This window comes from Pituophis catenifer, unplaced genomic scaffold, assembly GCF_029215685.1.
Source record: "Pituophis catenifer annectens isolate HBS135680 unplaced genomic scaffold, rPitCat1.0.hap2 SCAF_18, whole genome shotgun sequence".
NCBI classification, from domain to species: Eukaryota; Metazoa; Chordata; class Lepidosauria; order Squamata; family Colubridae; genus Pituophis; species Pituophis catenifer.
In genome coordinates, this window is record NW_027256898.1 from 7,496,843 (window position 1) to 7,568,558 (window position 71,716).

A 71,716-nucleotide genomic window follows, 5' to 3' on the forward strand; every position below is an offset into this window, starting at 1 on the left:
TTCTGAAGAAAGCCCAGCTTGTAAAATATTCCCTTCACAGCAGCATTTCAACATGTGGCTTCTGGTTGCTCAAGTCAGAAGTTCCGGCTTGCCAAGGAAGCCAATAAATATTTTATTTATTTATTTATTTATTGGTTCAATTTATATGTCGCCCTTCTCCAGAGACTCAGGGTGGCTTACAGTGCGTTAAGCAACAGCCTTCATACTTTTGTATATACCTGCTTAGTAGGGCTTTCGCCCCCCCCCCCAAGCGGTGTTCTTTTTTTTATACAAAGTCAGCTTATTGCCCCCACAATCCGGGTCCTCATTTTACCTACCTCGGAAGGATGGAAGGCTGAGTCAACTTTGAACCTGGTGAGATTTGAACTTTTTTTTTTTTTTGCTTTAATTTATATGCCGCCCTTCTCCGGAGACTCAGGGCGGCTTACAATGTGCTAAGCAATAGCCTTCATCCTTTTGTATATTTATACAAAGTCAGCTTATTGCCCCCACAAACTGGGTCCTCATTTAACCTACCTTAGAAAGGATGGAAGGCTGAGTCAACCTTGAGCCTGGCGAGATTCGAACCTGCAGTAATTGCAGGCAGCTGGTCTTAATAACAGGGTGCTTTAGATCACTGTACTACCAAGGCTCCTTTTTAAAGAACTTGCAGTAATTGCAGTGCTAGTTAACAGCACTTTAGTCTGCTGCACCACCAAGGCTCTTGGGAGAAGAGGGAATTGGGATATTTTTTTTAATTTTTTTTTTTAAAAAATTTAAATTAGATTTATATGCCGCCCTTCTCCGGAGACTCAGGGAGGCTTACGATGCGTTAAGCAATACCGTTCATACTTTTGTATATTTATAGAAAGTCAGCTTATTGCCCCCACAAACTGGGTCCTCAATTTACCTACCTTAGAAAGGATGGAAGGCTGAGTCAACCTTGAGCCTGGGGAGATTTGAACATGCAATAATTACAGACAGCTGAATGTTAATAACAGGCTTTTAGTCTGTTGAGCTATCCTGGCTCCTGGATATTGGGAAAAGAAGGAGCAGAACGAGGGACCAAGCAAGAGGAGGACCCCACGATGATGAGTCTGCCATTTTGCACCATCCCTGCCACCCCCCATCGCCCTCGCCCCCATCCCTTCTGGCATCTCAAAGGATACAGCACACTTTAATCATAATCATCATCGTAAGTTTATTTGTCAAGCATATATAAGATAACAGGTAAAAGTAAAAGTAGAAACATAATCCATTTTAAATTTTGTATTTATATGTTTTATTTTATGGCTGTTCACCGCCCTGAGTCCTTCGGGAGTAGGGTGGTATACAAATTTAATAAAATGAAATGAAAATGAAAAATGAAATGAATACATGAAAAGAGTAAGTAAAAAAAGGAATATTAAGACAGGGACGGTAGCTTGCGGGAGCCTCGGTGCAGAGCTGTTGGGCTGGTTTCGTTTTGGGACATTTCCCTTTCCATACCGCCTACTTTCCTGCACATCATCAAGGACACTCTGTGCATGTGCAGAAGGGCCACGCGTGAGCGAAGCACACAGACACATATGCGGGCTCACAGTTCTGAACTGGTAGTGAAGATAAGTGGAATCCGCTACTGAAAAGCAGCTTCAGCTTCAGCTTCAGGAGGGCAGAATCCGTGAAGCAGCAAAAATGGCTGCACGACAAAGCAGAAGGAGAGAGAAAGCCGAGCTGATGTCTTGGGCCTAACTTAAACCTTCCAGTTGGAATCTGAGAATGAGAAACGAGGAAGGGAGGGAAGGAAGGAAGGAAGGAAGGAAGGAAGGAAGGAAGGAAGGAAGGAAGGAAGGAAAGAAAGAGAGAAGGAGGGAAGGAGGGAGGAAAAGAGGGCTGGCAAGCAGGAACCGCTCTCTTTCAAAACACTCTTTTTGTGTTTGACAACCGGGATGCCCTGAAAGTCACAACCATCTGATTTGCGCTTGAGCTGCTCCAGCGCCCATAGCCAGGCTCCTCCATCCCAGATAATGTTTGGGTCACAGATGCCAGGGACTGCTTAACAGCTAACTATTCTGAAGCAAGGGTGAAATTTAGCAGGTTCTGGAGAACCGGTAGCAGAAATTTTGAGTAGTTTGGAGAACCGGCAAATACCACCTCTGGCTGGCCCCAGAGTGGGGTGGGAATGGAGATTTTGCAGTATCCTTCCCCCTGGAGTGGGGAGGGAATGGAGATTTTGCAGTATCGTTCCCATGCCACGCCCACCAAGCCACACCACACCCACCAAGCCACACCCACAGAACTGGTAGTAAAAAAAGTTGAATTCCACCACTGCTCTGAAGCCTATGGGGCTCTCTGTTGCTGAACCCCCAAAAGTAACCTCCAGGGAGAAGGCGATCTCCATCCCCGCAGTAGAGGACGTGCTCGGAGCGTTTCCAGGGACCCTTGTTGCCAGCTGGGATTATTCCTGCTTCCGTCTCATGATCCCTGGGCACTTCTGCCTTTCCCAGATCAGGATGAGTGTGGAAAGAAGAGGGTCTTTATTTTTTTTTTAGTTGTTTGTTTGTTTGTTTGTCAAGGTATAAGCATAAACATAGACATGAACATAGGAAATGAATACAAATAAATGGGAACAGTAGGACAGGGACGGTAGGCACTCTGGTGTGCTTATGCACGCCCCCTTACAGACCTCTTAGGAATGGGGTGAGGTCCACGGTAGACAATCTAAGGTGAAAGTTTTGGGGGTTTGGGGAAGAAACCACAGAGTCAGGTAGTGCATTCCAGGCATTGACCACTCTGTTGCTGAAGTCGTATTTTCTCCAATCGAGTTTGGAGGGGTTTACCTTGAGTTTGTATCTATTATTTGCTGATGTATTGTTGTGGTTGAAGCTGAAGTAGTCATTGACAGGTAAGACATTATAGCAGACAATTTTGTGTACTCTGCTTAGGTCAGACTGCAGGCGGCGCAGTTCCAGATTGTCCAAGCCCAAAATTTCAAGCCTGGTGGCGTAAGGGATTCTATCGTGAGTAGAGGACTGGAGGACTCTTCTCGTGAAATACCTCTGGACCCACTCAATCGTATTAATGTCCGATATACAGTGTGGATTCCAGGCAGAGGAGCTGTATTCAAGAATTGGTCTGGCAAAGGTTTTGTATGCCTTAGTTAGCAGTACAATGTTACCGGAGAAGAAGGTTCTCAAGATTAGGTTAACAATTCTTAGTGCCTTTTTGGCAATGCTGTTACAGTGAGCTCTGGCACTTCCTTGGCACCTGCTCCTGAGCCCCGTGAGGGGCAGCTATGAGGAGTGCCAGGTTGGTAACGACTCTCGTAGTTCTTCGCCACAATGGGTCGGCCATCCTGACTGAAGACTGACCCAGCAAAAAAAAAAAATTTTTTTTGCATTACAGAAGCTCATTACAGAAGACTTGGCAAACAAAACTTGCTGCCTAATTCAGAAATCTGGGTGTGACGTTCGGTGGGAAAACAAGTAACACAGGCCCCAAGATGACCTCGATTCCTGGTTTACGGTTACTTTCTTGGCCAATAAAACGAGGACTCAAAATGTCACAAAAATAGGGAGTCATAAGAGGCAGTTTACTAAGGTGGTTTAGAAAATAATGTTTTGATATCAAAAAGGTAAAGGTAAAGGTTCCCCTCGCACATCTGTGCTAGTCGTTCCCGACTCTAGGGGGCGGTGCTCATCTCCATTTCAAAGCCAAAGAGCCAGCACTGTCCAAAGACATCTCCGTGGTCATGTGGCCGGCATGACTCAATGCCAAAGGCCCACGGAACGCTGTTACCTTCCCACCAAAGGTGGTCCCTATTTTTTCAACTTGCATTTTTTTTTTTACGTGCTTTCGAACTGCTTGGTTGGCAGAAGCTGGGACAAGTCACGGGAGCTCACCCTGTTACGCGGCACGAGGGATTTGAACTGCTGAACTGCCGACCTTTCGATCGACAAGTTCAGCATCTTAGCCATTGAGCCACCGCGTCCCCTGTTTTTACATCAAACATTACATTAAAAAAAAAAATCAAAACCTGCTAAAAAGAGCAATACTAAATATTATCTATCACTGGCTTTAAAAACTAGTCTAAACTCTCGTTTATCTCTCGCAATACAGCTGGGGCTCGCATTTACTAAATGGGGAACCGCTCTCCAATTCTTACTCCTCCACCACGTTTCTTTCTTTTTACAGGGAAATTCAACTACGATCTTTTTTTAAAAAAAGGCACCGAGCAGCCTTCCTCCCTTCTCTAGGCATGGAAAGAGTGCAAAAGGAGAGTTCTGACAAGAGAGAAAAAATGTCAACACAGGCAATGGCTCCTTCCAGGAAGTGTGCGGGGATTATACGCTCCGCTGCCTGGATTAAAAACAACCCTTTTGTGTTTGTGATGGGGATGATTCCCACTGAGTAGACGGCCTATTTTTGGAATCTGCCCAGCATCATTTAAGCTACAACTTCCTCTCCTCTAAAACCTACGAAGGGGAGAAAAAAGAAGAAGAAGAAAAAACAACAACAAGGCAACGTACTAATTAAAGGGCTTAACATAAGAGGAAATGCAGTTTATAATTTGGGGGGCTGTTACTGCTTTGTCTCGTCAGATCTTCTTTCCTCCCCATCTCTTCCCATCCCTTTTTCTTTTCTTTTTTCTCCTTTCCCCTTCCTCTCACCCCTGATGGGGGATCCTTTGCCCCGGCAGAGACGGTCTTTCCTGGCCCGTTTCCAAAGAGAAGAAAAAAAACGACTCAGAAGAAGATTAAAGATGAGGCTTTAAGACAGATGTTTGAGAAGAGCAACCGGTCCCTGACACGTCCCCGGGGTGGGTGAGAAGCAAGCGGGAAGGGGGTGGGGGGAAGGAGGTGTTGAAGAAAAAGCAGAAGGAAACACATGGAAACACATATGCACCAAGACAAATTCCTTGCGTGTCCAATCACACTTGGCCAATAAAAAAATCTCTTCTCTTCTCTTCTCTTCTCTTCTCTTCTCTTCTCTTCTCTTCTCTTCTCTTCTCTTCTCTGGTTCTGTAATTTAGCAGGGATCCTGGAGGGGATCACACACGGATATATGGAGTCCGTTTGATTTCTGCAGGGCATCCCAGGGATATATGGAGTTCCTCAAGCAATCGGGGACTAAACTCAACTCCCTTAATTCCTTGCAGAGGGCTCTTCGTGGCTAAATGCTCTCCTCAACTCCTTAGGATCAGAGCTTGGAGAGCCAGTCCTCTGGCTTCTCCTTCAATCCTTAGAAGCCTGAAGGTCGACAGGTTTGCCTGTAGTAGCCCTTTCGCCTTCTCATATTCGGAAGGGACCTTGTAGGTCATCTCGTCCAACCGGCCACCCAAGCAGGAGACCCTACATCAGGGGTGAAATCCAGCAAGTTCTGACAGGTTCTGGAGAACCGGTAGCGGAAATTTTGAGCAGTTTGGAGAACTGGCAAATGCCACCTCTGGCTGGCCCCCGAGTGGGGTGGGAATGGAGTTTTTGCAATGTCCTTCCCCCAGGAGTGGGGAAGGAATGGGGATTTTGCAGTATCCTTTCCCCTGGAGCGGGGTGGGAATGGAGATTTTGCAGTATCCTTCTCCTGCCACGCCCACCAAGCCACACCATGTCCACCAAGCCACGCCCACAGAACTGGTAGTAAAAAAATTTGGATTTCACCACTGCCCTACATCATTTCTGACAGATGGCAGTCCGGTTTCTTCTCGAAAGCCTCCAGTGATGAAGCTCCCACCATTTCCGAAGACAACTTCTGTTCCATAGGTTGATTGTTCTCACTGTCAGAAAATTCCTCCTTATTTCCAGGTTGAATCTCTCCTTGGTCAGTTGCCTGCCAAACTTCCTGTGGATGTGGCGGGCATTATGGAAAGGAAGTGCAGGGGAAAGTTAGGTAAGTACGTGTAAAGGGCTTTGAATTTGCAAGTGCAAATTGTACCTGAAGGAGCTCTTGCGATTTGGGAAGGAGATAAAGCAAGGTGAAAAGAGGCAGTTTGCTGCAGCTTAGAGACAACATGGCAAAAACAGCAGCAGCCCACATCTGGTTTGCAGGATAGCCAATGCTAGTGGCTCCCTGGAGTGGGGTGGGGGAAACATGCTGGCCTGGAAGGCAAAGGGGATGAGATGCAGTCCTGACAAAGCCATTCGCTCCTTTTTCCCTGCGGGATTAAAGTTGAGAAGTTTCCCCCAGCGAGTTTGGCCAAAATGTTTTCAAACTTACCTCCCGAGTGCTGGAAATGCGACCACAAATTAGGAACATACTACCATATGTGGTGGACGTGCGCCAATCATAAAAAAAATACTGGTGTAAAATTAAGAGATGGTTGGAAGAAATTACGCAACGAAAGATAGAACTTAAACCAGAGCTGTTTTTATTAGGACTATTAGACTCGAGAATGGAGAAAAATTCACAATATATAATACTACATATATTAAAGGCAGCCAGGATTGCAATAGCACAAGACTGGAAACAGAGTAACACACCTTCAGAAGAAATAGTGATCCGAAAAATACTTGAATGCGCAGAAATGACAAAATGACTATGGAAATAAAGGAAAGAGAAGATTTGGACTATTATAAAGTATGGAATAGAATGTATAAGTGGCTAGAAAACAGAAACCTAAATAAGAAAGAGAAGTTTGAAATAAATATTGACTAGATAATAATTGAAGCTATTCATGACTGTCAAAATTAAATTACAGATTGTGTAAGTATAATGTAAATATTTGTAAGTAGCACGGTTAAAATAGTTGTTATAGTTGTTATTAAGGATAGAAGGGAAAAGTAGAAGAACAAATTACAGGTACAATATAATGATATATTGTTATGTTTGTCTTGTTTTGTCTTATTTTTTTCTTCTTCTGTATTTTCTGTTTTTAAAGGTGAAAAAAGTTCAATAAAAAAACTTTTTTAAAAACAGTTGAGAAGTTGACATAAAAAAGCAAAAACAAAACGATCACTCCTCAAACTGCAGTGGAGAAGAGAGAATTGGAAGAGCTATTCATTAAGACACCTAATAATAAGCTGTTAAACTGGTAAGACCCCATTACCAGCTTAACAATGGTAATGGGGATCAGGATTTCTGTCGTTCAGCGAGATGCAGTCGTAAAATGCGACCTCACACAATCCCATCAGTTAGCCACAGGAATTCCGGCACTCCCTGCGGCATTGCCATTTCCTGACGGCTTCCAAAAACAAAGTCGATGGGGAAGCCAGCAGGAAGCTGCAAGTCCCAGGCTGCTGCCGGGTGTGTGAGGGGCCGGTGCGGTGTGGCATGGTGTGAGCACAGCAGGGCTTGGAGTGGCTGCTGCAAGGTGCATCAAAGAATAGGGAGGCCTGGCATTGAATGGAAAGAAGCTCGGGGGGTGACCGCTACCCCTTTCCAACAATTCCTCCCCTTTCGGAGAAGAGATTTTGCAGTAGAGTCAGAAGAGGGTGTTAGAAATGAAGGTACCGGGGTGAAGGAGAGAATTGGGCACTTGTTGAGACTCAAAATACCCTTAAACTGTCAAGCCACTCCTCTAGGGAGGGAGTTGTGCAAGTCTATTGGAAGAATGCTGTTGTAGGAGGCAGCCACCGATGACTAATGTGAACCCAAAGAGACCCCAGGCAGACCTTTTTGGGAGGAAGCTGCAGGCAGAAGAGGAAGGCAGGGGAGGGGCAAAGTCAGAAGGGGGCCATTGGCAGGCTGAGCCATGGGCACAGCTTAGTGCTCCAGGGAGGCCTCTTCCCCGAAGCCGGACTGGGCTGCATTCTGAAGAGGGAAGCTTGTCAGAATATTCATGACTGGGAAGACATGGTAACAAGGTCAGCCAATGAATAGGCGTAGCAACTAAGTCAGCCTATCGGGAGCTGAGACAGACTGGAGCCAGGGCGTGTCTTAGTCTGCAGCTTCTGAGTCTGTAAAGAGAAACTGAAACCAGTGTATGTGTGTGAAGCTCCGAGCTGTGAAGCTATGTGTGTGAACTTGTCTACTGATCTGAGCTGAAATGAAACTGTGACTCTGCTGTTGGTATTGTAAATTTGCTTCATGTATTATATGTATATATAAAGAAGTGAATGAATCCTGCTGCATCAGTCTGCCTGTGTGTGCTTTCTGGATTTAATTTCTGCAACAAACCCTGACAAAGCTTTGTGCTTTGTCGGGGATGCCTGCGATTGAAGCCACAGGCACAGCAGATCGCGGTCGAGCCAAGTTCCTGAACTCGGATTCACACTCTCTGCATGTCATAGCTTGTTAGGACTAAACCTGTTTTTTGGCCTTCGAAATGAGGAAACTATTTTGCATACCAGGCCAGAGTGGTTTCAAATCCATCACACCAAACAACAAAAAATGACAAGGTGCTCCAAATTCATTTGGGTGACCGAGAAAACTCAACCTTGATGCAACACCTGGCTGCACAGAAAAAAGTACTCAAAAACTCCTGGCATAACTGCATAATTTAACCAGAACTCTTCCCCTCTCCACCATCCCCCCACATCCCCGCAAGCAGGATCTACTATGGGGGGATCTTTTTCTTTCTTTCTTTCTTTCTTTCTTTCTTTCTTTCTTTCTTTCTTTCTTTCTTTCTTTCTTTCTTTCTTTCTTTCTTTCTTTCTTTCTTTCTTTCTTTCCTTCCTTCCTTCCTTCCTTCCTTCCTTCCTTCTTTCTCTTTCTTTCTTTCTTTCTTTCTTTCTTTCTTTCTTTCTTTCTTTCTTTCTTTCTTTCTTCCTTCCTTCCTTCCTTCCTTCCTTCTTTCTTTCTTTCCTTCTTTCTTTCTTTCTTTCTTTCTTTCCTTCTTTCTTTCTTTTTTTTTGTAATATTTTTATTGTACATTTTGCTTCATTTTGTATCACGGTTTCAACTTTCCAACAGTGCTATACTGGTTATATCAGCAATTTTTTACAATAGACATACTATTATACCTCCTAGTTACAACCATTTAACTCTTATTAATACAGTATCATGTTTATATCTATTGTTTCCATGATTCTAATGTAGATCTCTATATATTTATCATTCTATGTATTTTAATTTACACTTTTGTACACTTGCCATAATCTTGTTTAAAATAAGTATTCTCCTATCTATCATTATACTTGTATTTATTTCTGGTTCATTGACCTTCTTTCATCATTGATTTTCTAATCTTTGCATCTATTATTGAACCAATTATACCATTTGTCCCAGATTGAATAGTATTCTGTTTCTCCTTTGTCTTTAATTTCCATCGTCAACCTGTCCATTTTGGCGTAATCTAATATTTTCTTTATTAACGTTTCCTCTGTGGGTATATTTCCATTTTTCCAATTTTATTATTTTTTTTAGAATAGAATAGAATAGAATTCTTTATTGGCCAAGTGTGATTGGACACACAAGGAATTTGTCTTGGTGCATACGCTCTCGGTGTACATAAGAGAAAAGATACATTCATCAAGAATCATAAGGTACAACACTTAATGATAATCATAGGGAACAAATAAGCCAATCAAATTATATTAGGAAACAGTCAATATAAATCTTAAGGATATCAGCAAGAAGGTTACAGTTATAGAGTTATAAGTGGGAGGAGATGGGTGATAGGAACATGAGAAGATTAATAGTAATACCAGACTTAGTAACTAGTTTGACAGTGTTGTGGGAATTAATTGTTTAGCAGAGTGATGGCATTCGGGAAAAAAATGTCCTTGTGTCTAGTTGTTCTGGTGTGCAGTGCTCTATATACCGTCGTTTTGAGGGTAGGAGTTGAGACAGTTTTTCCCAGGGTGCGAGGCGTCTGTAAATATTTTCACAACCCTCTTTTTGACTCGTGCAGTACACAGGTCCACAATGGAAGGCAGGTTGGTAGGAATTGTTTTTTCTGCAGTTCTAATTCAATTTTGTTCATACATAATTCTAGCCGCTGTTATTACACGTAGCATGAAGTACTGAATTTTTTTTAATTATATTTCCCTGTTAGTATGCCTAATAGAAATAACTCTGGCTTTAAGTCTGTTTGTTGTTTTACCATTTCCTCTAGCCATTTTTTTTAATCTTTGCCCAGTACTTTTTCTACCACCAAGGGCAACCGTCTGCACTGTCCCATCTCAGAGAGAGGTGGGCGGGCTCGTTTCAGACTTTGGAGCATTTTCTCCCACCGAAATAATTTAACACAAAATTACAAGGCAATTCCCTGAAGTCAACCAGAAAGTCCTACCTTGTTCCTGTCATTTGCCTGTCTTTCGTAGCAGGATCTTGCCCTTCTGTAGGACGAGGCTGGCTCCGTTGCTCAACACTTCCTTCTTCAACTTAGAAGAACGTAAGCGGCTCGTCTGGTGAGCTTTTGCCCTGTTTTTGTATCCTAAAGAGGAAACCGAATGATCACCTGTAGCCACCTTGAGCCTCTAATGCCTCCTGGCTAATGGGAGAGCCTGACAATGTTTCTTGTTTAGATGTTAACAGAAAAGCACTTGATGGAGGATAAAATGGGCCTTCCAGTTAATGGAATGGAATGGAATGGAATGGAATGGAATGGAATGGAATGGAATGGAATGGAATGGAATAGAATAGAATAGAATAGAATAGAATAGAATAGAATAGAATAGAATAGAGGAATAAGGAATGGAATGGAATAGAATAGAATAGAATAGAATAGAATAGAATAGAATAATAGAATAGAATAGAATAGAATAGAGAAATGGAGGGGGGTGGAGTGGAGTGGAGTGGAGTGGAATGGAATAGAATAGAATAGAATAGAATAGAATAGAATAGAATAGAATAGAATAGAATAGAATAAGGAAATGGAGTGGGGTGGAGTGGAGTGGGGTGGAGTGGAGTGGAGTGGAGTGGAGTAGAGTAGAGTAGAGTAGAATAGAATAAAATAGAGAATTAGGAATAAGAATTAGGAATAGAATAGAATAGAATAGAATAGAATAGAATAGAATAGAATAGAATAGAATAGAATAGAATAGAATAGAATAAGGAAATGGAGTGGGGTGGAGTGGAGTGGAGTGGAGTGGAGTGGAGTGGAGTGGAGTGGAGTAGAGTAGAGTAGAGTAGAATAGAATAAAATAGAGAATTAGGAATAAGAATTAGGAATAGAATAGAATAGAATAGAATAGAATAGAATAGAATAGAATAGAATAGAATAGAATAGAATAGAATAGAATAGAATAGAATAATAATTGTATTGTCATTTTGAATGTACACTAATCGGCATACATTAAAATGAAATTTTGTTGCATACAGTTCTCAAAGGGTCACCACCTCCAATATACACTACATAAACATGACAAAATAAATAAATACAACATTATGTATATACCCGCCTATATTATATGACACAGAGAAACAACACAGTCTAGTTCAGATGTATACATGGACAACGGCGAGAAAAACGAATCTCGCGAGTTTGCCAGGCGGATGGCATAGGGAACAAAGTCGTGACAGAATCTGGTAGCCCTGCTCGGTTCCTCTTTTTCAGCCATACCCACAATTTACCCTAAACTAAGAAACCTGCTGATTGGTATGTCTGGATGTGAATGTCAGGAGATCCTTTGTCAGATCCTAAGGAAGAAGTCGCGGGGGTGGGGTGGGGGATGGGTAGGTGAGAAGGATGCTCGCTCTTCAGATCATCCCTCTTCCAATGCCAGCGAGACTGAAGTCCCTCCGGGGCAGAGGCATTTTTCTTGCTGCGTTTGGCCGGTTTCAAACTTCTAACGCCTGCTCTTTTGGCCAGGCGAGTCATCTAAATGGCACCCTGACTCAAACCTCATCCTGGTAGAACTGAGGCTGGATAGACAAGAGCCGGAGCGTAGTTTCAGGGTGCCTGTGAGTCAGCAATCTGCCATCCCTGATGAGGCTGAATCTTAACATTCAAGCAGAAACATGTTTTGGTTCCTTCTAGGGAAAAGGATTTTGTAATGTCACCGGGTAGCATATGCAGGGGTTGCCCAACAGCGTGCATCCCCGCCCAGATATAATCTACAGGGCCTGCTGGATTGAAATTCTCCCACAAGCCAGCCGTTTGGTAGAAAAATCAGAGGCATCAGACCAGTGGTGAAATCGTCCGCGGTTTGCCACCGGTTCGCTGCCTGCGGAAGCGCGGTGCGTGCCAAAAGCATACTGCGCATGCATGCACAGTACCAGGGCTGGTATTTGATCGAAGTATTTCATCTGTCTCTTGCCTTTCTTCTGCCCCTTTGTGCCTCCCCTGGACTCCTTCACCTAAACTTTCAGGGCTCAACTTTACCAGGGATCTATTCACTTCTGCTCGCCCAGAGGACCTCTCGTGAACACCCGCAGCCTCCCTCTTCCTTCCTCCGTCTTTAACGGCAGCGCAAATCACGCTGAATAATATTTTTACAAGGCTCACCCAAACATGTGAGTCTTGCATACTTCTCAGCTCAGCGAGAATGAAGCTGAGAAGCATGCAAACAAAGAATCCCATCATTTCTTCAGAGTCCGGGGGGGGGGGGCGGGGGGGAGGAAAAGAGGGGCAGAAAGCTGCATACGAAGAGTCCGTTTACATTAACACGCGGGACAACTTTAAAAACGCAAACTGAAATTGCTAGATGGGTTGGGGAACTGACATTTAAATCTAAACTTTTTAAGAGTCCAAATATGAAATAAATTGGGGGCGGGGGGGCGGGGAATTGTATATTCAGACGGGTTTTTTTAAATGAAAGAAGATGGCAACCAAAAGAAATAGGGCTGGGATAGAGAAGGGCGTTTTCGACTAGGAGTATGACAGATTTTATTTTCATGGGCTCCAAGATCACCGCAGATGGGGACTGCAGCCAAGGAATTAAAAGACGCTTGCTCCTGGGGAAGAAAGCCGTGGCAAATCTAGATAGCTTACTAAAAAGCAGAGACATCACCCTGCCAACAAAAGAGCGTATAGTCAAGGCTACGGTTTTCCCAGTTGCAATGGATGGCTGTGAAAGTTGGACCATAAGGAAGGCTGAGGGCCAAAGAATGGAGGCCTTTGAACTCTGGTGCTGGAGAAGACTCCTGTGAGTCCCTTGGACTGCAAGGCCCAGAGGAGATCAACCCTGACTGCTCTTTAGAAGGCCAGATCCTGAAGAGGAAACTCAAATACTTTGGCCATCCAATGAGAAGGAAGGACTCCCTGGAGAAGAGCCGAATGCTGGGAACGATGGAGGGCAAAAGAAGAAGGGGACGGCAGAGAAGGAGGTGGCTGGATGGAGTCACCAAAGCAGTCGGCGTGAGCTTAAATGGACTCCAGAGGATGGTAGAGGACAGGAAGGCCTGGAGGAACGTTGTCCATGGGGTTGTGATGGGTCAGACATGACTTTGCAACTAACAACATGATTGCAAGTGCTAAAGCAGGGAGGATATGTTTTTATATCTCTTAAATACATCAAATCATTTATATAGATAATTGCATATGTAACCTGCTGGCTCTTTAAAATGGTATTGTGTAATGTTAAGTGTATTGTATGGTGACAGCTTTCTGCTAAGAGAGAAACAGTGAGAGTAGAGATCATGCAAATTAACACTTGGCAGTGAAAAAAACACCTCCTCTCCTTTTCTCGAAATATCGCACTTCAAAAACATGGTAACCGATCAGGAAAGACAACAACCCAAAAAAAAGATCCTTCACATCACAGATGGAACGGTGGGATTTACTGGCGTGACAAGAGGTCAGGGCTACCGGCTGGTAAGATTTGCACTTTTTATTGCAACACTGTGTAGATAAGCCAAAATGTGTTATTTCCAATACTTTCTACCTACCTCTTAAACAACTATCCAAAGCATTTCAAATCCCGAGAGGAAGAGATGACTGGATCTGATTGAGGCGATCGTAATAAATTCAGAACTTCCATCTTCAGAGGCAATCTACCACTGAACTAATCTGGATTGTGATCAAATAATAGAGATGATTGGGGGGGGGAGACAATTTAGTGCTGGCAGATGAGTTTTGTGGCTATTGTAGGAAATTAACTGGCAAGCTAAATGAATCCACCCTGATGAGACTCAGCTTCCAGCACTCTTAATTTGTTAAAAAACAGTCCATAGGTAGCCTCTCTGGAGCCAAACTAGGAAATTCTAGCTTTTTCAAAATGGAAAATTCCCAGGCCATGAACTTGGAAGAACAGAAAAATATATCTTGTGTAGACCTGAGGTGGGCAGGCTGATTTCCTTCCTGCAACTTTTTCATACAGCACCCCTCAGTAAAAAAATAAAATAAAATTGCACAGGTCAATTGCTGGAGTGTCGCAAAAGCCATGAAAATTCTTTCCATACCACCCTCTAGCCAAATTCTCACTGGAAGGTTCTGCATTACATCACGTAAGAGGAACCTAATTTTTTAGAAGTGAATAATAAGAGATTACTGGTGTCGTTTGGGTACCTGTGAATATAAACGTGCAACGAGAAACTTCTCTACGGGTGAATGAAATGCACTGTATTTCCCTAAGTGACATGTTCCATTTCCTTTTATTATCTTCTTCTTCATTTATTCTTCTTCTTTAACTCTGCTAAACAAATGACTCCCTCAACACTGTCAAACTATTCACTAAGTCTGCATTACTATTACTATTAGTCTTCTCATCGTTCCTATCACCCATCTCCTCCCACTTCTGACTGCACGGCTATAACTTTGTTGCTTGTATCCTTTCGATTTATATTGACTTGTTTCCTAGTATGATTTGATTGCTTATCTGTACCCTATGACTATCATTAAATGTTGTACCTTATGATTCTTGATGAACATATTTTATTTTTTCTTTATGTACACTGAGAGCATATGTACTGAAGACAAATTCCTTGTGTGTCCAATCACACTTGGCCAATAAAGAATTCTATTCCATTCTCTATATTCTACCCTACCCTACCCTACCCTACCCTACCCTACCCTACCCTACCCTACCCTACTCTACTCTACTCTACTCTACTCTACTCTACTCTACTCTACTCTACTCCACTCCACTCCACTCCACTCCACTCCACTCCACTCCACTCCACCTATTCTATTCTATTCTATTCTATTCTATTCTATTCTATTCTATTCTATTCTATATAGCCCAACAAGACAGACAGAGACTTCAGAGAATAATTAGAACTGCAGAAAAAACAATGGCTACCAACCTGCCTTCCATTGAGGACCTGTATACTGCACGAGTCAAAAAGAGGGCTGGGAAAATATCTACAGACCCCTCACATCCTGGACATAAACTGTTTCAACTCCTATCCTCAAAACGACGCTATAGAGCACTGCATACCAGAACAACTAGACACAAGGACAGTTTTTTTCCCCGAACGCCATTACTCTGCTTAACAACTAATTCCCTCAACATTGTCAAACTATTCACTAAGTCTGCATGACTATTACTATTAATCTTCTCATTGTTCCTATCACCCATCTCCTCCCACTTACGACTGTATGACTGTAACTTGTTGCCTGTATCTTCACAATTTATATTGATTGTTTCCTAGTATGATTCAATTGCTTATTTGTATCCTATGACTATCATTAAGTGTTGTACCTTACGATTCTTGATGAATGTATCTTCTCTTTTTATGTACATTGAGAGCGTATGCACCAAAGACAAATTCCTTGTGTGTCCAATCACACTTGGCCAAGAATAAAGAAAATAAAGATAAGAACTTCCCTATAGATCTGACTAGCAAAAGATTTGGGGGAGGGGGAGAAAGTACTTGGAGGGTAGAGGGGATCACTAGGCAGAGGGGAAGAAGGGATCCTTGGCTTTGGGAAATTTTTTGGGAAGGGCTTTTTTGATTGCTCTCAGCCTCTTTTATAGGCTTTATATTACAATTTCAGTCCGCACTGCCATGCCAAACTGCAGGGCCTTGTAAGCCCATTTTTTGCACTTAAAGGACAAGGTGTCAAAAGGGGGGAAGGCAGCTGGGCCTGCTCTAAGCAGGGCCCTGTTATTGAGCAGGCATTTCCAGTATGAGAGGGGAGCTAATGGTGTGTGTTTCATTTATACTCCCTTTCTGAGTGGGAAAGGAAAGGAAGGGAAGGGAAGGGAAGGAAGGGGAAAGGAGAGGAGAGGGAAGGGAGTGGAAGGGAAGGGGAGGAGAGGGGAAGGGGAAAGGAAAGGAGGGGAGGAGAAGGGGAAAGGAGAGGAGAGGAGAGGAGAGGGAAGGGAAGGGGAGGAGAGGGGAAGGGAAAGGGGAAAGGAAAGGAGAGGAGAGGGAAGGGAGTGGAACAGAAGGGGAAAGGAGGGGAGGGGAGGGGAAGGGGAAAGGAGAAGAAGAGGGAAGGGAGTGGGAGGGGAAGGGAAGGGGAGGAGAGGATAGGAAAGGGGAAGGGGAAAGGAAAGGAAGGAAAGGGGAGAGGAGAGGGAGTGGAAAGGGAAGGGGAGGAGAGGGGAAGGGGAAGAAAGGAGAGGGGAAGGGAAGGGAAAGGAGAAAGGAAAGGAGGGGAGGAAAGGGGAGGGGAAGGGAGAGAGAAAGAGGGAAAGGGAGGGAGAGGGAAAGGGAAAGGGGAGGGGAGGAGAGGAGAGGGAAAGGGGAATGGGGAGGGGAGGGGGTGGAGGGGGAAGGGGGGAGAGGGGAAGGGAAAGGGGAAAGGAAAGGAAAGGAGGGGAGGGGAGGGGAAAGGAAAGGAAAAGGAAAAGAGAAAGGGAAAACGATCCCTGCGAATTTTAATCCGCTAAAATTTTGTTGCCGACTAAAAAGAACATAGAGTAAATTCAATATAAATCCCTGTTTTCCGTCCTGGGGTTCTCTGGGATCTCGCCGCTGGTGCTTTCAACATCTGGCTTCGCTGGAACTAAGGAGCGCCCCGCCCCGTCTCCCCAATCCGTGGCTAGCAAAGCATGCCAAGCAGCCCCTTTCTCTTGCGCTCTGCCCTCTGCGGTGCCACCTCGCGCTTTGATCCTCCTGTTCTCCCTAAAGCCTCGGGGAGATCTTTCGAAGACCCCCCGCCGGGGGCTCCCTCGGGGAGGGATTGGACGGCCTCCGGAGGCGTGGCCCCGGTGACGTCAGCAGAGGCATGAATGAGCAGAGCGAGAACTTTCCCACCAGCTCCCATTGAGCTTTTCCGTCCCGTGGCAGCTGGGCTTGGTTGGTTGGGTTGGCTCGCGTGAGTCAACTCTCCGGGAAGGGGGAACGCGGGAGGCAGCGGTGGTGGTGGGACCAGCCTACTACAACATGGGCAGCCTGCCGGGGCTCAGCGGGACCCTCCTGGTGCTCCTGCTCCAGACACTCCGGACCTCCCAGAGCCACGAAGGTAAGAAGCTGCGCGTGGAGCTGCTTCGGGGAGGCTCGAATCGGAGGCGCGGGTGGCGGTCCCTTCTCTCCTCGCCTCTCCCCGTCCGACCTCTCCCGTTCTGGCTAAGCCTCACTGGGCTTTGGGGCAGGAAGGGAGATCTAGATCCCCCCCCCTCCGCATTCCCGGCCTCTGGAACTGAGACTGAAGTTGTCGGGGGCTCCCTCCCTCCCTCCCTCCCCCTCTCTCCCACACACTCTTTCTCTCACTCCTGTTATTCTATTCTATTCTCTCTCTCTTTCACTCCCTCTCTCTCGCATTCTATTCTCTCTCACTCTTTCTGTCTCTCTCGCTCTCTTACACACTCTCTTTCTCTCACTCCTATTCTATTCTATTCTCCCTCTCTCTCTCTCACTCTCTCTCTCACACATTCTATTCTCTCTCCCACTCTCTCTCACACACACACTCTCCCTCACACTCTCTCTCTTACACACACACACTTCTGTTCTATTCACTCTCTCACACACACACTCTTTCTCTCACTCCTGTTATTCTATTCTATTCACTCACTCTCTCAATCTGTCTCTGACTCCCTCTCTCTCTCCTATTCTATTCTTTCTCTCCCTCTATCTCTCTCTCACACATTCTATTCTCTCTCCCACTCTCTCTCACACACACACTCTCCCTCACACTCTCTCTCTTACACACACACACTTCTGTTCTATTCACTCTCTCACACACACACTCTTTCTCTCACTCCTGTTATTCTATTCTATTCACTCACTCTCACTCTCACACTCTCTCTCATTCACTCTCTTACACACACACACACACTCTTTCTCTCACTCCTGTTATTCTATTCTACTCTCTCTCTCACACACACACACAGGCGTCGATTCGCGCTGCGAAAAGTTGCTTTTCTCCCAACCTTGGCAAAGGTTAATCTGTGTTTCCCTTTAGAGCGAAGTTAGGATGCCTGGAGGAAAGAGAGGAAGGGGAGGGGGGTGGGATGGGGTAGGACTGGCATGCCAGATCTCCCGTGGGGGGGGGGGGGGACGGGTATTGGAGGAGGGTGGTTGGAAGCAGCCAGAAGTTAAAGTAATATGGCCGAGGAAAACCAACCGGCCACAATGCCTTGGCGGCTGTGGTGCCACTTTGCTCCGAAGAGGAGGGTGCAGCAGCAGCGCAGTTCCGGGGCGGCTGGGCAAAGTGGGAACGGCGCCACACAGACACACCCTGAAATGACTGCCTTGTTTTACTTCCAAGGTGTGTCTGGGGAAGCGAGGGGGGGGGGAAGAGAGGCGGAGGCCCAGGATGCAGTTCCACCACCCCCCTCCCTCCCCAGAGAGTGTTTGACTTCACATTGCCGGTTGCCCCAAGTGCGGGAAGAATTAGAATAGAATGGAATAGAATAGAATTCTGTATTGGCCAAGTGTGATTGGACACACAAGGAATTTGTCTTCGGTGCATAAGCTCTCAGTGTACATAAAGAGCCTTGGTAGTACAGTGGTCTAAGGCACCCTGTTATTAAGCTGGTTATTAAGACCAGCTGCCTGCAATTACTGCAGGTTCGAATCTCGCCAAGGCTCAAGGTTGCCTCAGCCTTCCATCCTTTCTAAGGTAGGTAAATTGAGGACCCAGTTGTGGGGGCAATAAGCTGACTTTGTATAAAGATACAAAAGGATGAAGGCTATTGCTTAGCGCATTGTAAGCCGCCCTGAGTCTCCAGAGAAGGGCAGCATATAAATCAAAAAAAAAAAAAAAAAAAAGACACGTTCGTCAAGAATCATAAGGTGCAACACTTAATGATAGTCATAGGGTACAAATAAGCAATCAAATCATACTAGGAAACAGATGATAGATAGATAGATAGATAGATAGATAGATAGATAGATAGATAGATAGATAGATAGAATTCTTTATTGGCCAAGTGTGATTGGACACACAAGGAATTTGTCTTCGGTGCATAAGCTCCCAGTGTACATAAAAAGACAAGATACATTCATCAAGAATCATAAGGGACAACACTTAATGATAGTCATACGATACAAATAAGCAATCAAATCATACTAGGAAACAATCAACATAAATCGTAAGGATACAAGCAACAAAGTTACAATCATATAGTCATAAGTGGGAAGAGATGGGTGATAGGAAGGATGAGAAGATTAATAGTAGTGCAGAGTTAGTGAATAGTTTGACAGTGTTGAGGGGATTATTTGTTTAGCAGAGGGATGGCGTTTGGGGAAAAAACTGTCCTTGTGTCTAGTTGTTCTGGTGTGCAGTGCTCTATAGCGTCGTTTTGAGGGTAGGAGTTGAAACAGTTGATGTCCAGGATGCGAGGGCTCTGTAGATATTTTCCCAGCCCTCTTTTTGACTCGTGCAGTACACAGGTCCTCCATGGAAGGCAGGTTGGTAGCCATTGTTTTTTTTTTCTGCCGTTCTAATGATCCTCTGAAGTCTCTGTCTGTCTTGTTGGGTTGCGGAGCCAAACCAGACAGTTATAGAAAATTAGAAGGGCCATACAAACCCCTGGTGTAGCTATCGTTCAACATCACCAGATAGGCGAAACACGGACTTCGTATTGTACTCGGACATGGCCACAGACCGAATAAAACTGCAGAACACTGCAGGGAAAATAATCAGGGGAGTGGGGGCATTTAGAAAAAGTCGTGGAAGAAAGGAAAGGGAGACATAAGATATTGACAGGCCCTATGTAGATGGAAACCCCCCCCCAGATTTGGGGAGGGGAAGCAATCTAGGCTGTTCGAAAGTGTCTCGCCACATCCTGTGTTTGGGGGTCCTCGAATTGGAGGCAGGTCATTCTCAAAAAGTTTAGGATTTGTGGGTCCTGAAAAGCTTGTGAATTAAGCAGCTTTGCGCGCTTTGTAGAATCGGGGGTCGCCTCTAACTGAAAGTTAGAATTATCTCTATTTAAAAAAAAAAAAAAACACCTGAAGATTGTACCTCTGTACAATCGAAAAATGACATAGGAAGGATATAGTTGTGTGAAATTAAGACCAGCTGCCTGCAATGACTGCAGGTTCGAATCTCGCCAAGGCTCAAGGTCGACTCAGCCTTCCATCCTTTCTAAAGTGGGTAAATTGAGGACCCAGTTTGTGGGGGCAATAAACTGACTTTGTATAAATATACAAAAGGATGAAGGCTATTGCTGAGCACATTGTAAGCCGCCCTGAGTCTCCGGAGAAGGGCGGCATATAAATCAAATTAAAAAAAAAAAAAAAATTACAGGAGGCTTGAGGCCTCTGGTGTCTTTTGAGAGGTGACTTCTTTTCAGGGAGATGGAAAACAGAGAATGGGCTAGAGCAAGGGGTGTGAAACTCAAGGCCGGCAGGGTGCTTAGATCTGACCCATGGTGCCTCTGCCAGCGAAAATGGAGGTCAGGGTGGGCTCCGCTTTCGCTGGCAGAGGGCTGCAGAAGGCCCTTGCGGGCGAAAACGGAGCATGGGAGCCCGATTTTTTTTTTTTTTGGCAGAGCGCTCAGGCCACAGGTGCCCCCCGACACGAGTGATGTCAAGGTGGCCACCTCCACCCCCCCCCAGACGCGGGGTCAAACACAACCCTGATGCAGCCCTCTGTGATATCGAGTTTGACACCCCCTGGGCTAGAGAGGGAGAGTTTCTCTCCTTTGGGAAGGGGGGGGGGGATTTTGTATTGAAACCTATGGGGATATAAATACGATATTGAATGGCCTGTGTTTGAAGCTTTCTGTGAAATGATACGCTTGGGATCCAACCCACACAAGCAAGGAAGCATGATGCGGTCCTGTTGCATTTTCTGCTCTTCGGGCTGACCGCTTGAATTGGAGAAGAAGTGGGGGGTTCTTCTCGCCCAGATGAGAAAGCAACTGGATTTTTTTTTTTTTTAAATTTGATTTATATGCCGCCCTTCTCCGGAGACTCAGGGCGGCTTACAATGTGCTCAGCAATAGCCTTCATCCTTTTGTATATTTATACAAAGTCAGCTTATTGCCCTCACAAACTGGGTCCTCAATTTACCTACCTTAGAAAGGATGGAAGGCTGAGTCAACCTTGAGCCTTGGCGAGATTCGAACCTGCAGTCATTGCAGGCAGCTGGTCTTAATAACAGGGTGCTTTAGACCACTGTACTACCAAGGCTCTTTTGAATGATTTGAAAATCATTGCCAAGGGAGGGGAGGGAATCGTCCCGATTCTGCCGCCTGGTTATGTAACTACGGACCCAGCGATGGTGCCGAGGGTTCAGACCAGACTGAGCAATGAAGGCCCATAGTCTGGCTGCCATCGAAGGAGGAGGCTGGCCAGGGAAGGGCCCTGAATCAACACCGGGAGAGCCCAGCTGATTGATCGGCATATCGGAAAGGAAGTGGCTTCATAGACTAGAATTAGAATAGAATTAAAATAGAGTAGAGGAAGAGAAAGAGGAGAAAGAGGAAGAGAAGGCTCAGAAGCAGCTGTTTTTCCTTCATTATATGAGGGGGGAGCCTCCTGCCACCCCACCAGCCTCTCAAATGAGCAGTTCCAAAGTTGAGCCTTTCCTTGCTTAGCAATGCAGGACAGGCTCCTGGGCTGAAATGCTTCTGGGTTCAGGGCAGAAGGTTTTCAAAGATCCAGAAAGGAGGAAACTGGCAAGGCCGCTTCCCAGCCACTTTCCACCTGGCCAAGGCCTCCCAGTCTCGTAGGAGGAGGAGGAGGAGGAGGGGCGGAGGAAAACTTTGAAGCCTTCCAGGGCAGCCCTTCCGCCGAGTGAGCGAGCAAGTCTGGGCTTATCCCTAGAAGGATGACGCCATGTCCCGAATGCCAACATTCAACCCTGTATAGTTTCTCGGGTTCTCCGCATGCCCCATCTCTTGAAGATTGGTGAAATTATCTCTCTCTCTCTCTAAAACAAGCATTGGCTAAATCAAGGCTATATTATAGGAGCAGGTGGCTCGGTGGCTGAGACACTGAGCTTGTCAATCAGAAAGGTCGGCAGTTCGGTGGTTCGAATCCCCTAGTACAGGTCTCCTCCGTGAGCAGGGGGTTGGGCTGGATAACCTCCAAGGTCCTTTCCATAACTGTTAAAGCCAGCAACTGGGACCAACCAGGCACCCCAAGAGGGGAGCACGAGATGAGTCCCTCTCGCCAGCTTGCCCTCCTCTTCACAGCCACGGCATGGTCCCCGCTCTCCCTTCGGCCCCAGTTTTGGCCCAGGGAGAGGAAAGGCTGCCCCCGGGAGGTGGGGACGGAGACACACACACCCCCTCCGCCAAAGACAGCCATCTCTCCCAGCTTCCTTGAAGCATCTGGGGTGGCAGCCTGGCAGAGGCGAGGGGCCCTAGTGCTGCTGCTTTGAGAGACTGGAGCTGAGCTTGCCCAGGGAGAACCCCACTCCTCCCCTGTGCAGACCCACAAGGCAGGGGAACCTCTTCCAAACCTCAACTCCAAAGGGCCGTGCTGGCCTTGCAAAAAAAGGCAGGAATGAAGTTAATGAAGAGGCAGGAGGGCCGTCTGGCTTCTAATTATGGTGGCGGGCTGGGTTGTGTGTGTGTGTGGGGGGGGAGCAGGCGGGAGAGATCTGTCCAGTAAGCAGTTCCCCTCCTGGTCCTGTTTTCCAGTCCCGGCTCTTCTCCGGGTCTGGTGTGGCAATAGCAGAACAGGCCCTCCTGCGTTGGCTCTCCCAAAACCGCATCTTCCAACCCGAGACGAGAGGGCGGTGGCGCAAAGAATCGCTCTTCCCTCGTTCCTAAACCTGCCTGCCAAACCTCTCTCGGGGCTGATCTGCAATAATGTTTAGCAGCATTGTGGTGGGATGTGTCTTCCTTCCAGTTTTGCCTAAATTGAATTTATTTCAAATCTCCAAAAAAAAAAAAAACACAACCGATGACAAAAGGGGGTAGGCGACTTGTCTGTGCTCTAATCGGGAGGAACTGTCCCGGGGGCCTCTGAAGCGCCCCGTATCAGTTGGGGTGCCGATGGTTGTGCGGCTTCATGCAAAGGCAGATACTGAATTCCTGCCTGCAGCTTTCTCCTGGCAGCTTCTCTAGACTTTTCTCTCTGCCTTCGGACCCATCTTTGTTGTTGTTGTTAGTTGCGAAGTCGCGTCCGACCCATCGCGACCCCATGGACAACATTCCTCCAGGCCTTCCATCCTCTGGAGCCCATTGAAGCACATGCCGACTGCTTCAGTGACTCCATCCAGCCACCTCGTTCTCTGCCGTCCCCTTCTTCTTTTGCCCTCCATCGTTCCCAGCATTCGGCTCTTCTCCAGGGAGTCCTTCCTTCTCATTAGGTGGCCAAAGGATTTGAGTTTCATCCTCAGGATCTGGCCTTCTAAAGAGCAGTCAGGGTTGATCTCCTCTAGGACTGACCGGTTGGATCGCCTCGCAGTCCAAGGGACTCGCAGGAGTCTTCTCCAGCACCAGAGTTCAAAGGCCTCGTCTATTATCTATTATATATTGTCATCCATTTTAGGATGACAATAAATGAAGGACGAGGAGTTCCCCACCTATTTTGGAAGGGCGGGTTTTTTTTTGCTGTGAGTCACCTAAAGTACTGATTCTGCCCCCCCCCCCTTTTTTTTTTTGGAAAGTTAAAATTGTGGTACAATTAAACTTTGAGGATTAATTGTAACAGATCAATGCCCTTTAAAAAAAAAAAACTAATTTTAACCCCTTGCTTTCAGTAGCTATGTTCAATCACTTTTTTTTTTTTTTTTGGTCTTTGTAGCTTCCTTTCCAATGATCTAAGCCTCCTAGCATGGCTGTCTCAGGAATTCTGGGAGTTGAAGTCCACAGGTTGTAAAAGGGCCACATTTGCCCACCCCTGTCCTAGACCAATTGGTTTCAGACAGGTCAGATAAATTTCATAAGTATATAAATGTTACACCCCCACCCCCGCTCATCCAGGATGGCAAACCCAGGCAGAGAGGCTTCTGCATGTGCTCAGAAGAACTCCCTCTTAGGGCATCAACGTTGTTTTGGCTTGGCCGGTGTTGCGGTATTATTCAAATCATGGAAAAAAACTTTTTTTTAAAAAATCTAGAGGTTCTTTAAAAGCCAAGACTTTTGATTTGAGGTTTCACCGTTGTCAGGCTCCACTGCAATTCATCCCCAGTGTCACTGACGGGCAAATTCCTCTGAACCGCTTTGCTATGAATCCTTAGCCAGGCGTGGAATTGTGGACTCTCCCGCCCACTCCTCCCGCCCCAGCTTTGCATGGAATTGAAAAACAGGCAGTTTAAAAAAAAAAAAAAATCTGCACGCTTGTAAGAAGAGGGTGAAGTTTAAAATTAACTCTGGAAGTTGGTGGGAAAGAAAAGCTGTTCCAGATGTTGCTTACAGGCACTCTGGGAAGGAGACTGTGATTTCTTAAGCTCCTCTCCAATTTATACGAGGGTCAGGAATTGAAACCAACATACAGAGCTAGATTGAAGGGGGGGGCTGTAAAGTGGGGTGGATTGAAGCCCAGGCCTGACTGACCCAAAAGTTCACAGGGTGTCTCTCATTGGCTCCCTCATGGAGGCTGCTCAACCTCCCATAGGGCTACTGGGAGGGCGAACCAGTAGTAAAAAAAAAAAAAAAAAAAAGCTACCAGTTGGTCCCAACGATCAGCTGTGCCGTGCAATTTCCAATGATCAGCTGTATTTCCAATGATCAGCTGTGCTGCATGATTTATATTCGCTAGAAAGTAGGAAAGCATGCCCGGGCAGCGAACTTGTGGCAAACCGCGGAGGATTTCACCACTGGGTCGGATGTCCACCTGCTGCGGGGCGCGGCACGGCGCCCCTTTTTTGAAACGTGCAGCAGCCTCGTTCTTAGACGAGGAAGTGTCCCTTGGGCGATCTGTGATACGGAAGAGACTTAATGCACGCAAAGCCTCACCTTCTATACCCCTGACAATCGGCTTAGTCACCTTTTGTCTCTCCCAAGACTCTCCCAGCGCTCGGGTCAAAAAGCAAAGATTCGAAGATGACACATATCAAGGTAACATGGCGGCAAGCCAGAATTAAACCGCCTTTGGCTCTTCCAAGGGCCCCCTCTGCTGCCAGGAGCCCGTAGAGGAGAGGAAAGAGTCACAGGGAACAGGATACTCCATGGCTCGGATCTTGGACAGGTGGGGAATGAAGGTTCAGAGCAGTTACTGCAAAATGTATTTCATGCACCTCTGTAACTGTCTGGTTTGGTTCTGCAACCCAACAAGACAGACACAGACTTCAGAGGATAATTGGAACTGCAGAAAAAACAATGGCTACCAACCTGCCTTCCATTGAGAATCTGTCTACTGCGCGAGTCAAAAAGAGGGTTGTGAAAATATTGACAGACCCCCTCACATGCTGGACATAAATTGTTTCAACTCCTACCCTCAAAACGACGCTATAGGGCACTGCACATCAAGACAACTAGACACAAGAACAGGAAAGAGAGAGAAAGGAAAGGAAGGGGAAGGGAAGAAGGAAGGAAGGAAGGAAGGAAGGAAGGAAGGAAGGAAGGAAGGAAGGAAGGAAGGAAGGAAGGAAGGAAGAGAGAGAGAGAGAGAGAGAGAGAGAGAGAGAGAGAGAAAGAAAGAAAGAAAGAGAAAGAAAGAAAGAGAAAGAAAGAAAGAAAGAAAGAAAGAGAAAGAAAGAAAGAAAGAAAGAAAGAAAGAAAGAAAGAAAGAAAGAAAGAAAGAAAGAAAGAAAGAAAGAAAGAAAGAAAAAGAAAGAAAGAAAGACTAACTCTTCTGGCCAGGTCTTTTCAGCTCATAGGAAACTTGCTCTGGTTTTTTGGTTCTTGTTTCTGATTTCACGCCATGAGGCTGCGATAACAAATCTCAAAGCATGCTCATCCCACGGGCAGCCACTTTTTCTTGGATCTTAAAAGTAGGTAGGGATTTCTTAAAGGGTTGCACAATGGAGGGACTTGAGACTAAGCTCGGAAAGATTTATTTAAACTTTAAACTGACTGCCCCCCCCTCCCCCCGGACATTCTTGGGAGGAAAACATACACACAATCTAAACATTTCAAGCCGCACCAGAGTTGTTTAAACAAGTATGTTTTGCACTGCACAACGAGAAGGAGAATAGCTACTATTATTGTGCACACAGGTGTGAGTGACAGCGTACAGTGGGTTTCGGACCAAAATGTGTTCTAAGCTGAAATAGATGTCGGACGTTCTGAAAAAATTTTGATCATAGATGAAAATCATTCCAAATAGTTCTCTTTTCCCTAAGCTCAGTTTTGTTTTGTTTTTGCAACCCCAGAGGGGGGAAAACATGCCCCTCCCTCTTTGTCCCGACAGAGGGGATGGAATCTTATTCTACAGGCAACAACTCTGCTTCTAGGATTTTCCCAGGGTGCCTCACTTATATAAGCCAGACTTCCAGCATATTCTAATCCAGGGGTCGGCAACCTTAAACACTCAGAGAACCATTTGGACCCATTTCCCACAGAAAAGAAAACACCGGGAGCCACAAAACTCTTCTCGTGCTTACTATTTCCTGAGCAGCCACAAAACTAGCCTATGTAGTTGAATTAAACATTCTGTTTTCTTCTGAAGCTTTTCTTTTCTTGGATTTATCCATGGTTGGCCTACTGGGGGTCGAAAAGCTCAATAAATTGCATGCTTAGGGCCATGGCTTAGGGCCTGGTTATTTACGGGACCGCCTACTACCACCAATAGCCTCCCACCGGCCAGTACGCTCTCATAGAGAGGGACTCCTCCGGGTGCCGTCAGCCAAACAGTGTCGACTGGCGGCCCCTAGGGGGAGAGCCTTCTCTGTGGGGGCACCTACCATCTGGAATGAGCTCCCCCCGGAGATACGGAGGATCCCGGATCTGCGCTCCTTCCGCCGTGCTGTGAAGACCTTTTTATTCCATCAAGCGGGCTTGGCCTGATCTCTTCCCTTTTTAAATATGTAAATTTTAATCTGTTTTTAAATTATTGGGGTATTTTAATTTGTCTGGGCCAAAAAGTTTAATTTGATTTTATCGGGTTTTTAAATTTTGTGTATTTATGTATTTTATTGTTGGCTGTTCACCGCCCTGAGTCCTTCGGGAGTAGGGCGGTATACAAATCAAATAAATAATAATAATAATAATGCCGGCGGGTGTCACACACTGGCAGTTGTGAGGCATATTTTGCATGACAGGGAGCTGCAGCAGAGGAGTGAAAGAGCCACATGCGGCTCCAGAGCTGCGGGTTGCTGAACCTTGTTCTAACCGAACGTTGTTGCTCATTTTATGTTGGAATATTTTAAGAACGTTTTGTTATTGAAGGATTCCTTTTGCTGGCTCTCCTCTAACTAAGCTCTCCTCTGTTGGATGGTTAGCATTAATTGCTCCCCTTAGGACTCTACACAGCCGCCGCCAGATTAAGAGACCTCTTGCTCCATTGTGTTCTCAATCTTACTTGGGTGTCCAATCACACTTGGCCAATAAACTTCTATTCTATTCTATTCTATTCTATTCTATTCTATTCTATTCTATTCTATTCTATTCTATTCTATTCTATTCTATTCTATTCCCCCCCCCTCCAAAAAAGTGGGTGGAAATGTCTGTGCATTTATAGAGCAAATACGGGCCCATTTTTGGTCTCCTAAACCCTGTGCACGTCCTGCTTTTGCCCTACCCAGCGTCCAGAAGCACTCTGCAGGCCAAAAATGGGCCCGTTTTTGGCCTCCGGAGGTCCCGTTTTTGCCCTGGCGTTTCAGCCTCCCTGGCGTCGCAGAGGCTGAAAACGGGACGCGCGAAGGCCAAAAACTCCCCCCCCTTGTTTTCCTTCTCTAAACCTAGGTGCGTCATATGGTCCGGTGCGTCTTATAATCCGAAAAATATGGTGAATCCTGTGGGCATAGCCACTGACCTGATGTGGCAAGCGCATGCATAGAAATAGGTGACTCGGGGAGAAAATTAACCTTTTCCTATTGAGCATTCTGCTCCCAGGAATTAGCCGCTGGCACAACACCTGCCTCCCTTAATAATTAAGGGGCATCTGTTCGGAAGAGCAAATGGCATTCAATGCTCTTTACTTAAGAACCTACCTGGAGCAGGGGTGAAATCTACTTACATTCCCAACCGGTTTGGAATTTCACATGTGTGCTTGGACGCTTTGCGCATGCACAAACCCTTCTGTGCATGCGCAGAGGGTAAAAAACAGGTTACTTCCTGGTTAAATCCAGGAAGGAATGACGACCGGGTGGATGGGTGGAGCCTCGCGCTGCCATCGCTACCGGTTATCCGAACCACCGGTCGCCATCGCTACCGGGAGCATTTCACCCCTGATCTGGAGGTTTTAAGTCTTTGCATCTCCCTGCTCCTGGCCAAGCCATCCTCAGTTCCTCCTTGGGGGGACGGAGCTTCACTTCTCTCGGGGCAAGGGAAGGTGACAGGTTTGTAGGTTGTCTGCCAGGACTTTTTCTGTGCTGCCCTGCTGTGCCAGAGGAAAGCTGCAGCTGTAAAAATCGTCTTTCTCCAACCTGAGCTCTTGGGTGCATTTTAAGAGCTTTAAAGATTTCCTATTATTTTTCCCACAGTTTGAAGGGCTTATGGGGCTCAGTCTAAAAGGCATCTTTTAAAAGGCGCACATCTCCTTTTTCTTCTAGTCGTCCTGCTGGATTTTGCCAAGGCTCAGGGGGATCTAGGATGGCTCAATCATCCCTACGGAAAAGGGGTAAGTTCCAGCTCTTTCTTGCAAAATAGTCTAGGAAAAGAAAGCTTGCTTTCAGCGTTAACTCGATTTTTGGAGGGCGGAAAGCATAACAAGCTTCTGCTTAAAATATTTGTTTTCATGTTTTAAAAAGGGAACAAATACTCTTCTGGGGGCAACAGAGACCCTTCCGGGAAGTAGGATGAGGTAGGAAAGAAGGAAGGAGAAAGTAGGACAGGAGGGAGGGAGGGAAAGGAAAGAGAAGAAGAAGAAGGGTTGTTGCGAAATAAGGGAATAAAGGGTAGAAGAGCAACTCCGAATGTAAATTAAAATGCCTTATTTTAATGCTTTAAGGAAAACATGTATATGTAGAATTAATTATGTATAAGAAAATGTACATTTTATGTTATGTCTATAAGAAAACTGAAAAAGTTTTCAAAAAGAAAGAAAGAAAGAACCCTTTCACTGCAGGGTCTAGATGGAGAGTAACATTAGCAGGGTGAAGAAGGTTGAACTGAAAAAAGATTTCTCCATCGGATTAAAAGAGTACAGTTATAGGATACTGCTAAACTAATTCGGTTTTGAAAGGATGGGCAAATGGGAAAAAAGAGGCCAAAATGAAATAGTTCTGGGAAGCACAGCTCTAAACTTAAGAAAGCCAGGGAAATCCATCTAGGTCCTTGTCACTAACCAAAGGCTCAGACGCTGAGCTTGTCAATCAGAAAGGTTGGCAGTTCAGCTGTTCAAATCCCTAGTGCCGTATAACGGGGTGAGCTCCCATGACTTGTCCCAGCTTCTGCCAACCTAGCAGTTCGAAAGCACGTAAAAAAGGCAAATAGAAAAATAGGGACCACCTTTGGTGGGAAGGTAACAGCCTTCCGTGCGCCTTTAGCGTTGAGTCATGCCGGCCACATAACCACAGAGACGTCTTCGGACAGTGCTGGCTCTTCGGCTTTGAAACAGAGATGAGCACCGCCCCCTAGAGTCGGGAACGACTAGCACATATGTGCGAGGGAAATCTTTACCTTTACCTAGCCATAGTTGACAATGTGAGATTAGATAGATGTAGATTAGGAGTCTTTTATTAGAATTGGCCGTGACGGCCCAGAGCGAGGAGTTTTGTGGCTGTGCACTGTGTTAAAAGCAACACCTTGATGTCTTCTACCTCCCTCCCTCCACCAGTGGGATCTTCTTCAGAACGTCATGAACGAATCCCTCATCTACATTTACTCAGTCTGCAACGTGCAGGAAGGCGATCAGGATAACTGGCTGAGGACCAACTGGATCTACCGAGGGGAAGCCCAGCGTATCTTCATTGAAATCCAATTCACCGTCCGGGATTGCAACACCTTTTCCCCTGGGACAGGCACCTGCAAGGAGACTTTCAACCTCTTCTACGCGGAGTCGGACGTCGACTACGGCATCAATTTCCAGAAGCGCCAGTTCCAAAAGATTGCCACGATCGCCCCCGACGAGATCACCTTGCTGGAAGACTTCACCACCCGCAACGTGAAGATCAACGTGGAGGTGCGATCGGTCGGGCCCCTCACCCGGAAGGGCTTCTACGTGGCCTTCCAGGACATCGGGGCCTGCGTGGCACTGCTCTCCGTCCGAATCTACTACAAGAAGTGTCCCGGCGTCTTCCGCAATATGGCCAGCTTCCCGGAAACCATTGCCGGGGCCGATTCGCAAGTCCTGGCCAAGGTGCCTGGCACTTGTGTTGCAGAGGCCGTGGCCACCGAGGATCCCTTCATGCACTGCAACTCGGACGGAGAGTGGCTGGTGCCTATTGGCGAGTGCCTTTGCCGAGAAGGGTACGAAAAAGACGGGGACAGCTGCAGAGGTAAGTCAACCGCGACGCTCCCTCCAGCTTCGTTGACTGAATTTCTAGCCTGCCAGGCACTCAATAAACAACCATTTTAAAAATTTGAGGAGGGGAAATGAAGTCAGTTCCGGCTTCTAGGAAAGTGAAGCAACGGGCCGATTCTAGGACAGTGATGTTTTAACCTTTTTGGTGCCGAGTGCCAAAAGCGTGCACGCACGTGTGCAAATGCATGAACGTGTGCCCGGATCCACAAAATGCAATGCAAGTGCCCCACTCTTTGAGTGTTTAAAGTAGCAGACCCCTGACCTAGCCCCTTATTCTGGGGTGGATCAAAGAGCTTTGCAGCCACACGAAACGGGAGAGCATCTAATATCCAAGGAGGGGGGGATTTGCCATGGTTTTGCCTTTCCTGGGGTGAAATAAGGGGGCTCCAAGACAGAGCCTGGCCTTGGAACTGACCACCGGGAAGCATTTGGAGCTGGATGCCTGGCAGGAGAGGAAGCACAGGGCTCCCTTGCGGCCCCTCCCCAGGTGCGGTGTGGGAAGCCGAGCAGGTGTGCTTTGGCCCTCCAGGAACCGCTGGAGAACCAGCCGATCCCTTCCCGCCGAGCTCCCTCCCTAGAGAGACACCCTCTGTCTCCTGGCTGGGGTGTGCCGTCTCTCGCTCAGTTCCTGCTCGACAAGAAGAACAGCCGGGTGGCAGGGAGACCTCAGATCGTGCAGGCACCTGGCAGAGCCAGTGAGGCCTTCTGACAGGACGGGGTTTTATTTTTCCCCCTGCCTCAGAAGCTACGGCTGGGTGCCGTGCAGAAGCTGCGCAGCTCCACTCTGTCTGTGCTACCTTCCCCTCTGCGTTTCACATTGGCAGGCAGACCCAATCTCTCTTAGGTTAGGATTCAATCACGGGGCCTGACAAAGCCAGTTGATGTCCCCTTTGATAGGTAGAATGTTCCAGCCAGTATGTTGTATAAAGCAAGCCTAGTCCCTAAGCAGGGAGGAGGTGCCTAGGCGCACAAGGAGGCTGAGACAAGCAGATTGTGCTTCAGGAATGTGCCTGGAGTTTGGAGAGAGATATGGAGCTCTCTCAAGGTTACGGAGCCCTCTTGAGCACACACAGACTTTCCAACAGACTCCCCCCCACTTCTTTTCCTGTTCGCTATGGGGCTTATCTGATCAGCCATTATCATACTTCTCTCCCGCCTGACACCAGTCACGTTTGGCCCCTGATAACCAGTGTCGCCAGGGCCCAAATGTGGAGGTGGTCCTGGTTTTTTAGGCCAGTCTTATTGGAACTCGGGTGCCCTCCGGAGTGGCTAGGCCAAAGCTTCCCTTTAAGTCCAACTTACTTGCAGAGGGTAAATCCTTCTTCCCTTCTAGCACTGATGAGGTTGCCTAGTTGGGTCTTGAAACATCTGCAAGGAAACCACCGAGCTCAGAGAGCACCAAGGAGCCCTCATTTCAGCTCTGAGCTACAAATGTTTTCCTTTCTTGATCTCCAAGGATCCTTTGTGTTGGGGGGGGTGCTTCCCAAGGAAACTCCAAAGGGGAGGGGAAATGACACACCAGATTTTATTTGCGTTTCCTCAAGGCCCACTTCCAGGTGGCTCACCTCTAAAGTGCTTCTCTTGCTAGGGTTTCAGCAAGTTCTCACAGTCCGTGGTCATGTAGAAGGGGATGCGATACTTCCCCCTCAAAACCCGTTCTCTCGCAGCTCCTGCAAAAGGAGAAGACTGCAGAGCAATGTGCCTGCTTGAGCGCTCCTTCAAGAACCATTCCTCCTCTAAATGTCCCATCTGGGCCCTCCACCCTATCCAGGAGCCTGCTCGGGATGGATGCATGATGCATAAATTTCACCCACAGCCAAGGGTGAAATTCAGCCGGTTCTATCCGGCTCAGGGCGAACCGGTAGCAGTGGCAGCTGTGGAAGTCTCCGCCCACCTGTGCGGACGTCATGACGTCCCTTTTTTGGTGATATTTTCTTCTAGAATGGTACTCGAGCAGCCCCAATTTTCTATTTATATATATATCTTCATTTCAAATTATTTTTTGTTTAATAATTACATCTATTTTATCATTCATGTACTTTTATACTAACACTTTTTCTCTTTCTCCCCCCCTTCCCCCTTTTCCATTTACCCAGGCGTCATCTGAGTTTCTATTCTTTTTATTGTCTTTTCTCTTATTTGTCTTTTTCCTATCCACTTCCTCACTCTATCTTTATTTATATTTTTTTTCTAACCAATCATTAAAATTTTCCCATGTCTTGAAATACATCGATTCCTCTTTATCTTTTATTCTCAATGTTAATCTATTCATTTCTACACATTCTAAAATTTTCTTTATTATCTCTCCTTCCGATGGGATTTTATCTGCTTTCCAGTTTTTTGCAAAAACTATTCCAGCCACTGTTATTTTGTGAATAGTCAAATATATATCTTCTTTACTATATTTCTCTGGTAGTATTCCCAATAAGAATATCTCTGGTCTTAGCTCTATTCATTGCTGTAGCATTTCCTCTAACCATATCTGTATTTTAGATAGTTCTTTGCGAACAGCTTTGAAGAATTGAGGAAAAGAAACTTACTCTTCCCATCGCCCGCCTCCCTCTCTCTCCAACAGGCTGGCACACCTTCCTCTTTGCTAGTTTTGTGGCTGCTCAAAAAATAGTCAGGCACGGGAAGGGTTTTGTGGCTCCCGGTGTTTTCTTTTCTGTGGGAAATGGGTCCAAATGGCTCTTTGAGTGCTTAAGGTTGCAGACCCCTGGTTTAGAGTTTACCTCCACTACTCCTACAAGATCTGGGCTGCAGACTGTGGCTGGCCTTTTCTATATTCCTTGGCTGCTGTTTGCAACCATCCAGATTTTGGTAGCCTCATTTGGTAGCTCTACCTACCTGCTAATTTAATGCAGATATTAGAATTGTCCCACTGGATTTCAGTTCGGCTATGATGTCACATAGCAGGCATTAGAGGAATAATCAATACAATAAGCGAAGTTTTAGACCTGTGATTGGCGTTGCGTGAATCTCCTTCTTGAATGTTAAAATACAAATTTTGAATTCTGACCAATCCAAGGGTGGAGTGGCTGGAACAGACAGCTTGCATTCTGAGTAAGAGTTTTTAGGAGATCTATACCGCTGAAAGACTCTGCAGACGATAACGTACGGTCGCAGTCAGTTCAGCAACATCCTGACTATCCATTATAACCGCCACTCCCAGTTAATACCAAGGAAGCAGCTGCTGGCACACCTGCCTGGGAAGCCCAAGGCAAGGCCTCAACATGCCTTCTAATTGCACATGGCCCCCCTTTGGCCCCCGAGGCACAGAGAGAAGTCTTCGGTAAGGTGGGGGTGGAAGAGGGTGGCCCTGTTCCAGTTTTAAGATGCGCCCAGAATGCTTCGCCCTGTGCCAAACTCCGCTTCGCTGCTGCACAGGTCCAGACAAAAGCTGGGCCCTCTGGCCCACCGTTACGGTTAAAAAGACACACACATTTGCCCTTTGGGTTCGTGATTCAAGGATGTGCCATAGATGCTTCTAGGAACATCAACAAATCCTAAGTACCTATGTTGCACTTGCCGCAAATCCTTGTAAATTGTCCCAAAGGTGCTTTTTCCCATTTTTCACCGGGGGTGAAATCCAGCAGGCTCTGGTAGCGGAATTTTTGAGCAGTTCGGAGAACCGGTAGCAGAAATTTTGAGCAGTTCGGAGAACTGGTAGCGGAATTTTTGAGCAGTTCGGAGAACTGGCAAATACCACCTCTGGCTGGCCGCAGAGTAAGGTGGGAATGTATCCTTTTGCAGTATCCTTCTCCTGGAGTGGGGTGAGAATGGAGATTTTGCAGTATCGTTCTCCTGCCACGCCCGCCAAGCCACGCCCCCAGAACCGGCAGTAAAAAAAATTGGATTTCACCACTGCCATAGACACCTAGTGAATTGTCATTCTGAGTAGACTTTCTGTAGCACCTGTTTTCCTCCTTGCTTTACTGGACCATCTCTGATAAAATAATAGCTGCAATTGGATATTCTTTTTAAAAAAAAAAAAAAAAATCCTAAAACTGAAATATACTAGTATACCAGCTCTTCTCACCCACTAAGATGGGCCAATCGTAACAGTGTTGAGATTTTGTTTGATAACAGATAATTTGCATGAAAGATACCCTCAAATTCCATCCCTGGCATGAAAAAGCTACAAGTCAACGTTGACTAAGATGATCCAAGGGTCTGAGATAGTGGTGGAATTCAAATTTTTTTACTACCGGTTCTGTGGGCATGGCTTGGTGGGCGTGGTAGGGGAAGGATACTGCAAAATCCCCATTCCCTCTCCACTCCTGGGGGGGAAGGATATTGCAAAATCTCCATTCCCACTCCACTCTGGGGCCAGCCAGAGGTGGAATTTGCTGGTTCTCCGAACTACTAAAAATTTCCGCCACCGGTTCTCCAGAACCTGCTGAATAGCACCCCTGGTCTGAGCCCTAGAGATGACAATGTACTGCACTGAAAATTTACAGAATGATGGAAATACTCTCTGGCTATTTTCTGAGCAGCTTAGAATCTTAGAATAGAATAGAACAAAGCTGGAAGGGACCTTGGAGGTCTTCTAGTCCAGCCCCCTGCTCATGCAGGAGAACCTATACTGTCAACAACTGCCCATCTGCAACTCATTTCAATGGGAGCTGCCTAAATTTCCGTGTTGGGGGTTGAAGGAAACAATAAGGGGTAAACAGTCACACCGTATATAAAAAAACATGCATTCCAAGATCTCGGTAGCATCTTCAGCCTTGCCTGTACCGTTCTCCACCTCCATAAGGCCCCACCATCTCAGCTCTGCCCGGTACACTCTGCTCCTCCTTGAGGGAGGAAGGGCTCTGGGCACCACCCCTTCCCTCCTGCCCATTTATGGGGGCAGGTTTACTGCCGCCTCTTTGTTTCTCCGCAGACTGAAAAGGGACCACACGCAAAATAACAGGCTGAACTTTGGAGCGGCAGTGTTGTTTCTGGAGAAACCGAGGCTGTCTTTTCTTCTATTCAACCTGTAATCTCTATTGTTTGCTTGGATTCAATCTTTGTACGATAATAAAAGTTCCAGTCTAGGTAGAAGTTTAGAAACGCAGAAAGAGTTTTAAGAGATTGAACCGACAAAGCTGAAGATTTATTATTTGACCAAGGGGGGATGTAGAATGTTATTTGGGGCCTCAATTGTTATCCATGCTACCTTTTTTCTTTCTTCTTTTTTGTGCCATATCCGTCATCGGACGTTGGCGATCAAGTTGGTGATCCTATTTTTGTCAACAGCCGCGTGAAAAAGTGCTGCTGCAATTTGTCCAAACCGGTCCTTTAGGTTTTGAAGCCATGATGATGTTCTTCTGCCTGGACCTCATTTGCCTTCAATCTTTCCTAGGAGGATTAAGTGAAGGATGCCGTATTTTTCTGGGTGTTGCATCACATGTCTGAAATATTCTAACTTTCCCTTTTTAATGGCTTTGATGATTTTCCCTTGGCTTTCCCAGGCGGCTTATCTCCTCCTCATTTGTGATTTTGTTAACCTAGCTTATATGTAACAGCCGTCTATAAATCCACATTTCAAATGCTTCTAGTTTCTTCAAGTGGTTTTTGGTCAGAGACCAACTCTCTACTCCATACTACTCTCTCTACTTTTTTCTTTCTACTCACTTGAATCTCACAAGAAATACGTGAGGTACGGAATGCCAAACTGCCCTAAATCCGCTTGGTGATCCTTCCTGGTTGAGCGGGGACTTGAATCTGGGGAGTCCTAGGGGCCTAGAGCAGCATCCGTCATCAAAGGGCTTCCCCACCTACTCTAAGGGCCCAATTCCAGCAGGACAGAAGGAACCGGTGCAGCCATGCAAGAGCAGCCCCAGAGTTCCTTCTCGTAAAAACCTGCTAGGGAAGCCCATGTATGTATTTTCTTCTCACTCCTCAGCACTTGATGTGCTTGGAATCTCATAAAAGCTGCACCACCACCCCAATCACACTGTCCAAGCTTATTCCTAAGAAGAAGAAGAAGAAGAAGGATTCTTTAATTGGCCAAGTGTGATTGGACACACAAGGAATTTGTCTTTGGTGCAAATGCTCTCAGTGTACATAAGGAGAATAAAATACATTCGTCAAGAATCATAAGGTACAATACTTAATGATAGTCATAGGGTACAAATAAGCAGTCAAATCATACGAGGAAACAATCAATATAAATCGTAAGGATACGGCAACGTTACAGTCATACAGTCATAAGTGGGAGGAGATGGGTGAGAAGACTAATAGTAATAGTAATGCAGACTTAGTGAATAGTTTGACAGTGTTGAGGGAATTATTTGTTTAGCAGAGTGATGGCGTTCGGGAAAAAACTGTCCTTGTGTCTAGTTGTTCTGGTGTGCAGTGCTCTATAGCGTCGTTTTGAGGATAGGAATTGAAACAATTTATGTCCAGGATGCGAGGGGTCTGTAAATATTTTCCCCAGCCCTCTTTTTGACTCGTGCAGTATACAGGTCCACCATGGAAGGCAGATTGGTAGCCATTGTTTTTTCTGCAGTTCTAATTATCCTCCGAAGTCTCTGTCTGTCTTGTTGGGTTGCAGAGCCAAACCCGACAGTTATGGGGGTGCAGATGACAGACTCAACCATTCCTCTGTAGAACTGGATCAGCAGCTCCTTGGGCAGTTTGAGTTTCCTGAGTTGGCGCAGAAAAACATTCTTTGTTTGTTTGTTTATTGGTTCGATTTATATGCCGCTCATCTCCGGAGACTTGGGGCCGCTTACAATGCGTTAAGCAATAGCCTTCATACTTTTGTATATACCTGCTTAGTAGGGCTTTCAGACCCCCCAAGCGTTGTTCTTTTTTATACAAAGTCATCTTATTACTCCCACAATCCGAGTCCTCATTTGTGGACCTCATTTGTTGTGCTTTTTTAATGACGTTTTTGATGTTAGGGGTCCATTTTAGGTCTTGAGATATGATAGAAGAGGTAGAAGACGGGAAAGACCAATTTCAGTGATCTTCAGAATGGCCTTCACTGGCTCTCAGGTAGAGGGGCTTTTCTCCAGAAGCCTCTCCCCCCCCCCCCCCAGCGACTGCAGTCCTGAGGGCAAGAGGTAGTGGCAGGCGAGAGAGAAGCTCAAACAAGAGTTTCCAAAGTCTCGACTTCTACCGATTCCTACCGGAAGTGACTCAATTCCCCAGGACACCCAGAGAGCAAAGCTGTTTCCGACGGGAGACTGTAGTTGTCCAGGAAGTAAATATGAAGTATGTAGTTGGCCAGGAAATTAATACTTTTAAGCTGAACGGTATTTTCTCTGCAGCCCTGTCCTGCCAACATAATGACAACAACGTTCTACTTTCAAAATCTGCCGATATCAGCAAGTGATGCTATAAAAAGCAAAATGGCATCAGGCAGATGCTCTGATCTCACCCACTTCAAGTTGGGCGGTGCCCTTCCCGCCTCGCCTCGGTTTCGAGGTGAAGCTGTGTTTTTTTTTTTCAAAACTTCAGGGCCAGCACTGCTTCATTTTGAAAGCACCCAAGTGCTCTCTGTTGGACGTGTTTTTATTTCGGGCGCTTGTAATAATACATTCATTCCCAGTTTAGAGGTGGAGACTCAAGACCAAGAAAATGATTTTGTTCACAATCCACTATCAATCCATGTGTCTCTGCGTTCGATTGTAGCCGATTCTGTCTAACTCAGGGGTCTGCAACCTTAAACACTCAAAGAGCCATTTGGACTCGTTTCCCCACAGAAAAGAAAACACCGGGAGCCACAAAACCCTTCCCATGCCTGGCTATTTCTTGAGCGGCCACAAAACTAGCATATGTAGTTGAATTAAACGTTGTTTTCTTCTGAAACTTTTCTTGGATTTATTCATGGTTGGCCTACCGGGGGTTGAAAAGCTCAATAAATGGCGTGCCGGCAGGTGTCACACATTGGCGGGTTGTGACGCCTATTTTGAGTGACAGGGAGCTGCAGCAAAGGGGTGAAAGAGCCACATGCAGCTCCAGAGCCACAGGTTGCTGACCCCTGGTCTAATTATATTCACTGGCCAAGCCTGGCTTAATATGCTGGTTGAAGTGGCAGTCTTTTTTTAAAAAAATGTTTTTCTTCCAGCTTGCTCGCCTGGATTCTTTAAACAAGATGTCTCCAACAGCGCTTGCTCGAAGTGTCCCGCGCACACGCTGCCTTCTTCGGAAGGCTCCACTTTGTGTCCATGTGAGGAAGGCTACTTCCGGGCGCCAAGTGATCCGGTTTCCATGTCGTGCACAAGTAAGTGAGACAAATCAGCTAAATGTTGCAAATGCCACCAGATACCGGGCTCGTACTATCATATGTGGTGGATTTGCGCAGAAGCAAAAAAAAAAAAAAAAGGGCTAAAATACATACGTGCAGTGGTGAAATGTAAAATTTGTTACTACCGGTTCTGTGGGCGTAGCTTGGTGGTGGTGGGGGTAATGTGATTGGGTGGGCATGGCCAACTTTTTCTTTTTACTTTTAAAAGCATATTTTCTTTTTTTCTGCAACCTTAAGAGGTTGCAGAAAAAAATGCTTTTAGAAGCCTCTGACAATCAGGCAACTCAGCTGGGATCGCTAGAGGCTTTTAAAGGCATTTTTTTTTCCTACAACCCCTTCGGCTGAAGAGGTTGCAGAAAAAAATGCTTTTAGAAGCCTCTGACGATCCGAGCTGAGCCGCACGATCATCAGAGGCTTTTTTTTTTACTTTTAAAAGCATTTTTTCGGCCGAAGAGGTTGTAGAAAAAATGCTTTTAAAAGAGAAAAAAAAATCCTCTGATGATTGTGCAGCTCAACTGGGCATTGGGGGGGGGGGCAGGGATATTTGCTACCGGTTCTCCAAACCACCCGCCGCCATCACACACTGGTTAATGAGCCTTGATAGTACAAGGGTTTAGTGCACCCTGTTATTAACACAGCTGCCTGCAATTTCTGCTGGTTCGAATCTCTCCAAGGCTCAAGGTTGACTCAGCCTTCCATCCTTTCTAAGGTAGGTGAAATGAGGACCCAGTTTGTGGGGGCAATAAGCTGACTTTGTATAAAATATACAAAAGAATGAAGGCTATTGCTTAAAGCATTGTAAGCCGCCCTGAGTCTCCGGAGAAGGGCGGCATATAAATCAAATTAAAAAAAATAATAATAATAATGGAAAATGGATTGTTTATATAAAAGTAAAATTAAAAAAAAACTTTTTTAAAAAAAGCAAGTGAGAAACAGAATCGGTGCTGGGGAGGGATTGTGCCTGGCCGGCCGAGATAAGCGCTGGACAATACAAATGTGTATCAGATCTTGGAAAGGAGAGCAATACGCATTTCTTCACTCCGATCGGCGGGACCTACACTTTTATGACTTCTGTTTAGTGAAACAATTCTGGAATAATAATTTTTTTTAAAAAAAAAATACCCTTAAGATTGGCTTCTACAATTTTGCTTTGTCCATATCCCATCTAAGGAAGTGCAGAATAGAAGAGGAAGGAAAGGCACCGGGAGATAAAGGGCAGAGAGAGATACACAATGGAACCTGAGAGAAAAATGTGCAGTTAAATCAGTTAAATTGCTGGTTTGCATCCAAGAGATCTGGGTATACTTTTTTTTTTTTTAATTAAATTATTCTTTTTGTCTCCTATCTGACAGAGCCCCCTACTGCTCCTCAGGGAGTGACAGCAATCGGTCTGGGTGCTAAAGTCCAGCTGCGCTGGTTACCGCCTCAGAACACGGGCGGACGCCAAGATGTCACCTACCGAGTGTCGTGCGAACAGTGCTGGCCAGACTCGGGGGACTGCCGGTCTTGTGACGCCACTCTCCGATATTCAGACAATCCGCACAAACTCACCGGCACGTCTTTGACGATTAGTGATCTGGAGCCTCACGTGAATTATACTTTCACCGTAGAAGCTCATAATGGAGTATCCTCCTTCAGTACCCAACGCAGCTACGGAGTCACTAGCATCAGCGTCAATCAGACAGGTAAAGGTCTTGAGTATCGTAACCAGATTAAAAGGGATAGGATCTAAGGATACGGCGAGATGCCAATTGGCCGGGGCTGTCAGTTTGTGGCCCCTGGGTGGAATTAAGAAAGGCTACAGTTCTTTGTAGGGTAGGACAAGAAGCAATGGGTGGAAACTAATCAAGGAGAGAAGCAACTTAGAACTAAGGAGAAATTTCCTGACAGTGAGAACAATTAATCAGTGGAACAACTTGCCTCCAGAAGTTGTGAATGCTCCAACACTGGAAGTTTTTAAGAAGATGTTGGATAACCATTTGTCTGAAGTGGTGTAGGGTTTCCTGCCTAAGCAGGGGGTTGGATTAGAAGACCTCCAAGGTCCCTTCCAACTCTGTTATTCTATTCTATTCTTTGATTCTTTGGTATTTGGTGAGACTCTGTCGATCGTTTAGTTCTACATCAAAATACCGTATTTTTTGGAGTATTAGACGCACCTTAGTTTTTGGGGAGGAAAATAAGAAAAACGCTGATTGGCAGGTGGATCGCCCTCCCGGAATATCCCCAATCAGCTGTTCCCAGAGGTGAATTTTAGCAACAGGTTCCTTGGTTGTGAGCTCTGTGCCTTGCTTTTTTTTGTTTTTTTTTTTCTGCCTCTGAAAGCCTCTGAAACAGCTTCAGAAAAAAAGCCTACGAAGCTCTGTTTGGAGGCTTCTTTTCTGAACCTCTGTTTGGGTTTTTTTTTCTGAAGCTCTGTTTGAGGGCTTCTTTTCTGAAGCTCTGTTTGAGGGCTTCTTTTCTGAAGCTTCATTTCTGAGGCTTTTTTCAGCCTCTGAATCCTCCATTTGAGAGGCTGGGCGGGGCTACATTTGGCGTATAAGACGCACACAGATTTTCACTCTCTTTTTGGGGGGGTAAAGGTGCATCTTATACTCTGAAAAATACGGTAGTTCTATGACAGGGTTCATTGTGGCTCCTCTCTCTAAATTCTAATCATGGCTACAAGAATGGAGAAAGGTTCCTCATTTGGGGCAGCCTTTTTAACATTAGGGAAGCACTCTAGTAACTAAGTTGTCCCCTACCGAAAGGCAACTGGCTTTTGATTCTGTAAATCCAACGTGGGTCGATAGGTAAATTCATGTCGTCGTATCTGGCAAAGGCAATTATGGGGAAAGCGTAACTGGCTACATGCGGATTTTGTCAGCCCTTCTTCATCCTCTTCCTCTTCCCCCTTGTTCAGAACCACCAAGAGTAACTTCAGTGACTATGGACAGTCGCACCACTACTAGCTTAACGTTATCTTGGACCGTCCCTCCTCGCCAACAGAGTCACGTTTGGAAATACCAAGTTACTTACAAGAAGAAGGTATAACTCTCCGCCACCGTTGCAACTTTCTTTGGTGGGCGGGGGTGGGGCTGGTATTTTGTAGTAGGAAAAGTGCGCCGTGAGGGCTTTATTTATTTTTTATTTTTGTTGCTTTGTTGTTGTTACAGAAGGATGAAAACAGTTATTCCGTCCTGCGCTCTGAAGGAAACTCAGTCACCCTCCATAAGCTGACTCCTAAGACCAAGTATCTGGTGAGCGTCCAGGCGCTGACTCAGGAGGGCCACGGCACCCACAGCATGGAGCACGAGTTTGAGACGCTCCCTGAAAGTGAGTTTGCTTGCCTTTCTTTCTTTCTTTCTTTCTTTCTTTCTTTCTTTCTTTCTTTCTTTCTTTCTCTTCCTTTCCTTTCCTTTCTTTCCTTCCTTCCTGTTTTTGTCTGGTTTGGTTCTGCAACCCGACAGACACAGACTTCAGAGGATAATTAGATCTGCAGAAAAAACCATGGCTACCAACCTGCCTTCCATTGAGGACCTATATACTGCACGAGTCAAAAAGAGGGCTGTGAAAATATCTACAGTGCTCGCGCATCCTGGACATCAACTGTTTCAACTCCTACCCTCAAAACAACGCTATAGAGCACTGCACACCAGAACAACTAGACACAAGGACAGTTTTTTCCTGAACTATTCACTAAGTCTGCACTACTATTAATCTTCCTTACTAGTACCTATCTCTTCCCACCTATGACTATAACCATGTTGCTTGTATCTTTAATTTATATTGTTTTTATTTGTTTCCTAGTACGATTTGATAGCTTTTTAGTAACCTTGGCTGTCACTAAGTGTTGTATCTTTGTATTCTTGATGAATGTATTTTATTCTCCTTATGTACACTGAGAGCATATGCACCAAAGACAAATTCCTTGTGTGTCCAATCACACTTGGACAATAAAGAATTCTATTCTATTCTGTTCTGTTCTGTTCTGTTCTGTTCTGTTCTGTTCTGTTCTATTCTATTCTATTCTATTCTATTCTATTCTATTCTATTCTATTCTATTCTACTCTACTCTACTCTACTCACTCTTTCTTTCTTTCTTTCTTTCATTTTCTTCTTTTTTTTTGCAGAGGAAGCTCTTAGGATTAATGAGATGGCAGCAAAAATAAATGCAATATTGAGGCAGAGTTACCATTTGAGAACCACCTATCCTGGTTAACTTGTCTTTTGAAAAAGCTTCCCCCACCAAGAGGGGAAAGGCGAGAGGGGAGGGGAAGGGAAGGGAGGATAAGAGTAGAAAGGAAAGGAGATAGAAGTGAAGAAGAAGAGAGAGGGGAAATAGAGAGGGGACAGGAAAAGGAGAGAAGGAGCGAGAAGAAGAGGGGAGGAAAGAAGAGAGGGAGGAGAAAGAAGAGGAAAGGAGAGGGATGTTGTAAAAATGGGTGAAATATGGTGTACAGGAGAAAAGAAAACAGACACTTTCATATATATCTTTTTCTCTTGAGGGTTATATTATTGAAACTATAACGGAAGATAATACGGATGCTAAAGCACATCGGTTTAGATGTTACTGCATACATGTTAATATTTATATGAAAAATAAAACTGTGTAAAAGGTAGGCGTAAATAATATGAAATAAGGAAAATGGAATGCAATAATTAGAAACATGTTTATATGTATTGAAATGTATGCTACTCAAACATCGCGCCATTCACCCAATGATCTGTACAAATTTTAAAAAATAATAACTTGATGAAAAGAAAAGAAAAGGCTTCCCCCACTACCTATAGTATTCTTCTTTCCATAGATCCAGAGGGTGTGAATACTGCCGCGGTCCTCGGAGGATCCATTGCTGGCTCCATCTTCATGCTTGCTCTCATCGTGATAATTTTTCTCTTCATGCGACAGAGGTTGGTGTTATTTGTTTTAAAATTCTGTTTCTTTCGAACATGAGGAGGTTTAGGTGGGCTGAAAATGCCCCATTTCCCATATTTTTACCCTCCAAGTGCCTCCACTGTAACACCCAGGCTCTGTGGGTATTGAAACAATACAAATCTTATGCCCAGAGAAGAGTGCAGGCGGTGGGCCAACTGTCTCAGTTTCCTCACTCCAACCTTTTTTTTCCAGCAACTGCCCTTACTATTTTTTTTTCACACACACACTTTTTTTTTTTGCTGAAGTTTCTTTAAAGGTAAGGGGTGTGTGAAGCAGGAGGTGAGTGGGGAGAACAGGGGTAGGGGTGGGGGAGTTAACAAAAGGAAATGTAGAATTCCATCCAGATGACCAAGAATCTTTAGAATTTAGAATAACAGAGTTGAGGTCTCCTAGTCCAACCCCCTGCTTAGGCAGGAAACCCCACACCACTTCAGAGAAATGTTTATCCAACATCATCTTAAAAACTGTCCAGTGTTGGAGCATTCACAACTTCTGGAGGCCAGTTGTTCCACTGATTAATTGTTCTAACTGTCAGAAAATTTCTCCTTAGTTCGAAGTTGCTTCTCTCCTTGGTTAGTTTCCATCCGTTGCTCTGCCCTCAGGTGCTTTGGAGAATAGCTTGACTCCCTCTTCTTTGGGGCAGCCCCTGAGATATTGGAAGACTGCTATCATGTCTCCCCTAGTCCTTCTTTTCGTTAAACCACTTCCTGCAACTGTTCTTCATATGTTTTAGCCTCCAGTCCCCTAATCATCTTTGTTGCTTTTCTCTGCACTCTGCAATCTAGATGGACATCTAGCCCTTTGAGAAATGTCTGCCAATTTAATCTCTTTTGGCTTTGCCCATTTAAAAAAAAAAAATTACAGAAGAAGAAAGCGTGCTAAGTTAGAGATAGGCGTATCATCCAGTTTTTTAAACCTGCAAGAAAATGAACATTAATAGTAGGCCCAGTGCGCCATTTCTGCAGAAGAGAGAACCTGAAGAGGAAACAATGCAGCAGCTGAGATCCATAAGCATCTCCCAGGCCTCCTGCTGAAGTCTGGGCCTCCTTATTCCAAAGTTTTAATAACAATGGGAGAGGAGAAATACTACAATACAAAATAGGCTTCTTTAATCCAGCTGTTGGGAGATGCGTGTGTGTCTTTGGGAGGAGTTGAAGACTCTGCCATCTTTCAGGAATTATCAGTTAAACCTTCAAATTTTCATTTAGGAAAAAGAATTTGCGGACCAGACAGACTTCGGAAGATGTTTACTTTTCCAAATCTGGTGAGTATTAAGTCGCTTGATTGTATGGCTGCACTGGGAAAATGGAACAAAACTGGGTCGCTGGAAAGAATCCAAAATACAGTGATCCCGTGATGGCGAACCTACGGCACGCGTGCCCGAAGTGACACGTGGAACCATGTCGCCTGGCACGCGCGGCGTCGCCCCTTCCTCTTCAGGGTTTCTGGCGCGCATGTGCACGCAACCATCAGCTGGCCTTTTTGCATATGGCAGTGCCAGAAACTGGAAGAGGTGGTCTTCCGTTTTCCTGCGTGAGCACGCGCGCTGGCCAGCTGATCGCCCCACGTGCGTGCGTGCCAGAAACCCGAAAGAGTAGCTGGCTGAAACCGGAAGTTGAGTAGCTGAAACCGGAAGTTCAGTAGTTGAAACTGGAAGTTCATTAGTTCTGTAGCTGAAACCAGAAGTTCAGGAGCTGAATCCGGAAGTTCAGGAGCTGAAACCGGAAGTTATTAGTTCAGGAGCTGAAACTGGAAGTTCAGTAGTTGAAACCTGAAGTTCAGTAGCTGAAACCAGAAGTTCAGTAGCTGAAACTGGAAGTTCATTAATTCAGTAGCTGAAACCAGAAGTTCATTAATTCAGTAGCTGAAACCGGAAGCTCAGTAGCTGAAACCGGAAGTTCAGTAGCTGAAACCGGAAGTTATTAGTTCAGCCGCTGAAACCGGAAGTTCAGTCGCTGAAAACGGAAGTTCAGTCGCTGAAAACGGAAGTTATTAGTTCAGTAGCTGAAACCGGAGGTTCAGTCGCTGAAACTGGAAGTTCATTTTCAGGCACGCGCATGCGCCCTGGGCAGCTTCTCTTCCAGGTTGTAGCCCAGACGTGCGCTCAGTGCCGAAAAGGTTCGCCATCACTGCAGTAATCCATTTGGGCCCTGAGTAGGAACGTTCGTTCTTCATATTTTTTAAAAATAAAAAAAACGTGCTTGCGTATTTCCATCCAATCACTAAAGAGGCAGACCGCGGAGAGAGGCTGGGTTTGGGTCTGAGCGAGCAACAGCGTTTCTCTCCACTCCACAGCAGGGAGCTCCCTTGGTGTGCCATTCCCATTTTTTATCCTTTGACTCTGCAGATCAGCTCAAACCCCTGAAGACGTATGTGGATCCCCACACCTACGAAGACCCCAATCAGGCGGTCCTGAAGTTCACCACCGAGATCCACCCTTCCAGCATTTCCCGACATAAAGTGATCGGAGCAGGTACGGCATCCCAATCATCTCAAACAGGGCAGGGAAGAGAACATGGCTCCTTTCTCCTGGGGCAATTAGTTGGGTTTCTTCCAGGTGGTTTGCATTTATTTAATCTCCCACTCCATCACCAATTATTCAAAGCGATTCTTTCAACACCTCCGTTTTTTCCTCTGGTTAGGAGAATTTGGTGAGGTTTACAAAGGAATTCTGAAAAGCGGGAAGAAGGAGAGCCCCGTGGCCATAAAGACGCTGAAATCCGGTTACACCGAAAAACAACGCATTGACTTTTTGAGCGAGGCGAGCATCATGGGGCAATTCTGCCACCACAACATCATTCATTTGGAAGGAGTTGTCTCCAAATGTAAGTGCCGGGTAGAATCCTAGCTTGGGTCTTGGTTTCTGGCCCCAAGACATCACTTTCCCCTAGCACAGGGGTCTGCAACCTTAAATACTCAAAGAGCCATTTAGACCCATTTCCCACAGAAAAGAAAACACCGGGAGCCACAAAACCTGGGTGGGCGTAGCCAACTCAATGTCACTCACTTCCATCAGTCACATGACCCCCCTAGCCACGCCTACCTAGCTGGTCATTAAGGAAGAGTATCGGTTGTTAAAAAACACCAGGAATCACAAAATCCTTTTGACATCTCTCTCTCCTCCCTCCCTCTCCCCCCCTCTCTCTGTATCTCTCTGTCTCTGCCCTGGCCGCTTCTCCATCCCCCACCATCACCCTTACCTTCTCAGGTCAGGCGAGGAGTGACTGGGAGGGAAGGGTGAGAGGTGGGGCCAACCATGGTGGGATCACCCGACAGGGAGCTACAGCGGATGGCCCAAAGAGCAGCATGTGGCTCCGGAGCCACAGGTTGCTGACCCCTGCCGTAGCATGTGAGCAGGTGAGATCTTGAGTGGGTTTCACCTGTCAGCTTTTCCTTTTCTTTCCAGATAAGCCTTTCATGATCATCACCGAATACATGGAGAACGGTGCCCTGGATAAATTCCTGCGGGTAGGTCTACACCCTTTCCCTTTCCAAACCTCTTCTCACGTGTAAAGTAAGGGAAGCCGATCAGAAGTGGGCTTCACATTCTGTCACCACCGGTTCACCCAGCACCAGAAATATGAGCGTGCACATCTGTGCAATGTCAAACAACATGGGAATAAATACGTTTGCAACGTCCACACATGTATGCTGCATCAAAACCACAGCAATATAGGACAGGATTGCGCCCGGGCGAGCCCACACAGGCCCCCTGCAGGTCACTACTACCAGTTTGTCCGAACCGGTCTGAACCGGCTGAATACCACCTCTGAAGCCGATCCTCCCTTGTGAATCGACCCTTTCAAATTCTCAAAAATGAAGAAGTCTTGGAGATGTGTCTGGGCCTGACTCGATCATCTGTTTAAAATCAAGTCGGTTAGCTGAAAGTATGGTGGCTCTGAATCCTTCCACTCTCTTATCCAACAGGAAAAAGACGGGGAGTTTTGTGTCATCCAGTTGGTAGGCATGTTGAGAGGAATCGCTTCCGGAATGAAATATTTGGCCAGCATGAACTACGTCCATCGGGATCTGGCCGCTCGCAATATCCTCGTGGACAGCCAGCTGGTCTGCAAAGTCTCCGATTTTGGTCTATCCCGTGTTCTGGAGGATGATCCCGATGCTACTTATACCACCAGCGTAAGTGATCCTGGATGACTGTCTTCCCTCTTAGGTGATGAATTGCCAAGATAACTATGAAGAACAGGGAGATGGCTATGGCTGAAGCAAAATGCCTAGAGCTAGGGATGATGTAAGGGAACTAATCGCTAGGTTGAATGAGAATCTGGAAAAGGAGGAGGAGGGGGATACAGGGATCTACAAAGGAAGATGTCAACAGATGAATTTGTCTTATTCCACAGACTCTGGTGCAGTGATGGCTAACCTTTTTGCCATCGCGTGCCAAAAGCGGGGGGAGCGCGGGGGGGTTCATGCGCGTGTGTGCCCACACCCATAATTCTATGCGTCTGGCCCACCTGCGCATGCGCGGGCGCTCCCCCGCTTTTGGCATGCAATGGCATGGTGGGTCCGGTAGGCCCATTTTTCACCCTCCCCAGGCTCCAGAGGCTTTCTAGGAGCCTGGGGAAGGCGAAAACGGCCTTCCCCACACACACAGCCTGTTTGCCAACTTCAAATGGGCCATTTCTGGCCTCCGGAGGGCCTCCGGGGGGGTGGGGAAGACAGTTTTCGCCCTCCCCAGGCTCCTAGAAAGGCTCTGAAGCCTGGGGAGAGTGAAAACAGGCCTTCCTCACCCACCCCCGGAGGCCCTCTGGAGACCGGAAACAGCCTGTTTCCTGACTTCCGGTGGGCCCAGAAGGCCTGAAAATCTGGCACCGGAGCGGAGCTCATGTGCCCACCAATATGGCACAGGTGGCATGCGTGCCATAGGTTCACCATCACGGCTCTAGTGGGAGCTGTGTGGTAGGAAAGGAGGTGAACAGAAATCAGGTGAACTGATTTCTGTTCATTATCATCTGCCAAAAAGAGCTCTCAGTCACTCTGGTTTGTAAGCAAGATTTATGGCTTGTCGTCGTACGAAAACCAGGCCCCCTACACCTTGTTTCACAAATCATGATGAAAGCAAGTGTGCCACAGTGCAAATACGTGAATCCCAGCAGAAGCCTAAGTGGGTAGGGATATGTTTAGAAAACCAAAAGTATTAAAGGTCTTTGAAGTCAGAAGAGGACACTTAGTTATTTATAAAATTAAAATAAAATTATAATTTATGTATGAAGGTGACACACGCTTGGTGATTTGCGTTCTTCCAGCATTAGTGCTTTTGATTTGCAAGTTTGCTTTTCCTCCCACTCAGGGCGGGAAAATCCCCATCCGATGGACGGCACCTGAGGCCATCTCTCATCGCAAATTCACTTCTGCTAGTGACGTCTGGAGCTACGGAATCGTCATGTGGGAAGTGATGTCCTATGGTGATCGGCCATACTGGGAGCTCTCCAATCATGAGGTAGGCCCTTGGGGACCCCGGTGCCAGATGTGGGATTTAGCCTTGGCAATGCCTGCGGTTGCCCCTTGTCTCCTTCTAACACTCTTGCTTATAAAATGGCCTAAAGACATTCCCGCCGGTGGAAAAAGAGGTGCCCACATCCAGTCAGGAACAAAGGAAAGAGTCTTCCCATTTTATTATCCAGCTGAAGAAAAGAGCTTTTCTTTGGGAACTGTAGTTCATCTTCACCAGGCATTTGTTTTAGAATCCGGGGGCTGGAAGGAACCTTGGAGATCTTCTGGTCCAGTGATGGCGAACCTTTTCAGCACCAAGTGCCAAAAAGGTTGCGCGGAAATGCCGTTGCGTGCGCACGCTCATCGGGACCACGCTCCAGAAAAGTCAAACTTTCGGGTTCTAGCACGCATGCGTGCCGAATGATCAGCTGGCCGGCACGCATGCACACGCCGGTTTTCGGCACTGCCATGCGCGCGAAGTGATCGTGCTCTGGAAAAGCCGAACTTCCATGTTCTGGCGTGCATGCACACCAGACAATCAGCTGGCCAGTTGGCCAACACCGGTTTTTGGCACTGCCGCATGCACAAAGGGCAGCTGATTGTCAAGCATGCATGCACGCCAGGAATCCGGAAGATAAACAAGCAAGGCTGCGTGTGCTGGGCGACATGGCTTCACGTGCCACTTTGGGCACACGAGCCATAGGTTCACCATCACAGTTCTAGTCCATTCCAGGCAAATGGCTACGCAATCTTTTCTTGGAACCCTCAAGTGACGGATTCCTCCACAACTCCAGCAAGGATGTTGTTCACTGCCCTCAGAGGCAGGAAATCCCTCCTTTAGTTCCATTTTCCAACCCTTGTCGTCCCCTGGAAGGAGCATGAAGAGACACCTGTCCAACGTAGCCTCTCAAGTTTTTAAATACTTTTGTACCATTTAAAGGTTTTTATATTCGTGATTGTTATGTTAACGTTGAATTTTAATTGTGTATTTTAGTTATCTATCTTAAGTATTCAAGTAGGGACGTGGTGGCTCAGGGGCTAAGACGCTGAGCTTGTCGATCGAAAGGTCGGCAGTTCAGCGGTTCAAATCCCTAGTGCTGCCGCGTAACGGGGTGAGCTCCCGTTCCTCATCCCAGCTTCTGCCAACCTAGCAGTTCGAAAGCACATAAAAAAATGCAAGTAGAAAAATAGGGACCACCTTTGGTGGGAAGGGAACAGCGTTCCGTGCGCCATTGACGTTGAGTCATGCCGGCCACATGACCACGGAGACGTCTTCGGACAGCGCTGGCTCTTCAGCTTTGAAACGGAGATAAGCAGCGCCTAAGTCGGGAACGACTAGCACATATGTGCGAGGGGAACCTCTACCTTTTTTAAAGTATTCAAAGTATCCATCTTAAGACTTCAAAGTCAAGATGCAAACTAACACAAAAAAATCAAGATAAGTCCAGAAAGTAGATATTTGCAGGGGGAACCGGCCTCTGTTTGAAAAGGCAGAACAGCATTCCGCAGATCAATTTTATCTATCGAAAAGACTGAAAATGATCAATGTGGATCTTGTTATTCCAGCTTAGCTGAAAGGGTTTTGAAATTCCCACGAGGATGTGATGCGAGGGCTCCCTGACCATCCGTTTTGCTAGGTGGTTTATCTGAGCGCTTGTCTTTTGGAAAGGCTGCAGGTTGCCGGACCGTTGACCCTGTCAAGAGCTTTTTGTTCGTGGATGGATGGTCTCTTCGGATGGGTAGACTCTCCAGGCTCCCAACTGCTATTTTCCTTCCCCAAATAGGTAATGAAAGCAATTAACGAGGGCTTTCGACTCCCTGCCCCCCTGGAGTGTCCTTCTGCCATCTACCAGCTGATGATGCGATGCTGGCAACAAGAGAGAAGCCAGCGACCTAAATTCACGGACATTGTTAGCATCCTGGACAAGCTGATCCGCGCTCCTGAGTCGCTCAAGACTTTGGCAGAGTTTGACCCTCGGTAAGTCTTGCTCTCGAATCCTTGTACCTTTCTTGCAGTTTCGGAATCTTCGTCTATGCTTTTTGGACCCTGGCTCCTGACCTAGATAAAGGGAGTCGGCAACCCGTGGCTCTGGAGCCGCATGTGGTTCTTTCATCCCTCTGCTGCGGCTCACTGTTGCTGGTCAGCACCACAATTTTGAGAGGAGCTTCCGCAGTGGTGAAATCCAATTTTTTTTACTACCGGTTCTGTGGGTGTGGCAGGCGAAGGATACTGCAAAATCCCCATTCCCTCCCCACTCCTGGGAGAAGGATATTGCAAAATCTCCATTCCCACCCCACTCTGGGGCCAGCCAGAGGTGGAATTTGCCGGTTCTCTGAACTACTCAAAATTTCCGCTACCAGTTCTCCAGAACCTGTGAGAACCTGCTGGATTTCACCCCTGAGCTTCCGGTTGTGGGGGGGAAGCATGGCGTGCCAGGAGGAGACTTTATGGCAAGGGGTGGGTTTTCCAGTCGGCTCCACAATTGATAGGGCTTTTGGTTAGGACAGGTAGAGGAAAAAGGACACCGCACTAGGAAGAGACTCTATGGTGAGGGAACCGGACTTCTGGTTGGCTCCAGAATTGAACGGGGGGCTTCCCGTTAGGACCTTTGTGGCTCTTTGATGGTTTAAAGCAGTGATGAAATTCAAATTTTTTTACTACCGGTTCTGTGGGTATGGCTTGGAGGGCGTGGCAGGGGAAGGATACTGCAAAATCCCCATTCCCTCCCCACTCCTGGGAGAAGGATATTGCAAAATCTCCATTACCGTCCCACTCTGGGGCCAGCCAGGGGTGGTATTTGCCGGTTCTCCGAATTGCTCAAAATTTCCGCTACTCCAGAACCTGTCAGTACCTGCTGGATTTCACCCCTGGTTTAAGATTGCCGACCCCTGACCTAGAAGAATGTATGTAAGAACAGGCCCAGAAATAAGAATGCCATGTTTAGTTCCCCAAATCCCCAGCCCTATTTTAGAAATTATTTGGTTCTAAAGAGCTGCGGGCCTTTTTTTTTTTTTGTCGTCTTTGAAGGATTTCCATCCGTTTACCCAGCACCAGCGGCTCAGAGGGGGTTCCTTTCCGAACTGTGGCAGAGTGGCTGGAGTCCATCAAAATGCACCAGTACACAGAGCACTTCCTAGAGGCTGGGTATAACGTCATTGAGAAGGTGGTGCAGATGACCAACGAGTGAGTGTGGCTTTTTTTTTTTTTTTTGGCTTTTACGGCCCATTTTGAGGCTTTTTTCAGCCCCTTTTCGAGGCTTTTGGGCCCATTTTTGAGGCTTTTTTCAGCCCGTTTTCGAAGCTTTTTTGGTCCATTTTCAAGGCTTTTTTCGGCCCCTTTTCGAGGCTTTTGGGCCCATTTTTGAGGCTTTTTTCAGCCCGTTTTCGAAGCTTTTTTGGTCCATTTTCAAGGCTTTTTTCGGCCCAATTTAAAGGCTTTTTAAAGGCTGTTTTTCCCAAAAAAATTGGCCCAAAAAAAAGCCTTGAGAGCGGGCTGAAAAAAGCCCGAAAATGGGGCATGCGTAGACAAAAAAAACCGGCCGGCAGGTGGGTGGGGCTTTGGCAATATTCGGTCTATAAGAAGCACAGACATTTTCACCCCTTTATGGGAGACAAAAAAGTGCGTCTTCTAGTCCAAAAAATTCAGTACATCATTCTTCTAAAAGATTTGTCTTAGCATCCTCCTAAGGACATCCCCTTTGCCCTGCTTTTCAAACAGAAAACTAGACCTTCTCTCACCCATTAATGATAACCTTTTAGCAAGAAGTAGGAAATGCACATTGTGCAAAAGTTATGCGTAGATGGAATACGATACCTTTCTTAACAAACCCATTCCGGGGACACTTAATGCCATTTTTCTTTCTTGGTTCGCATGGAAGTCCCAAAGGTGGAAAATTACGCATTTGCACGCTTCGTTTTTCCATTTGTGCTCCCTTCCCTGATGAGTTTATATTTCATTTGCCTTGATCAAATTCGCTCAGAGGTGGCTATGTACGAGAATGTCATGCGTTCGCAATAAAGGAGGATAAAACTATGACTTTCTCCCCACTCCTCACCCCTCCCCAAAAAAATATGCAGTACAGCAAATTCCATTTGCTCTGCCCGCTGTCTTCTTAGGAGCGAAGGGCTCCAAAGACCTACCCTATAATTAAGTCATTTTATGCCGCCAGAAAAGCAAGAGAGGCTTATTAAATGCAGCGGGATATCTGGCCTTTTGAGATCTCTGTAAGGGAGTTTACAATCCCACTGCACAGAGGCTATAATATACTAAAAACAAAAAAAAACCACCCCAATTATTACATATTGCGGTTGGCTATTTTAAAGGAAAGAAGCCGAAGCTACCTAATGTCTCTGAAACAGCAAGATTCCCCACTAATTCTTTTCGTCTCTTCTTCACGTCCCCAGGGACATCAAGAGAATTGGCGTGCGTCTACCAGGACACCAGAAGCGAATTGCCTACAGCCTCCTAGGACTGAAAGAACAAGTGTCCACCATTGGCATTCCAATTTGAGCCGGAGAAATGGTATCCGGTATGGGTAGCTCAGTTGCCCCCTCGGCGGCTACCCGTTCTTTGCTTGCTCAGCCTAGAACCATTCGCAAAACAAGACTTCCTGGTATATACTTGAAGTAGAGCATCAACGTTGACCTCTCCTCACCAAAGATGCCGGCAGTTTAAGTGCCCCCCCTCACTTCACAGCCTCGTATTTATTGCCTGTTTTTCTTATGAATCGGTTGAAATCGCCAGTGTGCCATTTCATGAAGTGTCCAGGATGGTGCCTTACTTCCTCAAACCTGCCAAGCCTGACGAGTCTTGCCTGGAAAGACCCTCAGGCTACTGAATGTTTATAAACCCCTCCCCCTCCCACACACCCCTTCTTCCATCTCCTTTCTCCATTATGCCTCCGAAATCCTTGACGACGGCAACTTGAGATCATTGGTCCACCGCTGGCGTGCCACACTCCTTTCCTGAGTTTGTTTGTTTTTCTAAAACAAAAGCCTGCTCCTCCCTTTCACATTCAAATATCCTAGGGCAGTGATGGCTAACCTTTTTGCCATTACGTGCCAAAAGCGGGGGAGTGCACGCGTGCCCACACCCATAATTCTATGTGCCACACCCCCATGTGCATGCGCGCGTGCACTCCCCCCCCCCGCTTTTGGCACACAATGACACGGTAGGCCCATTTTTCACCCTCCCCAGGCCCCAGAGGCTTTCTAGGAACCTGGGGAGGGCGAAAACGGCCTCCCCCCCCCCCAGAAGCCCTCCGGAGGCCAGAAACAGCCTGTTTGCCTTTGCCGACTTCATTTCCGGCCTCTGGGGGGGTAGGGAAGGCTGTTTTTGCCCTCCCCAGGCTCCTAGAAAGGCTCTGGAGCCTGGGGAGAGCGAAAAACGGGCCTTCCTCACCCACCCCTGGAGGCCCTCTGGAGGCCGGAAACAGCCTGTTTCCCGACTTCTGGTGGGCCCAGAAGGCCCGAAAATCAGGCACCGGAGCTAAGCTCAGGTGCCCACCGATATGGTTCCGCATGCCACAGATTCGCCATCACGGCACTAGGGTCTTTTTCTTTGACCTTAAAAGTGGAGGAGTCCATAATTATATCTTATATAAGAAGCTAGGCTTTAGTTTTAATTCGATTAGCACCATGCACATTTAGAAGGACTGTTGCATGTTCTGTTCTTAATTTATGCTGCTCTTCGGGCATCGAAGAGTTTTTCTTCTATATTTTTTACTCTCTTATTCTTTAATGAACCTAATCTGGCACTTCCAAGAGGCTTTACACAGACTCTGCTCAAGCCTCACCTTGGTGGTTTGCCAAGAGTAATCCAGAGACCAACTCTTCCGCAAGTCAGCTTATTGTTATTTATTCACCCTTCCTTCCAAACTGCTTCGTAAATGCACTCTTGACTTCTGGACAGTCATTCTTCCTTCATAACAATATTTCATTATTAATGTTAATTTATTTTTATATTTATTACTTTTTTAAAAAAAAAAAGAAAAAAGAACTGTTTCAATATTAAACATAATGCCTATTTTTTTTAAAAAAAGAATTTTACTTTTGTTTGGGCATAAAATAATTCTCTAGCTTAAATAAAATGTTTTTATTCTTTTCCGATGTGTTAATGTGAGTTGGAAGAAATGAAGGGTGTGGAATGGGAAAATACCAATAGTAGAATTCAGATGGCTAATGAAGGACAGAAGGTTTGGGACTGACCAAAGCAAGGTACGATGCACCACATAATAAGGTGGACAACTATTTAAATATGAGCCAGCAATGTGCAGCAGCTGCCAAAAAGGCCAACACAGTTCTAGGCTGCATAAACAGAAAAATAGAATCAAGATCACGTAAAGTGTTAATACCACTTTATAAGGCCTTGGTAAGGCCACACTTGGAATCCTGCATTCAGTTTTGGTCGCCACGATGTAAAAAGGATGTGGAGACTCTAGAAAGAGCGCAGAGAGAAGCAACAAAGATGATTAGGGTACTGGAGGCTAAAACATGAAGAACGGAGACATGATAGCAGTGTTCCAATATCTCAGGGGCTGCCCCAAAGAAGAGGGAGTCAAGCTATTCTCCAAAGCACCTGAGGGCAGGACAAGAAGCAATGGGTGGAAACTAATCAAGGAGAGAAGCAATTTAGGACTAAGGAGAAATTTCCGGCAGTGAGAACAATTAATCCGTGGAACAACTTGCCTCCAGAAGTTGTGAATGCTCCAACACTGGAAGTTTTAAAGAAGATGTTGGATAACCATTTGTCTGAAGTGGTGTAGGATTTCCTGCCAAGGCAGGAGGTTGGACTAGAAGACCTCCAAGGTCCCTTCCAACTCTGTTATTCTATTCTATTCTATAAAGGACAGCAACCTTTGCTAATGTGGCCATGACTTCCTCCTCATCCGATTTCCAAAGGAATTAGAAATTTGATCTCCGAAGTATGATCTAACTACTGTTTTTTAATATATATATATATATTACCACGGAAACCGGCAGGTCTAAGCCACAAAGTCTAGTTTGGAAGTAAAAGGAGCTCACCGGGCAGCCGTATTTCTTCATCAATTTCCCAGCCATATTCGCTCGTTTTGGTTCGCCTTTCTGAATATTCAAGTTTAGATTTCTGTTGTTTTACGTGCAACAGAGAAAAGGTGCTTTCCTTGATGGGTGCGAAGGGATCAAGAAGATCCTCCCATGGAGCACTACAAAAATGGGGGTGGGGAATTAATCTCTTTGAACATCCCTATGTACTCGTATGCAACGAGCAAGCTCCGTGTTTTAACTCAGCCTGAAATTATCATGGTCCCATGTGTTCTGACTTAGGCTTCCTGATACAGTAAAAGCACACAATGAGTCTCAAAACCCCTCTTTTTATTTCAACGGCTGTGAATTCTGTCATTCACAGCCTGTTCATTCTCAATCTGTTCATTCACAGATGAATCCCAAATAGTTTGTAAAGAGTCTGACAGAAGTCTGCCACAGTCCTTCGGGATAAGGCTGATAAACACCCACCTTTATCTCCCTTGACATGCTGCCAATTAACTGGCAATTAGCTTTGCAAGGCCACATGGAACACAGAATCAAATAGAGCTTCAGACTTTAAACTGCACAGAATTAACAATGTTGCTTCCTGCAAAAGCTCACGTGCCTTTGCTCCTCTTTTAAGTCTTATGGGAGGGGCCAATCATCTCCAAGCCCTACTCCCGAGTCGTCACTTTTGTTTTAACTGCTCTTGCCTTCTGGCAATTCTGCGCACGCACGCACTGGGAACAGGCTCCCCCTGTTCCTCTGCCTCGCTGATGTCAGACTCTGGAGGCTCCAGAGGCAGCACATAACTCCCAGATGGCCCTGGCCCCCTCTCTGCCTCTGATGCAGAGCCCTCGTCCGGGCCTTCCCCAGACTCCAGGACTGGCCCATAGTCCTCCCCAGCCTCCTCACTATCCGACTCCGCTGCCAGCTCCGCAGGCCGCCCAGCGGACCACAACACCACGGAGGCAGAGCTCCGTCCTCAGAACAATCCAGATAGGTTTAATTGCTGCACTCTCTCCTTCCTTGGACCTGTCTGTCTACAATGCATGCTCCGGGCCCTGCCGGAGGGATTTCTTTTCACGCAGCACCTGATATTTCGCACTGCAGTGCAAACATTCGTTCAGTGCATGACCGTACCTGTTTGCAAACAGCCCGCAAAATGACTTGCAGGTTTTAATCCCACAGTAAGTGCCAACCTAGAGGGGGGAGAAGATGGCAAGTCCGATAAGCAGTTCTATCTCGGGGAAAGCCAGGCTACAAATTAGTCTACATACGCTCATTTAGAGTTAGAAAAAAAAAACCTGTTAAGCAGTGTGCCCTGTCTTAATGCCAAGTGGAACAAGCCCCAGCTTGGTTATTTGTCTGAGACACAGCTACCTGGCCAATTCTCAGATCTCTTGCTGGGATTTCCACGAAGTGATTTCCCCTCCCCAACTGAGCTGATAAGTGTATCGCTTCACGGGGATTGTGTAACCCTGGAGTTGAGAAACAGAACTAGAAAGCTGACGGGCATTTGTTTGGCTCAACAAATTTGAAACGAGTGGATTCTAAAGAAAATACGGGCAGGCAAAAACAGAGCCTCACAACCCGCGAGCTGCAAGAGGATCAGAGGATTGAACGTGGGCAAAAGTCACCTGCTGTTGTTAACTAAAGGGAGGAAAACACAACAGGCAGGAGACAGAAGAAAGCCAGCAACTTTAGCAAGCTGGATGGAAAATCGAGGGGAGTGGATTGCAGATTCACACAGGTTGCCTACAAGGGAAGTCAAACAGTGAATCTTCATTACCTTCTCATTTTACCGATTCCCAAAGCTGAGTGCGTCTCACAGAGTTATTCAAACAATTTAGCCACCCATCTCTCACAATACAAAGACTCTAGGAGAGAAACACCGATTAAAACCGCAATTACCTGCCCAAGCAATTTCTTGGGAGTTGATATGGGGATGAATGTCTTAATGGAAAAATCTCTATCCTTCTGTTTTTTTGGTGCAGGGAAGAGTATCAAGGCAGGGGAAGGAAACTTAAGATTCTCAATGAAAATCGTCCTACTGCCATCTTGAAAAATACACTTCAAACCACTACAGATTAACCGAGTTGGAAGGGACCTTGTAGGTCATCTAGTCCAACCCCCCTCCCCCACTCAAGCAGGAAACCCTACACAATTTCTGACAAATGGCAGTCCAATCTTTTCTTGAAAGTCTCAAGGGATGAAGCTCCCACAACTTCCAAAGGCAACTTCTGTTCCATGGATTGATTGATTGATTGTTCTCACTGTCAGAAAGTTCCTCCTCATTTCTAGGTTGAATCTCTCCTTGGTCAGTTTCCATCCATTATTCCTTGTCTGGCCTTCAGATGGTTTGGAAAATAGTTTGACCTCCCTCCTCTCTGTGTCAGCCCTTCAAATATCGGAAGGCTGCTATCATGTCTCTCCTGGTCCTTCTCTTCATTAGACTAGCCAGGCCCAGTTCCTGCAACCATTCTTCATATATTTTAGTCTCCGGTCCCCTAATCATCCTGGTTGCTCTCCTTTGCATTACAGATGGCTACAAACTCTCGTTTTATTCAGTTTGATATTTAAGATTCAGCACTCTCTCCCCCAGCCCTAATTTCAATTCTGTTTTACCACCATTCCCCTTTTCAATCCTAATTTAAGATGTGGAGCCATCAATTTAATTATCAGTATGCAGATTGCCTCCCATCACTTTCTGCAACTAAGCAGGGCACTGTACAAAACATTGGGCTCAATAAAAGCTAGGACAGCAACCGCAGGGACAGACTGGCTCCTCCTCCTGTATCCCCCAAAAAGTGTTCCAGGAGGAAGCCACTTCCTTTGAAGGCAGTCAGAAATTGCTGTTTGCCACAAGTCTGCAGGAATGCAGCATCCATGTGGAAAGTGCTCCCCCCAACTCACCCAAGAAATACATGGGGGGGACCCCCCTCAGAGCTCACCCTCAATTTTTCTGCATATCACAGCACTTTAGGGCATCTACCGGCCATTCAGATAACTTTTGCAAGAGGAACAGAGACGTGGGAAGTCATTTCCATATGAAAAACAATGTGAAGTCAGCAATATCATGCAGTCCCTCCCTGCTGATTTCTCACTAATAGGAGCACTCTTGCCTTCCTTAACCAGACTTTGCTTACAAAGATATTCTCTGCCGGCTTTTGTTTTTTTAGAATAGATATAAAAGGCTCTTAATGAAAAGATTTATAGAACTGTTTTGTTTCTCGCTTGCCTCATGGCTACACGTACTGTGAAGATAAAGGTAAAGGTTCCCATCGCACATATGTGCTAGTCGTTCCTGACTCTAGGGGGCGGTGCTCATCTCCCTTTCAAAGCTGAAGAGCCAGCACTGTCCGAAGACGTCTCCGTGGTCATACGGCCGACATGACTCAACGCCAAAGGCGCACGGAACGCTGTTACCTTCCCACCAAAGGTGGTCCCTATTTTTCTACTTGCATTTTTTTTACGTGCTTTCGAACTGCTAGGTTGGCAGAAACTGGGACAAGTAACGGGAGCCTGTTATACGCAGCACTAGGGATTCGAACCGCTGAACTGCCAACCTTTCGATCGACAAGCTCAGCGTCTTAGCCCCTGAGCCACCGCGTCCCTTACTGTGAAGATATGGTGGCTCAAAGGGCCCATCCAGACGAGCGTCTGACCTCCCTCAGTTCTGATATTATGAGTGGGGAATATTGGAATAATTGCGAATAACACCGATCCCCTACAAATCAAGAATAAATAAAGTACGGAGATACCATCTCAACCCGGTGAGCGTGAAGGAAGCATGGTCAATAAAAGGGAAAATGTAAAGTGAGAGGAAGCGGATTGCGTGCAGAGAAAAGCAGGAGATAGGCAACTTTTAAGGAATACCCTGAGCTGAACTCTGGTTGACCCAATGAGCTGGCATGACCACCATAGCCTCAAGCTGGTGAAAACTGGTTAACTGCTCCCAAGAGGTAGATATTTCTGCAGGTTGCAGGTGTTAAGGAATCTTCCCGAAGAACAAATACCGACATGTACTCGCTTAAACGAAATCAGTTAATTAAATATGTACTACTGGAAACATGTGTATTCTGCTCTTGTAGCTACCCTAGTGCCATTTTCCTTTCTGAAGGGGTACCCAATGATTATCATTCTTTTTAATGGAATAAAATATACCCTGTTTTCCCCAAAATAAGAGCTTGAGTGGCGTAGGAGGCTAATGCCTCCTAAGGCAGCATTTAACATCCAGCTGCCTGCAATTACTGCGAGTTCAATTCTCCCCAGGCTCAAGGTTGACTCAGCCTTCCATCCTTTCTAAGGTAGGTAAATTGAGGACCCAGTTTGTGGGGGCAATAAGCTGACTTTGTATAAATATACAAAAGAATGAAGGCTATTGCTTAACGCACTGTAAGCCGCCCTGAGTCTCCGGAGAAGGGCGGCATATAAATCAAATTAAAAAAAAAAAAAAAAGACATCCCCTGATAATAAACCCAATCAGGCTTTTGAGCGCATGGCAATAAGGCCGAGCGCTTATTTCAGGGTTCAAAAAAAAATATAAGACAGGGTCTTATTTTCAGGGAAACACGGTAGTAAATCTCTACAGCTAGTTGGTTGTTTCTCTTCGGGCATTTCCCCAGCTGAAGGAGCATGCTCTTTCTTAATCCGTACATATTCCTATCTGCAACATCAGCATAATCCACTGTCAAAAGCCAAGACAAATATTTGGATGAAAATGTACAGGGCTGCAGAAGCCTCGAACTCCCGTCTAAAAATAGGAAGCTCCAGTTTTGCTGGGCCTGCTGGGGATAACAACCAAGAGAATTGGCAGAATTGAAGCCGGGAGCCTCCAGGGACCACAGCAGTGATTAATTTACTTGGTGAGTTTGGGTACATTTCACTCTGATCCGGTTAACGGGCTCAAAATAGCTCAGTTCGGCCACTGGTCTGCAGGGAGAGAAGCCTAAACTTGGACATTATGTCTCGGGAGACGAAGTGAGCCTCGTGCCACTGACTGGCCTTCAGAATTGGGCTTCTCTACTAGCTAGATTACTATTAGACCCATTTCTCTTGAAAGGCAACTCTAATGAGGAGCCCAGTAACCAGGGGTGGGATTCAGCCGGTTCGGATCAGTTCGCACGAACCGGATGCTAATTTTACATCTGGTTCGCCGAACCGGTAGTTGCAAGGACTGGCTGGCTCCGCCCATCCCACCACGCCCCTCCCAGGAGTCTCCATGCAGCCCGTTTTGGATGGCAGGTAACTGCAGTGCCTGCGCGGAGGCTCTGGGAGGGCAAAAATGGGCCTCCTGGAAATTCCGGAAGTCTGGAAACAGGCCAGTTTCCAGCCTCCGGAGGGCCTCCGGAGCCCGGGGGAGGCCATTTTCGCCCTCCCGGAGGCTCAAGAAAATCCTCCAGAGCTTGGGGAGGGCGAAAACACGCCCGCCCCCACCGTGGTGCAGGAGGATGAGTAGGCCACGCCCACCATGTCCATGCCCACCCAGCAACCGGGCAGAGAACTGGTTGCTAAAATTTTTGAATCCCACCCCTGCCAGTAATGTCTATCAATCAAATTCTTGCTTCTGAAGAGAGAAAACAATAATGGAATAGGGCATTCAATTAAGACTGACCAAAAACAGGGCCAGTGGCCAGAAGTCTAGACTTGGAAGATTCTGGAGCAATAAATAAAGAGCATAAGGTCCATTATAAGATAAGGTTAAAGAGGCTAATCAACCTCTGTGGTTAAATTTTAACTTAAGAACTCTGATCCCCATCGAAGAAAGAAGAGGCAATAAAGGTAAAGGTAAATGTTCCCCTTGCACATGCATGCTAGTCGTTCCTGACTCTAGGGGGTGGTGCTCATCTCTGTTTCAAAGCTGAAGAGCCAGTGCTGTCCGAAGACGTCTCAGTGGTCATGTGACCGGCGTGACTCAACACCAAAGGTGCACGGAATGCTGTTCCCTTCCCATCAAAGGTGGTCCCTATTTTTCTACTTGCATTTTTTTTTTACCTGTTTTCGAACTGCTCGGTTGGCAGAAGCTGGGACAAGTCACGGGAGCTCACTCCATTACGCGACACTCGGGATTTGAACTGCTGAACTGCCAACCTTTCGATCGACAAGCTCAGGGTCTTAGCCACTGAGTCCCCATCAAGAGGCAATAAGAGCTCCCTAATATCGGTGGCTCTGCTAGCCTGGAAGTCAGCACTCCCATCCCAAACAGCCTGGTCATTTCTAAGTGCCATCGAACGCCTGCTTGCCTTCAATTCTGCTGCCTAAGACGGAGGAAATGGCCTTGAGGGACTGGAGGAAGAGCCGCTCTCAAGAAGACAAGAGTTGGGGAAAGGGGAACTGACTCCGGGGCAGGAATATAACCTGTAAAATCTCAGAATAGGACCTCCCTCGCCCTCACGAAGATAAAGAGAGGGAGGCTCATTCAGGCTTGGGAGATTCTGCCATTATAGCCGTAGAATGACAGTGACCTTCTTGGTGACATTGGCTTCCTAGACCGATCCACCTTGAACGGCTGACATCTTTACAGATCTGGGACTAGCTACTTTCCACTTTACTATAGCTTTCCCCCCCCACACACACAAATGGCCTATAGCTAAAAGGTAGAGCTGTAATGTGACTCCTCTTAAAAGAATAGCAAGTTCTATGAATTGCCTTATACCCTAAAAGACTTCCTGAATGTCTTTCTTTCCTTCCCTTTCTTTTCTTCCTTTCTCTTTCTCCTTTCTTTCTTTCCTTCTTTTTCCTTCCTTTTCTCTTTTTCTTTCTTTCCTTCCTTTTCTTTCTTTCTCTTTCCTTCCTTCCTTCCCTTTCTTCCTTCCTTTTCTTTCTCACTCTTTCTTTCCTTCTTTCTTTCTTTCCTTTTCTTTCTTTCTCTTTCCTTCCTTCCCTTTTTCTTCCTTCCTTTTCTTTCTCTCACTCTTTCTTTCTTTTTTTTCCTTCCCTTTCTTCCTTTTTTCTTTTTTTCTTTCTTTCTTCTTTCTTTCTCTTTCTTTCCTTTCTTTCCTTCTTCCTTTCTTTCAACAGCCCTTAACTGGTGACCTCATTGCAAACAAAACTTTTGGCTGACTCATGCCTACTCCCAGGTAAAGAATGTTTAATCCCATCACACCATCCCCTTTGTGATCTCTCATTACTTGTTTGTAAAGTGCTTCCAGCAACCAGACATAAAGACGTTAAGCAAGCATATGCATTTAATATCATTATAATTAGGTAATCTTAATCCAAAAGATAAACTGGGCAGCCCAAGAGGTAGGAGTGAGGTAACCCGTGAAACAAGATGGTTACTCACTCAAAGAACCATAAAACGTAAGTAAGGGCCGGAAGAAACTTCGAAGATCATTTAGTCCAGGGATGGTTAACCTTTTTGGTGACAAGCCCAACCAATCTCATTATACATATGTTGTGCACTGACAATAAAGATTTGGATTTGGGTGCCCAAAGCACGCACGCATGCAAATGCACACGCGCATTCCAGAACTCCCAAAATGCAATGCGAGTGCCCCCCCCTGTGCATGCGCCCTGGCCCCGCGCATGTGTATGTGCGTCCTGGTAGTGGGCCGCAGCCCGAGAGTCGGAGACCCCTGCCCTAAGAGACGAGTGTAAGCATTGCAAACCAACAAATTAATGATTTATAATAACTCCTTCCTATATTTTTTGTATTTATTTGTGGGTGCCTCCCAGTCGTGAGCACTGTAGTCCTTTCCTTCTCCTACAGGATTCCACTATACTTTCTTCTTTTACAAAAGGTAGTAGGGCCTTCCTCAGATGTCTTTCAATTATGGGTCCAGGGCAGTGGTGGTATTCAGCCGGTTCTATGCGGTTCGGGTGAATTGGTAGCGGAGGCTGCAGGAGGCTCCGCCCACCCGCCCGGATGTCATCATGTCCCATTTTTGACCCTCTGCACATGCACGGTGGTGGCACGTGCTCACATTTGCAAACCAGTAGCGAAGATAAGTGAATACCACCCTGGTCCAGAGATATCGGGGGGGGGGGGTGGATGGGCTCTCTAGGATCTGTTGAAACTCCAAAGAAAAGGAATTCGACTTGATCCGCTAGATCTTTCTACCACCTTATTCCTCCATCTTTCTGCCCGTCCCAGCTTGCCCTGGGTTTTTTTTTTAATCCTGCAGTTCCATGACAGGCTCTTCTTGTGTTGCACCCAAGAAATCCCGATAAGCTGAAATGTGGAAAGATTCTCTCCAAGCTCCTTCACCTTTCTCTTCCAGGAAGCTGATCGGCCTTCGCTTTTCATCCCGAGAGGAAAGCAAATATGGCACATTCCGGTGGTGGAATTCAATTTTTTTAAACTAATGGTTTTGTGAGTGTGGCTTGGTGGGCGTGACAGGGGAAGGATACTGCAAAATTCCCACTCCCTCCCCACTCCAGGGGAAGGATATTGCAAAATCTCCATTCCCTCCCCACTCCAGGGGAAGGATACTGCAAAATCTCCATTCCCTCCCCACTCCAGGGGAAGGATACTGCAAAATCTCCATTCCCTCCCCACTCTGGCGTCAGCCAGAGGTGGTATTTGCTGGTTCTACAAACTACTCAACATTTCCACTGCCAGTTCTCCAGAACCTGTCAGAACCTGCTGGATTTCACCCTTGGCACATTCGCTGCAAATTTTTACCTCCACATTCTTCAGAGAAAAATGGGGGGGGGGAGAGAAGGGTCCTTCTTGATTTTCCCCAACAAACTCCAATTTATTCTCCCTGCTTGCTTGTGTCAATCCTGAAGCTGGGGCCATCTTTGAGGTTTCAGGGCTGCCACTAGATGGGAGGGGGAGGGAAATATTTAGCTGGGGTGTTGTAGTCAAAATAATAAGTTTTCTTTTGGGAACCAAGGTCATTCCAACAGGTAGCTGGGAGAGGAGGAGTGAAGTAGCCAAGCAACTGGCCAGCATTTTGATTGGATCATGTGACTGATGACTTGAGGAAGGGGGAAAACTTTCTCTTTTAATTAGGTGAAAACCGCAGGAACCTTCAGAGTCGGTTTTCACCCGTTGTGCCAATATGATGTATCCAATAAAATGGTCCTTCGAGAAATCTACCTGCCTTTGGAGTTCTCTGCGTGTCTGTTGTGTATTATTGGGGGCCAGATCAATGCTGGGACCCTTCTTCTCAAACACTCGGCTCTGGATTTCGAAGTAAAACGTTAATGTTTGCAGCAATTCTCAGAGCATTTTTAAAAGCCCGACTTCAAACAGAAGGCGGCCGATTTGGTTTCTTCCCCAAGGCTCTGTAGGGCCGAAGCATGAAAACAAACCTCCTTTTCCATAAGGAGGCTGAGAAAGGAAGTCCAGCAGCCATTCCCTTGGGAATGAGCCAATCTGAAACGAGCAGGGATCTGTGCAAAAGGAAATGGCTTGATCTGTGACATTTTCTAAAGCAAAGCAAAAAGAGAGAAAGAGAGAGAGAGAGAGAGAGAGATAGCCAACTTGAAATCTAATCACTAAGAGAAATCCGCTGTCCCAGGAAACAAAAGGGAAGAACAATATTTTTTGGGAAAGCTACTAAGTCAGGGTTCAGCACCTGAAGAATGCAAGTTTCAGCCTTTCAGGATCTTGAAATATGCCCTGTGTGTGCTCTCCCGACTCCTTTTCGTGGTTCACCTCCCCAAGTTTGGCCCTGATCCACAAGTCTGTGATTCACCTCCTTGGCTTGTGCTCCTTTGCAGGCAAGGCGCCTTGGTGATATGTTTTTTATTACCTTTTATTTATTGCATTAGCACTTCATTATTGAGGGTGAGTTGAAGCTTGGTTATTGGGCACAACAGAGGCAGGGACAGGATTCTCAATCAGTAACGCAACACGAGAGAAATTTCAGAGGGACGAAGAGGCACCTCCCCAACCTCACTGTTGCATAAAAATCACAGCACCTGAAGGAAAAGAAGGTTTTCCTTTTAAAAAAAAAAAGCATTTTAGGAGTCTCCCAAACATCCCCCAAAACTGGGGCTAAATAGAAAAAAGCCATGGATTTAGAGCAAGATTTCGTTTGGTGCAGGAGTTGTATTCATACAATTTCATGCAGCGCTTTCAAACTGAATGCAGAGACCACTTCTCTCATCCCTTTTTTGCCAGTGGTGAAATCCATTTTTTTTTTTTACTACCGGTTCTGTGGGCGTGGCTTGGTGGGCGTGGTATGGCATGGCTTGGTGGGCGTGGCAGAGGAAGGATACTGCAAAATCTCCATTCCCAACCCACTCCAGGGGAAGGTTACTGCAATACCAGGCTGGCTTAATATATTTTTTTAAAAAAATTTTAATTGGTTTGTTATTTTAAATTGGGGCCAAATTAATATATATCTTTTTAATTGCTTTTAATGTTTGTATTGCATGTTTTTATCTGGCTGTACACCGCCCTGAGTCCCTCGGGAGAAGATGCGGTATATAAATTCAAAATAAAATAAAAATAAATAAAATAAAATCCCCATTCCCACCCCACTCCAGGGCAAAATCCCCATGTCCTCCCGATCAGCTGGGGAGGGGGCCAGTCAGAGGTGGTATTTACCGGTTCTCTGAACTACTCAAAATTTCCGCTACCGGTTCTCCAGAATCTGTCAGAACCTGCTGGATTTCACCCCTGCTTTTTGCCCGTGATGTTCTAAGGGGCTCCCCCTGCTGGAGATTCAGAGAGAGGCAGTTTTGGGAAAACCAAAGTCAACCATGCATGAGAAGAGAAAGAGAAGAGAAACTGAGACAGCCTACATCTGTGATGGCGAACCTTACGGCACGCGTGCCCAAGGTGACACGCAGAGCCATCTTTCTGGGCACGCAAGCTGCCGCCCAACTCACCTGCAGCTGCGCATGCACCCACCCCCCAAGCTGGTGTTCGGGCCTCCGGTGCACATGCACACAATTCCAGACACCCAGCTGGTCTTCGGAGCTCTCCTGTCCATGCATGTGCATTTGCGTGTGTGCATGAGTACCTGCGCACACTGTGTGCATGCACAGATGGCATCTGCACGCATGCATTGCGTGCACGAAAGCCGTGAGCATGCGCATATCGTGCAATTGCATGCACAGCGCACAGGGGGAGCCGGGCGAAAGCTGGTTGCATGCAACCCCAGCCCAAAGAAGGAAACAGCTAGATGCCTTTGAATCTGTCTGTTACTCAGACAAAGGTGGGTACCTAAGGCATCTATAAATATGCCCCTAAGTGAGATGGCAAGACATGTTACTCCCCGGAAGGTGGAAGAGCAGTTTCTCATTCTCTGGCTCTTACCAGGCCCTGTTTCCCTTTGACAGTTCCCCACAGCTCTGCTCTGATCTCAGCCAGCAAGACTCCATGGACGTATCTGTCTTCTCAGAGAAATGCTGAAGCAAACATTTTCATTCGCTGGGGAACCAACCAACATTCCAGAGACAAGCATATCAGACTGACACACAGAAAGTAGTTTTAAGCTAACATCTTTAAGCAAACATTTGTTATTGTTAGTTGCGAAGTCGTTCCGACCTATCGCAACCCCATGGACAATGTTCCTCCAGGGCTTCCTGTCCTCTACCATCCTCTGGAGTCCATTTAAGCTCACGCCGACTGCTTCAGTGACTCCATCCAGCCACCTCATTCTCTGCCATCCCCTTCTTCTTTTGCCCTCCATCGTTCCCAGCATTCGGCTCTTCTCCAGGGAGTCCTTCCTTCTCATCAGGTGGCCAAAGGATTTGAGTTTCCTCTTCAGGATCTGGCCTTCTAAAGAGCAGTCAGGGTTGATCTCCTCTAGGACTGACCGGTTGGATGGCCTTGCAGTCCAAGGGACTCACAGGAGTCTTCTCCAGCACCATTGTTCAAAGGCTTCAATTCTTTGGTGCTCAGCCTTCCTTATGGTCCAACTTTCACAGCCATCCATTGCAACTGGGAAAACCATACCCTTGATGACACACACTTTTGTTGGCTGGGTGATGTCTCTGCTTTTTAGTAGGCTGTCCAGATTTGCCATAACTTTCCTCCCCAGGAGCAAGCGTCTTTTGATTTCTCAGCTGCAGTCCCCATCTGCGGTGATCTTGGAGCCCAGGAAAATAAAGTCTGTCACTACTTCCATTTCTTCCCCATCTATTTGCCAGGAATTGAGAGGGCCGGATGCCATGATCTAGCAATACAGCTTTTAAAATTAAACTCCATTGAGACGGCTGAGTAAAAACCTATTCCTTACTCACTTTTCTGGTTCATTTGCTGTCTTAATATCAATGTAACCCTCTTTATTAAAAAATAAAGAAAAGAAAAGGAGACATATGCAGCTTGGTGCCTGACTAGGTGGCTCAGTGGCTAAGACACTGAGCTTCTCGATCAGAAAGGTCAGCTATATGTTGCTTTTTCAGAGGCCAGGAGGTCAGTTTTGCCTTCTAAATCCCAGGCTCTCTGTCTCTGCTGCATGCCCAGAAGTTAGGAGCAGAAACTGCATTTTGATATCCCAATTTGGCAGAACGCCTTCTACAGTGATATGGTTACAGGACGGCCCTTATTCACAGAATACTACCTCTAGAAATCCCCTTTCTCAAGCATTGGCATTTAATATCCAAGTGGAGATGTGAGGGTTCAAATGCTGGCAGACTTTGGGGCAAAAATGCCTGCCTTGTGTCGCCTGGCTCTGAAAATACATTCCTCATATAATAATAATAACAACTTTATTGTCATTGTACGTGTATACACAGTATACCCATACAACGAAATTCACTTAACAGCCAAAGACCAGGTCCAACACACATAACGATCCCCAAACACACTTCCACCCACCAGAATTCCCCACCCCAAAACCACCCAAACATCCACACAACAGACCGTATTTAGGTAATGGGATCTTCCTGGTGTCATGAACTGTTTGTGGGACATAGGTAAGAAACAAGAATAATAAATCTGTTTCTTGCAAAAAACAACAACTGATCCTTGTATTCCACCATGCTAAGAAAAATGTTATAAATTACAGTTATTTCTGACAGATAAGAAAGCAGAAGACGGGCCAATGTTTGTAGACATTTAGCATATATTAATTTACTCTATGCAAACAGGTATGTGCTTTCAATATCGTAAGGGACCAAAGCATGAATTTCCTTATGTTTGCGTATATGCCGTAGAATATTTAAAGAAGATACATTATGGTGTTACATTTGCATTTTTACTTCCTTCTTCCTAAATACAAAGTTAAATCACTATGACTCACCGGAAGTCAGTGGAATACATACATAAATTAGGGAAACAAACAGAGATCAGATGTAGCCGAGTGATGCTAATGCTTTTAACATTTAAGCAAGAAATTGTTTAACCTCGTCAGAAACAGGCTGGATTTGTATTTAAATTCTTCAGTACGGATTCCTGCATTGTGATGTCAAGTAGGGAATTTGTATGGGGTTTCTTTTTTTCTGTTTTCTGATAATTAGCCAAAACCAAGAGCCAATTTGGTTTAATAATTAGAGCAGGAGGCTAGAAGCCAGCGGACAGCGAGTTCTAATCTTGCCTTAGGCATGAAAGCTGATTAGGTGACTTTGGGCCAGTTACTCTCTCTCTCAGCCCAACTCACTTCACAGGGTGGACATTGCGGAGGGAAAATAGGCGAAGGAAATATTGTATGTGCTCACCACCTTATGTTTTAAAAATAATAAAGGTGGGATATAAATAAACCAGCATAATAAAGGCCCGTCTTACCTGCAACCATGTTGTCATCCTGCTCTGTTCATTTCTGGAAGTCTGCTGCCATCACAGGTGTTTCTGGAAAGATGTTAGAGAAGGCAGTTTATTTACAGGACTATCACCGCTCCTGCATTGCTGGCTTTACTATTTTACACAGCAATTTCTGAAGTACTGGAATTCCTACTTTATATATACCGTAGTTAATAAAACCCAGCTGAATCTAAGATTAGTTAAGTTACTAATTTAAATGTAGCTTAAGCATAACTGAAGTTACTAGTGCAACACGGTGTACTAGTCGCTCTCTATATAAATGTACATTCGCACAGACGTATGTCTGTCTATATACAGTGGTGGCCAAAATTGTGGAAACCTTTTGGGAAAACTGTATTTTCTAAAACTAGCTTTTTAACACCACTTTTTTTTTTTGAGTAGGACCATAAAATTATATATTAATAGAAAGATAATTTAACCAAGACTGTAATGTAACAACTTTTATGAAGGATTTGCTATTAGAATAGCAGTTACAGTATAAAGAAGAAAAGTGAAACACGTAGAAAAAACGAGATATACAAAAATGATCACCATGTCAGTTAATCCTTAGTTGGGTAACCTTTAGCATGAATGACGGCCTTACAATGTCTTCCCATAGAGTGAAACAAGCCTTTTAGTTCTGCAGCTGTTCTAATGTGAAACCAAAATTGAATGATTGCTTCTGTTAACTGGGTTTTATTGATCTCAGCCAGTTATATATTTTTCAGGTTTTTTTCTGGTAGGTATTTCATGGTATTCTCCATTCATATATATATATATATTAAAAAAGTAGAAAACTCTGCTAGATGTAGAAGAACTTAAAACATAAAATGGCTGGCCCTCTTATAAAAATGACAATTTTAGGTTTAATCAGGGTCTTCTTAAAGAGGAAAGCTACCTCATGAACTGTTTGTAACACCAGAATTCGAGAAAGATTTCTTATGTTGAAGTAAGAGAGCAGTTGTCTATATTATTGGATTTGTCCACTTTTTCAATTTATTTCTATAGGGATCAAAGATTTGAAGCTAAAGATCTGACAACAGTGCTTTATCCAGGTTAAATAACAAGAGGCTCAGCACTGACAGAAAGTTGTTTAAAGAACTTGGGATGCTGGGCTTTTGGCAAATGATCTGCAATTAAGAGTGTGAAGACACTCTGCCTCTAAAATTAAATATATGATGTAAAGGAAAGTGAAATGTTCATTCAGTGAGGCAAAACAAAACCTTTGAGCCTTCTCTTTATTTAACAGAAAATGTATGATGCCTTATGGAAACTTAAGGAAGACTACTGCAGTCTGTTTCTTTTTCCTCTGCCTCAATTATTTCACCTTTCCCTTAAAACAGGCCAGAAGCCCAGCTGTTGCAAAGCACCTCTCCAAATACCAGCATATCATTCACTTCGACTAACTAAAACATTCCTTCCAAGCTAACAGAGCGCTTTAATCTATAATGGGAGCCCTGCGGTTAAGTGCTATAAAAATACTTGCTTGCAAATCTGTTACAATCAGACAATACTTATCTCTAAAGCTTGTTCGGGAGATTTTAGAATAATCCCTTGGTGAGACACCATGTTCCTATAAGAGGTGACACGGGATTTTTATAACAGGGTTTTCAGGCCGCCCTTTAATCAGCTGCAGACCTCGGCCTCCCATTTCTTTTTCTCAGTTGCTTTCTCTATAAACAATAACATGCAATTATCTCTGATTTATGTTCCTGTCCTGACAACAATTTGGTCTTTCCTTTTTTTTTTCCCTCTAGGATAGCATTTAAGCCACAATGAAGAATGTCTATTTTTGATTTCAAGTATTCCAATCCTAGCTGGAAGGAGGCTACTGACACAGTGAAACAAACCATCCGTGTATTCAAAACAT

General features: G+C 45.8%; 1 protein-coding gene across 1 annotated transcript; it reads left to right on the forward strand.

The window, feature by feature from the left end:
- Positions 1–16,898: 16,898 nt before the first annotated feature.
- Positions 16,899–54,335, forward strand: EPHA2 (EPH receptor A2). The gene is given in 18 exon segments (XM_070956226.1): positions 16,899–16,964; positions 16,966–17,131; positions 28,670–28,737; positions 29,896–30,556; positions 38,648–38,803; positions 40,180–40,512; positions 41,727–41,851; positions 41,980–42,139; positions 43,615–43,717; positions 44,951–45,006; positions 46,090–46,215; positions 46,385–46,567; positions 47,149–47,210; positions 47,670–47,879; positions 49,051–49,200; positions 50,978–51,171; positions 52,222–52,377; positions 53,598–54,335. Coding segments are annotated over 18 exon segments (3,081 nt in total). The 3' UTR covers positions 53,704–54,335.
- The last annotated feature ends 17,381 nt before the right edge of the window (positions 54,336–71,716 follow it).